At 37.3% G+C, this 72,089-nt stretch overlaps 1 protein-coding gene across 1 annotated transcript; it reads right to left on the reverse strand.

Annotated features, from left to right (window-relative positions):
* Window positions 1-21,153: 21,153 nt before the first annotated feature.
* Window positions 21,154-32,683, reverse strand: LOC141643000 (protein MICRORCHIDIA 2-like). The gene is made up of 18 exons (XM_074452019.1): window positions 32,210-32,683; window positions 32,033-32,107; window positions 31,906-31,940; window positions 31,197-31,275; window positions 30,971-31,060; window positions 30,103-30,178; window positions 29,863-29,941; window positions 28,319-28,447; window positions 27,428-27,526; window positions 26,648-26,755; window positions 26,362-26,511; window positions 25,361-25,456; window positions 25,169-25,220; window positions 24,949-25,060; window positions 23,921-24,143; window positions 22,653-22,726; window positions 21,742-21,784; window positions 21,154-21,480 (listed from the first exon to the last, which is right to left on the reverse strand). Exons 1-18 carry the CDS (start codon window positions 32,445-32,447, stop codon window positions 21,379-21,381), a joined length of 1,860 nt encoding a protein of 619 aa, XP_074308120.1. The 5' UTR covers window positions 32,448-32,683; the 3' UTR covers window positions 21,154-21,378.
* Window positions 32,684-72,089: the final 39,406 nt, after the last annotated feature.

A 72,089-nucleotide genomic window follows, 5' to 3' on the forward strand; every position in this document is an offset into this window, starting at 1 on the left:
TTATTGTATTTCCTTTATTTTGGTTAAACCCTAATTAAGGGATTTGGGGGTTTTTGTATAGTATATGATTCGGTAGCATTTATATGTTGTATGATAGGAGGAGGGTTCATAGAGGAAGCTTTTTGATTCAAAGAGAGAGACCGTCGATTGTGTGCTTACCAGGTAGGATTTCCTACTCGCATTAGTCCCATAATGGGATATTGGTTGATGTGTTGTGTTTGGTTGTTTGATATAGTAATTGTGTTGTGATTGTGGTTGTGATCGTTGTCTATGGTTCGCGAGGCGTGGCCTCGGCTGAGTGGGGTCACTTGCGGGAGTGGCTTCACGCCCTAGTTTCGCCTTCTGTGGAACCCGCCACAGAAGGGATGTGCACATTAATGGACAGGGTTATCGCTCACTATATGGAGCGGGGATTTGCTTTGGGTACGGCTGCGGTCCCCCATCGGCGGGCTGGTCCAAAGGTGGACGATCGATGATTGAGATGATTGGATTTGGCGTGATTGTGTGTGTGACAGTTAAGTAAGTCTGTTTATCTTATTGTTAGTATATATTGAATTGTGTGATTAGTACTGACCCCGGTGTTGTTTTGTAAACTGCGGTGATCCATTCGGGGATGGTGAGCAGATATTGAGCAGTATTGAGATGAGTACTTTGGGATAGCCGGGGATTGCCACGACATGATGATAGGAGTCTTCCGCTGTAGCTATTAGTTATTTACATTTCGATTAGAACAATCGATCGAGAACATGTATCGTACTTTTGGTTTGGTTTTGAGAATTGTAACTCTTCGCTAAGTATTTATATTTAAACGTTGTTTCTTCATTGTTATTTGACTATCATTGCCTCGGGTAACCGAGATGGTAATGTCTTCATACCTGAGTGGTCCTGGTAAGGCACTTGGAGTATGGGGGTGTTACAATTTTAAAGTTAGAATTTTTTGTTAAAATTAAATATTATTTAAAATGGTTAGTTTGCTATATATTGTCTAGATTAAAATGAAGAGATCTGAACGTAGTTGGATGTACGAAGAAAGAGTAGATAAGAAGAAACGTCCTATCGCTAGATTTGTAAAGGGAGTTCGTGGATTTATTGAATTTGCTAGATGTCAAGATTCATATGATTTGGAACAACATAAACTTAGGTGTCCTTATACTAAATGTAAAAACTTAAAATATTTATTTGACATTGAAGTAGAAGAGCATCTTATTACAAATGGTTTTTTTCCAAACTACTACAATTGGATCTCCCATGGAGAAAAATATTATCCTGAAGAGCCTCAAATCCAACAAAATGAGAACCCATATAGAGATATGGTACTTGATACCTTTGAGTGTAATGCTTTCATTAATGACGACCGTGTACCAATGATTGATGAAGAACTATTAAACCCAAAAGCAAAAACCTTTTTTGACATGCTAAGTGCTTCCGAAAAAACCTTATATGAGGGGAGCAGAATGACATTGTTACAAGTTGCATCCAAGATAGTTACTTTAAAATGTGAGTATAATATGTCATATAAAGCCGTTGATAGTATTGCTATGTTGGTTGAGGATGTTATACTCGATAATAATGTTATGACCCGAAATTTCTACAATACCAAGAAAGTGGTTAAAGGTCTTCAGCTTCCACTTGAAAAGATTGATGCATGTCCTAAAGGATGTATGCTTTTTTGGAAAGATGACGTTTTGCTTGACAAATGTAAGAAATGTCAAAGGGATAGATATGAGACAAGTGAGGGAAATATTAGTTTGAAGGGGAAGAAATAAGAGGAGTGGAAAGAGAAAGAAATCAATATCATTAAACACATTAATTTATTTTCCCTTAGCTCCAAGACTTCAAAGAATGTATGCCACGAAAAATATTGCCAACCAAATGAGATGGCACAAAGAAAATCCTCGTACACCAGGAAAGATGTGTCATCCGAGTGACAGAGAGGAGTGGAAGCGTTTTGATCGGTTATATCCTGATTTTGCCGAGGAACCTCGCAATGTGAGACTTGACTTGTGTACGGATGGGTTTGACCCTTTTGGTCAGTTTGGTAGATCTTACTCGTGTTGGCGCGTAATGACCACGCCGTACCACTTACCTCATTGGCTTTGTCTGAAAAGAAAATTTATTATCCTCTCTTTACTTATTCCCGGTTCTGATAACCCAAAAAACCATCTGGATGTTTATTTACAACCGTTGGTGGAAGAACTGAAGCATTTGTGGGAAGTTGGTGTAGAAACATTTGATGTGTCGAAGAAGCAAAATTTCCAACTAAGAGCTTCACTGTTATGGACTATAAATGATTTTCCCGCATATGGTATGCTATCAGGATGGGCAACCGCTGGGCAAAAGGCATGCCCTTATTGCATGGATAGGAGTAAATCATTTTATCTTCCGAATTCCAAAAAGATTAGTTGGTTTGATTGCCATAGATGTTTCTTACCGAATAGACATATCCATAGAAGGAACAAGAAAGCTTTCTTAAAAGGTAAGGAGGTGCGTGACAATGCTCCGGTTCAACTCCAAGGGGATGAGGTATGGGGGACTCTACGTGATTTGCCATCAACTGTCGATGGGACTGAAGAAGAGTTTACAGAGTTGAAAAAGAAAAAAAATGGTTGGTTTAAAAGAAGTATTTTTTGGGAGCTTCCCTACTGGAAAACATGTTGATCAGACACAATTTGGATATGATGCACATAGAGAAGAACTTCTTTGAGTTACTTATTCATATGATTATGGATGTAAAAGGAAAGACACGTGATAATATTAATTCAAGAATAGAATTGAAGAAATTTTGTGATCGTCCTAAACTTCATATTCGTAAGGATGGGGTTAAACCAAAAGTCATATTTGCTCTTGACAAAGCTCAAAGAAAGGTATTGTGCGATTGGATAGGAAACTTGAAGTTTCCCGATGGATATGCCTCCGATTTGAACCGCTGTGTTGATTTGAAGGAACTGAAGTTGAAAGGGTTGAAAAGTCATGATTGTCATGTTTTCATGGAGCGCTTATTACCCGTGGCTTTTAAAAATTTACTCCCGATTACCGTTTGGAATGCAGTTACATAAATAAGTTAATTTTTTAGAGATTTATGTTCCTCCACGATATCAATTGAGGACATGATTCGTCTAGAAGAGCAAATACCAAAAATTTTGTGTAAACTTGAGATGATATTTTCGCCTTCTTTTTTCAATTCGATGGAGCATCTACCTATCCATTTTCCATATGAAGCTAAAGTTGGTGGACCCGTCCAATATAGGTGGATGTATCCTTTTGAAAGGTTTCTTAATTATGCGAAGAAAAAAAAATTGGTAATAAGGCTCGTGTGGAAGGTTCTATATGCAATGCCTACCTATCGGAAGAGATTGCCAATTTTTGCTCTCTTTACTTTGAAAAACATATTGTGACCAAAGCAAAAAACTTGAATATTAATGAAGCGAATGAACTAGACACAAGTATACCCAAGTGTTTCCAAATGCAAGATGAAATAGGGTGTTCATCAGCTGGGGGAACAAGATTTCTGGATGACAAGGAGTATAACCGTGCCCACCTTTATGTGCTATCTAATTGTGAGGTTTTGGAGCCATATGAAGCGCAATTTGTGACAGATTTCATTAAAGAATACCCTAATGTGAACAGAGAGGATGTTTAGAGTAAGCATGAGGATCAATTTCCAGCCTGGTTTCGGAAGCATGTATTTGAGCTAAATATTCAAGATGATGTGATAAGAAGCTTGGCTTTGGGTCCTTCTCGAAAGGTTGTGACGTGGAATCGATATTCAGTTAATGGGTTTAAGTTTCAAACATTTGACTACGGGAAAAGTAAGGCTAGATGCAACTACGGCGTTACTATTTCTTCTCTTGATGGCAATGAATATTATGGCATATTAGAGGATATCTTTGAATTGTGCTATAATGGTCGTGATCGGGGTTATAAAACTGTCTTAATAAAATGTCAATGGAGGGATAATTCCGTAGCTGGAACGATAGTTCATGATCGTTATAAACTCGTGGAAGTGAATCATAGTCGAACCTACTCTAAATATGACCCATTTATACTTGCACAACAAGCTCATCAAGTTTATTTTGCATCTTTTCCGAGCACAAGTAATGATAGACAACAAAAGTAATGGTGGGCGGTCTTTAAAACAAAGGCACAATCAGAAGTTGATACATCTTTTTTCCAAGAAGAAGTTGTATCATAAACAGTTTTATCCCCGGTTGATGATGAAATTATTTATACAAATGAGATAGAAGCGGAGGAGGAGTTAGAAGAGGAAGAAGAAGAAGAAGAGAATGAGGAGGACTGAGGAGGGGGGTGAGATAGAAGAAGAGAATGACGAGGAGGGGGAGGAGGAAGAAGAGGAAGAAGAAGAAGATGATGATGAGGCTGATGATAATGTTGTTGATGATGATGATGAGTAACAGAAGGTATTGAAAATTTACATATCAAAATTTGGAAACAATTATTAGTGTTTTATCTTCTTCTTTTATATCTGTTTATTAGGTTGTATTTTTTTGTATCTTATACTCCCTCCGTACCAGACCAATGGTTACACTTACCTAATACGGCCGTACCAAACCAATGGTAACATACTATAAATGGGCTATTTTTTTACAATAATACCCTTATATTCTCCTTATATTTACACAATGACCACTTGTGGTCCACTCACCAACCCAATAATTTAATCCCTTATATTCACTTTACTTTCCATCTTTGCCCCTACTTTTACCCTCTTTTCTTAAATATCCCATTTTTTTTACCATGTTACCATTGGTGTGGTACGGAGGGAGTAATAATTATCTTGTAATATCTGCCAACACTTTTTCTGCAATTTTAGTGCACACACTACTACAAATCCAGGCAACTACAACGCCCCTTCAACAACGATTATTCACGAAAATCACAATAGACGTTGTATAATGTATGGTGCGAATTTTACTAAAATGAATTACAGCGGGTATGGTTATAAAACCCGTTGTTATAAGTTTTAACAACGTGTTACACATGCACAACCGTTGTTAATAATTTGGCGCAAAATTGACGCAACGTTTGTGAAAAGTAATCACAACGGTTACTTTTGGAACCCGTTGTTAAAACTTATTTGACAACGGTTGTTGATTTACAACCGTTGTTAAAACTTATTTGACAACGGTTGTTCTTTATAACCGTTGTCAATACCTTCCATACTATAAACCACACAAACACAAGTCTGCTACAGCAACACAACACAAATCTTAATACACAAACACAAACCCAGCAAACAAACACAAACACAAACACAAACACAAACACAAAACACACTTTCTCATCGTCTCTTTCTCTCTTTCTCATCGTCTCTTTCTCTCTTTTTCATCGTCTCTTTATCTTCTCGCCGTCACTGTTGATTTCATCGTCTAATTATCAGGTAAATCTCACCGTCGCTGTTGGTTTCATCGTCTTTCATCGTCATTATTTTCTTTTTCTAATTATTTCATTTGCATGTGTATGTGTTAGTTTTTATCGACCATTATGTTATTTCTTTAAGTATTATTCGCTTAATTCGTCTTTCATCGTCATTATTCGCTTAATTAACAAAGATGAAGCAAGATGATAGAGAGGAATGCCGATAAACATAATTAATATATATATATATATATATATATATATAATAAATACATAAATTAAAAAAAATTACATTAATAAAAATGCAATTCTTATATTTTCATAGAGGGTCTTATTCTCCTCTATGATATTCGTCCTCTCCTCCTTGGCTATTTGGAGGTTCCGTTCAGCAGTTGCTATATCGTCATATAGCCGCAATCTATTTCTTTGCTCCCCGTCAAGCCATCTTCTTTGGCGTCTTTCAGAATGGATCGAGCATCCGTAAGGTAGCTCCTGAAACTTTCCTCAATGTGGAGCAACCGGCGGATGAAACTGTTGTTGTTCTCGATCATAGTAAGAGTCTTAAGGATGATATCATTCATTTTGTTGGAGTTTGGGGTTTGTTTTGAAAGATTAAGTAGGGTTAATTTATTTGGAGTTTGTTTTAGCAGTTAGGGTTTGGAGATGTATATAGTGAGATAATGGAAATGTTAGTTGAGATAATGCATGTGTTTATACTAAGCAATGTGTGGGTTGAGTTGTTTTTTAATTAATATATATGTTAGGAAGTTGTGCCATAATCATCATCATATCTCTCAATGCTGCTTCAAATCTTATTACTAACCCTTCTCATTCCATATTGTCCGTTCATATGCACAGTGATGGCAGTAATAATGCATGCATCGGAATTATAACGGGCCGTAATTATGCATGCATCTAGTAATATTTAATTTAATTTTTTTTATTTTTTAAGAATAAACAACAACGGTTATTTATTAAAAAACCGTTGTCTTTAGTTATAACAACGGTTTTGTATATTACAACCGTTGCTATAACTTTCCCCCCAAAATTGAGTCACACTTTCCACAACGGGTTTTTATACTTAATAACCGTTGTTAATAGTTTCAACAAAGGGTTCCTTAAGAAAACCAACCGTTGTTAAAACCTTTTACAACGGACGCTTTAACAACGTCCGCTTTTTTATATAACAACGGTTTTTAACCGTTGTTATAGCCTGTATCTGTAGTAGTGACATGGCTCGTGGAGGAGGTAGGCAGCGGGGCGGTTCTAGTGGGGGGAGGTAGTAGCTCCCGAGAGCAGAAGGACGACGTTGACCGTTTTTTGGAGGAGTTGAGTGAGAAGGAGGAAGAGATCAATATACCCGCCATACTAACGGCAGGATGATCCTTGATCCGACCGATCTTGGTAATTTTTTATTCATCCTAGTTTGTAATTTTTTATTTAGTAATAAATGACTTTTTTTAGACATATGTTATAAATGATTTTTTTCCATATAATTATGTTTTTAACATATTTGATTTTAGGTTTAAGAGTCAAACGGTCGTTTGTGGAGTGACTACCAGCACCCAAGAGAACATGACGCATGGTGTCACTTGTTGGACTAACGCTAGTGATGAAGATAAGGAGATGTGGTTCAATAACTTCCGGGTATGTATTTTCTATATATATTATTAGATATAATTTTATTTATTCTAATTTTCTTATTATTGATTTGTTTCTCATGAGTTTGTTTATTTTTTTGTAGCGTCTATTCTATTGGCCAACTGACCTTGAGCGTCTAGTTTGGCAAAGGTATAATGACATTGGCAAGAAGAAGCTAAGGGACAACATGTATAAGGTGTCTAGGAGGAAGAAGGCGCCATCTTTCATGAAAGGTATTTAGTTCCTTTTAATACTCGTAATTAGTTAAAATTCTTTACATATTTTGAATCTATATTAATAGTTTATATTTTATTGATTATAGGTGCGTCATATGAGGAATTTATCAAGTACCGGAACAGTCCTGAGTTCAAGGAAGCGTCAGCCCGGAATAAAATCAACAAGAGATGAGGAGAAAAGGACGCGGAAGTTGAGCCTACTCATTACGGAGGGTCTCAATCTTTCCACGATCGAGTGTTATCAAGTGTAAGTTATTAGTCTTAATTAGCTTTTAATTTAATAGTCTTGTAATTTAGTCTTATTAGTTATTATATATAATTCTTAGTAACATCTCCTTGTTTAATTGTTTGAGTAACAATTTCTTGTTTTTTTTTCCGGAAGGCCAAGAAGAATAAGGGCAAGATGCCCTCGGTTGTAGATCTCTTTGTTGACACTCACGCCAAGAAGACAAGCAAGGGCAAGTTGATCTTCACGAAGGCAAAAGATCAAGACTTATATGTAAGTGTCAAAAATTTAATTTCTTAATGTGTTAAGTATATGTTTTATCAATTTTTAGACAAGTAACCTCTAACCATTAACGTTTTATCAATTTTGTGTTAAGTATATGTTTTATCAATTTTTAGATAAGTAACCTCTAACCATTAACGTTTTATCAATTTTGTAGGATCGATTCCTCGTCCGAAAGAAGAACAACCCGGACATTGACGACAACGAGCTATGGTTTGATCTTGTTGAGGGGTTCCAAAGAGGAGATCTGTACGAAACCGGGACGGCAAAAGAGCTTTACTAGGATCCTCCAACAAGAAGAGGGCCCTCCTCCCAAAAACAAGCTTATACCCCGGGTATCGTAAGTCAGCTCCAATCTCAACTAGCCACCAAGGATAAGCGGGATGCCGAGAGAGATGAAGAAATAAGGAGGATGAAGGAGAAAATGGATAGGATGAACTCCTTTTTCGCCAATTGAAACAGTGGGTAGCGCCAGCAAGACAAGGATCCTAGAGATCCTAATTATAGAGATGGTAGTGGAGCGGGAGCAAGTTTCCCGGTTATGTAGTTTTATTAGAGAAAACGTTATTGTCGGATGATGTTAAAGCACCAAAACTCGTACTTGTGTGTATGAAACTTGATTTTATGTATAAAATTTAGACGTGTTTGGCTTCCCTTGTGTTGTCTGCCGGTGTTGGTTTCTTTGCAGGTTTTTACGTATTTGGCTAGGTAAAAAATGATTTTTAGGCTAAAAAACATGTAAAATTGGCGACTGAAACTGGGCAAATGGCGATGGATATCAGTCACCAACTTTCTGATGTAAAATTACATATGGCGACAGTTTGGCGACTGAAAATAGTCGCCAAATTCGCGACGGAAAACCGTCGCCAAAATGGCGACTGATGACAGTCGCCAATTGCCCCATATGGAGGTGACGTGGCCAGTAATTGGCGACTGATGACAGTCGCCAATTTGGCGACTGAAGTGGAATATCAGTCGCCAAATTGGCGACTGTTATCTGTCGCCCGCTTTAAAAATTACAGTCGCCAAATTTGGCGACTATGATCCGTCGCCAAATGTGACTAAACCTTGCTACCAAGTGCGGGCGACTGTTCTTAGTTGCTAAATTTTTAATGGCGACTGAGAACTGTCGCTTTCCTTAAGTCGCCCTTGTCGTGATTTCTTGTAGTGTAAGTTCAGTTCAGATCCTATAAGTTCAGTTCAGTTCAGATCCTCTAAGTTCACTTCAGTTCAGATCCTATAAGTTCAGTTTAGTTCAGATTCTATAAGTTCTGTTCAGTTCAGATCCTATAAGTTAAGTTCAGATCCTATAAATTCAGTTTAGAAAATTTATACACATAGTATTATTTTTAAAAACCGACGCCAAAACATTTGACATTATTAATTATTCGATACATATATACATTATTATTTTTAAAACAAAATTATCACTCTTCTCATTATTTTTTATCGTAATGTAAACGTAGTATAATGTATGAACAAACCAATGTATATAAAGTGGAAAAATGTTATTATCTTACCTTGTGTTTTAGACTATATTTTCTTATCACTGTTCTCTCTTGGCTGCCCACTAATATCTTATAAGAATTTTGTTTAATCTTGATAAAAGTTTGCGTTTTTTAATAATAATAATAATAATAATAATAATAATAATAATAATAATAATAATAATAATAGTTGCGGTATTATAAATAATAACAACAACAACAACAACAACAACAACAACAACAACAACAACAACAACAACAACAACAACAACAACAACAACAACAACAACAACAACAATAATTATAATTATAATTATAATAATAATAATATTTAAGTTAAATTAATGTAAGTTAATTTAAATTCGTATCGTGTAAGTTCAGTTCAGATCCTATAAGTTCAGTTCAGTTCAGATCCTATAAATTCAGTTCAGATCCAATAAGTTCAGTTCAGTTCAGATCAGATCCTATAAGTTCAGTTCAGATCAGATCCTATAAGTTCAGTTCAGATCCTATAAGTTTACTTGATTCGATTCGATTCGAGATCCTATAAGTTCGATTCGGATCGATCTGTTTTGATCCAAAAGAATAGGGCCTTAAACCTTAATTATTGATAGATTGATCATCCGTCACCATCAATCACTTTAGTAATTTCTGTAAGTTGCCCTTCTATCTCTTCTTTGGACTTTGTTTGTTGGTTAATTTTTGATTTCTGTTGCTTTGATAATGTCGTGAAATTCATTGTTAATCATTGATATGAAATTATTCAATGTTTTTTACTCTAATTTGTGGGATTATAATTGGTACCCATTGAATTAGTTAGGTTAATTTTGGTCATCCTAATTTCTAGGTTTTCAATTTCTGTGTTTAAAATAAGTTGCCATTAAATTAAGTTATGCATTTCTGGGTTTTAATTGTATGTTATGCATTTCTGGGTTATGCATTTCTGGGTTTGTATTTCTGGGTTTGGGTTTGTATTTCTAGGTTTATAGGGTTTAGGGGTTTTGTATGTCTGTGCCTTAGTTTAGGTTTTCCCATCTTTGAATTTCTCCTTTGTTGTGGATATATTGTAGGAAATGGCTTCAAAAAGTACTCCTACAAGGGTAACTTTACGTGTCTATTATGGTGGTGAATTTAAGTGTAACGAAGGAAAGTTTGATTATGTGGGTGGTGCTGTACATCTTCAATGTGGTGTTCTGCTTGATGATGTGACTGTAGACATGTATAAGAAATTGGCTCTTAGATTAACTAGTTGAGATGACTCAGAAATTTGGTATAGAAGACCAACGAGGAGTATTCGTGATGCTAAAGGAAAGGGGTTATTGGTTTCTTGCTTTGATTTAATCAATTTATTAAAGACTCCGCGTAAGAATACCAAGACACTAAATGTGTGGATTACTCAACCATTAACAACACAATCTTTTTCTTCTACTGTTTTACAAAAGGACAAAAGTGCTAATGTGGGCCCACTGAAAAAAGATGATGTGGTGGGAAATAGTTCTTTATGTGGTAATGAACAAAGTATGGAGGCCCAAATTTTCAGTGTTTGTCCTATCCACTTCAAAGCACCCACATAACAAATGCCTACCCCAACTAATGCACCTCACTTACCTCTCTTACCTTTAAGAATAAGCCCTAGAGAACACAGAAATACGACACAAACTTCACCAAAACAGATCACAAAAGCTGACCTTCTTAATGCAAATTTGACCACTGCTAGGGAGAAGTTACCTTTAAGAAGGAACTTAAACTTTGGTGTTCAGCCTGGAATTGTGTTCAGGGAAACAAATGGGGATTATGACCAGCAGACTGGTGTTGTGAGTGGTGTAGTATCTGGGTTTATTGAGCTTGGAGTACATAGAAAAGCTGACAGAAAAAAGAAAGCTAAGGTCAATGAAGGCAAGAAGATAACAACTCTGAGAAAGGAAGAGAAGAAGGTAGTTGTTAGAAAGGGGCTGAAGAAAGAAGTAGATCTTGGGAAGGGGAAGAAAGTAGATCTTAGGAAGGGGAAGAAAGTAAATCTCAGGAAGAAAGGAAAGAAAGTAGATCTTAGAAAGGGGAGGAAGAAAGTTGTTGAAAACATAATAAAAGAAGATGAGTTTACTGATTCTGAGGTGAGTGAGGCAGGCAGTGATGATTTTGGTCTGAATGAGTTTGATATTGGTTTAAATAAGGCTGATGACTTATTTCAAGGTGAAGATACTATCTTAACTATAAAAGGAGTAGAAGCTGGTTTAGGCATTGAAGAATTCAAGGGAAAAGACAAATCTGAAGTTGAACCTTCAAAAGCAAAAGAGAGGGTTTTATATGGAGTTGATGACTTGTATGTGAATGTGGAGGTAGATGTGGATTATGCCTCAGATGAGTTGAGAAGTTTACATGGATCTGATGATGATGAGGGGTGTTCTAACCCTACATTTAACCCTGACCATGACTTTAGCAAACCCATAAAGCTGAGGTTAGGGTAAAACTTCCCAAGTGTTGAGGTTTTTAGGAAAGCTCTAGTGAAGCATAGTGTGGAAAATGGCTATGACTTCTACTACTCGCACAATGGAAGGGACAGGTGACGGCACATTGTTACAATAGGTGTAAGTGTGAGTGGAACAAGAAGAGGTCAAAGTTGGTAAAGTGTGTTTGTGGGATTAAGAATCCATCTAAATACATAGTTCATGCTAGGAATCTGACTGAATAAATTTTCCAAATTACTGGGTTACACTTGAAGCATAATTGTGTAATGTCCACTTACAATAGGAAAGTGGGTTCTGAGTACCTAACTGAGAAGTACATTGAGTTCTGGAGAAACAATACTGACTAGAAGTTACAGAAATTCCAGAAACATGTACTACAAGACCTAGGAGTTCATGTGACATACATGAGATGTTGGTTGGCAAGAGCTAGGGCAAAGCTGATGATACATGGTAATGGCAAGGATCAATATGCTAAAGTATGGGATTATACATTATCAATATTGAAGTACAACCCTGGTAGCTCATCTTTTGTGGTGTGTGACAATATTGAGAGACCTCCACCTATATTCAAGAGATTTTACATCTGCCTAAAAGCATGTAAAGAAGGGTTCATAACAGGATGTAGGCCTATACTAGGAGTGGATGGGTGCCATTTGAGGAGTGTATATCCTGGTATGTGTCTGGTGGCAGTTGGGATTGATGGAATAATAATATATTTCCAATAGCATGGGTAGTGGTTGAGATGGAGAATAAGGACGGTTGGACCTGGTTTTTGGAGCTTCTAGCTAATGATATAGGCAGAGTAGAGGGGGGAAGGGCTTACAGTTATGTCTGATAGACAGAAGGGTCTGATTGATGCCTTATCTACTGTGGTGCCAAAGGCTAATATTAGATTCTGTGCAAGACACATTTGGGCCAATCTGAAATTGAGATTTAGTGGGCAGTTATTCAAAGACACATTTTGGGCAGCAGCCAGAGCTTTGACAAGGGTAACATGTCTTCTGTATTACTTGTGATTTTTATGTTTATTCTAACAAGTTTACATGTCTAGTTATGTTTACTCTAACAGTTATGTTTCTTAAAATATGTGTAGGCTGATTTCTCAAAAGAAATGGAAGGCATGAAACTTTTCAAGGGATGCATGGTCCTTTTTAAATGACATTCCCCCAAGGCATTGGTCCAGGCATGCATTTGACTCTAGCTGTAAGTCAAACCTTCTCCTAAACAATGTTTGTGAAGTATTTAATGTTGTGTTGAAAGATGCTAGAGATAAGCCAATACTCACACAATTAGAATGGATGAGAAAGTATGTTATGCAAAGAATATGTCAAAAGAGAGAGGGTGCTAAATCATATGAAGGGAGAGTGATGCCATATGTGGAAAAATATTTAGAGTGGGCAAAGGATGAGTCCAGATTTGCTCACTTTATGCAATCTGATGAACATGAATTTGAGGTTGAACTCAGAGGAGAACAAGTTGTAGTTAACTTGAAAGATAGGTCTTGTGGGTGCAACCATTGGAACTTAACTGGTTTGCCTTGCCCACATGCAATGACATATCTCCTAGAGAACAGAATGGACCCAAAAGACTATGTAGATGAATCATATTCAAAAGATAGGTATATGCTTACCTATGCCAACAAAGCTTCCCCTATGCCTGGGGTAAGACACTGAGAACCTAGTGGTATGCCAGAGCCACTGCCACCAGCCTTAAGGACTATGCCATGAAGACCTAAGGGAAAGAAGAGAAGAAAAGAAGCTGGAGAGAAGGAAGAACAACAACTAAAGAGGGGAAAGAGGCCTAAAAATTGCAAGAATTGTGGAGGCTCAGGTCACTACAAGAGAACTTGCAAAAACCAACCTGCACCCCCAAAGACTGCTGCTAGGGCACCTGGTGGCAGGCCACAAAGAAAAACTGAATGGGCAAAGAATATCAGGGAGAAAGCAAGGGCAAGGGCAGCTCAGAAGGAACAATGGAAACCAGCTCATCTGACTGGAGCATCAACAAGTACTTCTACTGCTATGCAATCAACAAACACTGCATCGGCTACTTTTTTGTCATTCACAGAGCTTTTATCCCAAGCTTCCAATATTGAAGGAAATCAAGCGTGGCACCAGTCTTGAGCATATTATGGATGAAATAGTTATTGAACTTGCTTTTGTTAATTTATGAACAATTAGTATGTACTTGTAAGGTTATTTATGAACAATTAGTTGCTACAAGTTTCTGGACTTGCTTTTGTTGTACTGTTGTTGTAATTCAACAAGTTTCAAGTTGACCCAAGTTTTCAATTCATCAGTTCAGTATTGAAGTATTTCAAGTGCCAAAAATTGCAGTGTGATGCCCAAAAAATTGCAGTGCCAGAAATTGCAGTGTGAGTTATAACCAAATCATTATATAATCAAATGCCAAAAATTGCAGTGTAATGAAGAAGCAATTAAGAAGAACATAAGGTCTGACATAACCATTAAGAACTAAAAACCCACATTGTCATTGCCATTACGACATTAAACATAGATGATTAGAATTGCATAGAACAAACTACTATGACAATGATGATCATACAAGCAAACACTACCATAGGAAACCCTTTGCAATAACTGCCCCTCTCATACTTTGACATAAAGGCTTTGTTCTTAAAATTTTCAATATCAAATTGCAGCTTCTTCCTATCATCCTTTAGCCACTGGATTTCACGACTCAAACTACCAACTTCATAATCACCAAGTCTCTTCTCCATCTTCAGCTTGTTGATTATGTCTTTCTGTCAATCTGTTTGAACACGATCGTGCCAAAGAAACCAACGACAACCAACCATACCAGCTGTTGGATTAGAGAACTTGCACTTCTCAAAACGTCTTCCTGGATTGTCATGAGTCGAAGACGTCAAAATGGCAACTGGTACACCACAAAGACATTTCCTGGGCTACTCATCAACGACACTATGATGAGAGCTTTTATAGCTACTTTCAATTGACATTTTGATTGAGTTACTAACCCTAATATTCAAAAGACAAATAAAAAAGCCAACCTAATTAACAAAAACCATAACAAAATTAAACGAAAACAAAATTTATTGACTTCAAATTAATTTAATTGAACACAATGAACCAAAACAAAATAATGGGGAATGACTTACCTTGAGATGATGAACACAATGAAGGGAAATAAAAATGGGGAAGAGAGAAGGATGAAGAGGCAATGAAGGAGGAGAAAACATATAAGCTTAATAAAGGAATGAAGGATGAAGTGACTTAAAAATGTGGTGTTTTGCCTTATTTTTTGTTTATGCTCCTGCTCAAGTGGCTGAAAAAACGGACTTTTGAAATGAATTTCAAAACTTTGTGCTTAGTCTTGATTTGCCTTTCTTATTATTAGGCGATCTTAACGAGATTAAGAGTCCTAGCAAAAAAAAAAAGGTGCAAAAGTAACCAATGCGCGTTGTTTGAGATTAACTAAATTTTTAAGTAATACTAATTGTGTGGATCTACCTTTCTCCGGTAATTTTTTTACTTGGAGAAAAAAGAAAGCTGGTTCTGAAAATGTGTTTGAAATCCTTGATAGAGTCTTAGCATCTCCTAATTGGATTAGTATTTATCCAAACATGCAGTTTGTGCATCATGCGTTCACTAGCTCCGACCATTATCCTATATCTGTGAAGTTTCATGACTAAATTCATATGAAAGCCCCTCCTTTTCGATTTGAATTTATGTGGACTCTTCGAGATGATTTTAGTAAATTGGTAAAAAAGTGTTGGCAATACCAGTTTTAGGGGTCGTATATGTTTTGTCTTTCTCAAAAATGCAAATTCCTAAAGCAAAAGGCTAAAAAAAGGAATCAATGTACTTTTGGAAATATTTTTAGACAACTTTCAATCGCTAAAAAAAAGTTAGAAAATATACAAAACCAACTTGGTTCATCCTATGTAGCGGTTTTAGAAATTGCGCACTTGAAATGGCTAAAAAAGCGTGATGCCTTACTTGACTATAAACGCATCTATTGGCAACAAACGCATCTATTGGCAACAAAAAACTCGTATTAATAAAGCTAATTTTAGAGATAATAACACTAAGTACTTTTAAAATCATGACACAATTAGACGTAATAGAAATGGTATTAAGCAATTTATTAACAAGGATGGTGCTTTTTTTATTGACCAAGATCTCATTCAACAAGAAATATCTAACGAGTTCAAACTGAGATTTACAAAGAATCAACTTTGTCATTTTGATAAAAATGAGAATTTTAAGTCTATTCGTGGATTAATAACGGACGAAGGTAACAATTTTCTTACTAGTAAGATTAGTAAGGAAGAGATTAAAGAAACGTTTTCAATTTAGCTGCAGATAAATGTCCTGGACCTGATGGCTTTCCTATAGAATTTTTTCCAAAATACTGGGATATAGTAGGAAATTTTGTTACTAAAGCAGTTTTAGCATTTTTTTCATTCTGGTAAACTCCTTAAAGAGGTCAATCATACTTTTATAGCATTAATCCCAAAAATTGATAATCCTCAATCAGCAAACCATTTTCGGCCAATTAGTCTTCGTTCAACAATTTATAAAATTAATTCGAAAATTATAGCAACTCGTCTCCGAAGTGTATTACATAAGGTTATACATCCTTATCAAGGTGCTTTTACACCTAATCGCTTTATTCAAGATAATACTGTATCCTTTTAGCGCATGAAATCTTTAACTCTTTTAAGCGTAAAAAAGGTAAAGGAGGGTGGATTGCTATTAAACTTGATATGGAGAAAGCATATGATCGACTTGAATGGAACTTTATTGAAGAGACTTTTACGCAAATAGGTTTTAATCCTACTTGGATTTCTTGGATTATGGAATGTATTAAAACTGTTTCTTTCTCGGTTCTTGTAAATGGAAGACCGGGGAACGTGTTAACACCTACTCGAGGTATTAGACAAGGAGACCCACTTTCGCCATATATTTTTATTATGTGTGCTGAAGTTTTAGCAAGATATCTACAAAAAGAATAGCGATCTTAGTTCTAGTGATATTGGTATTAGAATTGGACCTGGATTGGAAAAAATTCCATTCCTGACTTTTGCGGATGACACTATCATTTTTGCTAAAGCCTCTAATCAGAGTTGTAGAACTATATATTAAATCTATTTTAGATAAATTCTGCACGATCTCTGGACAATTTGTTAATTTCGACAAATCGACTTTCCAGTGCACTAGAAATATTGACCGCTCACTTCGTGGGTCTTTTAGAGGTATTCTTGGTATGAACGAAGAAGCTCATTTGGGTAAGTATTTAGGTTGTCCTTTAATTTACGGCAGAGTGACTAAAAATATGTTTGAAAGTATTATTAATTCCTCATGCGCTCAATTATCGAAATGGAAAGCGAATTCTTTATCGCAAGCAGGTAGACTGGTTCTTGTTAATGCTAACCTTGCCGCGAAAGGAACCTTTCAAATGCAAAGTTTTCTCCTCCCTCAAGTATCCATAACAGATTAGACAAAATAAATAGAGATTTTTTATGAAATAAGAATCCTTCACAGCGTTCTCCTAATTTAATTGGTTGGCATAAAGTTTGTTTACCAAAGTCTCTTGGCGGGCTAAGAATAAAATCCTCTGAATTAGCTAATAAAGCCCTTCAAATGAAACTTTTATGGAAAATTCTTATGGAAAAGGATAATATATGGGTCAAAGTGGTAACTAAGAAATATTTGAGAAATTGTTCACTTTTTGAACATAAGCCTAATTCAGTTTGCTCTTGGCAATGGCGTAAACTCATGAGTATTCGGGACATGTTTAGAAAGGGGTTGAGATGGCAGGTAGGCAATGGTAGCAATATCAATTTTTGGACTGACAATTGGGCTTTTTCCTATCCTCTTACTAGAAATATAGATGGTCATAGTAACCTTGATTTAAATCTTTTGGTTAGAGATTTCATAACCCCTGATAAACAATGGGATGTCAATAAGTTATCAGATATAGTAAATAATGATATTGTTAACCAGATAGTTAATATCCCATTGCCGCACAATGATATTCCAGATACCCTTCTTTGGGGGTTGTCTTTGGATGGAAATTTCTCGACCAAAACAGCGACATGGTTAGCAAAAGGCTTATTCGATAGAAATATTGACAAATGTGAATTTTACTGGATTTGGAAACTAAATGTTCCTCCAAAATTGAAATTTTTTCTTTGGAAAACTTATGTAGATGGCCTCCCTACGAAAAGTAGGCTTTTAAGAAATCATATAACTGTCTCACCTCAATGTGTTTTGTGCAATCATCCAATTGAAGATAAAGATCATTTCTTTTTCAAGTGTTCCTTGATTGCATCGGTCACCCAAGACATGAATATCATTAGCTTTAACAATTTTTTGGCAATATATGATAATATTGCAAGTGAGAGCTTTATAGAGAAACTTAATCATCTTAAGGTTTTAATTCCAAAAGCCGATTTCATTAAGATTGTATTTATTTGGTGGAATGCATGGTTCTATAGAAATGACATTATTTTTAATGACGTTCATTTTAATATCAGCAAACTTATCCTTTTATGTAATAATAGCACCAAGATTTGGAATGAAACTAGACATAAGGATCTTAACAATCCCGATAAAAACGTGTCACCTAGAAATATTATTAGTAAAAAAGAAATTTGGTGGGAAAAACCTACAAATGGATATCTGAAGCTAAATTTTGACGGATCAAAAATAGATGGTAATAAAGCTTCTCTAGGATATGCTATAAGAGACAATAATAGCAAAGTCGTTTTGCTAGGAGCAAAAAAGTGCGGATCTAATAGTATTCTTGTCGCTGAAGCCCTCGCTTTAAAAGAAGGCATTTTAGCAGATAAATATTTAGAAATCTCGAAGTTAATTGTAGAAGGTGATAATTTATGTGTTGTCAACTCAATCCGTAGTACTTGGCAAATTCCTTGGGAAATTTCTAGTATTATCAAAGATGTAAAATTAGATCTTCAATTCTTTGATGAAATGATAATTAAGCATTGCTTTCATGAAGCCAACAAAGTTGCCGATTTTATGACTTCTATTGGACATTCATGTCCAACTCTCTCGAGGTGGTTTGAAAGCCGGTGGCTTCAACTTACCTCTATCATTCGAAAGGATGAGATATGTTGGTCCTACCTTAGAGGATCAATCTAGTTTTATTACCTTATCAAAAAAAAAAGGAAAGAAGGAGGGCAAAGTCGTCCTAAAATAAATATGTTACCCAAAAAATTTGAAAATTGACGGAAATTTCACCTGAAAATGGCTTTGGGTGCAAATTCTAACCTGAGCTATTAATTTGGGTCTAATTTATTAAAAAAAATTAACGTGTGGGTAAATGTAAAATTTAACGTGGGTAATTGATAATTTACTCTATATTATAACTCAATGCTTGCATCTGTCATATCTTTTCTATATATTGAATCAGCAGATACAGATGATACAACATGATTTCATGTTATGCAAAAGAAAATTTTTAATTTCACGTTTGAGGTTCAACAAAATTCCATTTTGAATACTTCTGGTGGCCTAACCATGAGGTACAAAGTGTAATTGAGTTAAAATTGCGTTATAGAAACTCATGCGGGACTTGAACCCACGCCTTTGTGCAAAAACGCCATGCTCTACCAATTTGAGCTAATGGGCTTATACTGATCAATAGATCAAACACACTCCACCATTAAATTACTAAAATCTACACTTAAATTGATGAAAACTAAATGCATCTTGTTGAAGATGAAATTTGAAGGAAAGAGTTGTTACTTGGTTGTTGGTGTTTTTCTTGTATACTATAATCAATCAATATATATTGTCCATGAATTACTTGTAAACATGATAGGATTCAACAACGAATTGACTAAGACAATTTATATGGATAAAAAGTATGCTCTTATTATTCTTACTAACATGTTTGGTAACTTAGAATTGGAATGCGGTGGAGTCTAATGGTTAAAAGTTGGGTGAAATTCTCAGGAGAGTCAGATTCAAACCTCCTCAAGAGCAAAATCTTGTGGAGCATTCTCGACCTTAGTTTATGCCTAATAGACTTCGAGCCTGTCACCCTCGGGTGACTTACCTGGAATTCGTGGAATTCATGGTTTTGCAGGCTATCACGTACACCCGAGAGTTTACCTAGTGCACACGGAAGGTAGCGGCTGCGAATTCTCTCGTAACCAAAATATTATACGGTGTACCCCCGAGTTTCTCGGTTTCTATGTTGTACCCTTACATTTTTGAAATTTTATGGTGTACCCCTAAACTATATACATTAGTCTATACCATGACCTTATTTATTGTCTTTGCTAACTTAGTTTTTTAATTGATCTTTAAATCGTCTATTACCATTCCAATTACTCGATAATCTATTCAATTACTTATTAGTTTCACCGAATTACCCATTGACCCACCAAATAGTATACGAATTTAACTCAAATTCAACAAATCTCCCATTATCATTTTATACTTTACGACGAAGGTTTTTAACAGTAGTTTGTGCTAATTAAAAGTGTTTTGTGATGCTTCTCATATAAGATAGGTACACAACATTAATAAGTCAAAATAAAGGTCAAAATACGGTTGTTTGATAGTGATAACATTAGTGAAGATATGAAGGAGGTCATGATGGAGAAATAAGTAAGAAGCTTAGGGGTACACCATAGAATTTCAAAAATATAGGGGTACAACATAGAAAATCGAAAAATTCGGGGGTATACCGAAGAATATCCCAAAAAAATTACTTAGAATCGGAATTCACTTTCACAATTGAGATATATTCCAAAAGCTTTTAAAATCTCAGAATTTGGAAGTAATTGTTTTAAATTCATCACTATGATGGACTTGTCGAATAGATTGGGTGGGCCACAGAGGTGACCTAATCTGACCCAAACCTAACTAGCCTAATTCCAATTCCATGAGTTTGTTTGTCAAACATCCTTGCAAAAGTAGTAAATTGACTAATCAAAATGAACCCGACTGAAATGGAATTACCTAATTGGTTAGTCTAGCATGAGTTGAACCCAGCTTGCTTTCCTACTCCTATAGATATTTCGCAACTCTGCCATGGAATTATAAACTACATTAACAGCCAGAATTTTTACAAACAAGCTTCAATTCATAAATTGGAATTTCCCCGAATCCAAAATTAGAAAGGACGACTCCTATTTAACTAGGTAGTTAGACGTCTCTAGGTAATTGACAATTCATCAGAAGTCAGAAAAATCGGATGTGCAGTCTTCATGTAACATATGAAACATATGGCGCCTTCTAAGAAAGAGACGTTATGTTACTAGACGAAATTTAGGATAAGCCATTTACGAAAAGTTAGGGGGGAAGGTTGCACTGCCGATTATGCTAAAGGTTGTGTAAGCAGAGTTACAAGTTGCATTGGAGCCTGGTTCAAAACCAATTAGATGCTATGTTACTTTGAGGCTGCATATCATGTGTACGACATTTCAAGACTGCAAAACAACATGATACTTCAATGCTCCATTTTAGGCCATGCGATTGCTTTAGCTATGATTATGAGAGTATATTTACAAAATACCATGGCCCGTTGCTAAATCTGCTAGAAACTTGCAGAGATCAGACAAGAAAGCATCTGCCCTCGGCTAATGATGTACCTAATAAAACCACAAATGTGTCTTCAACGGTTACTGGCAATCAAACATCGCCTGCTCACTGCACAAGATTTTGCTGTTTCTTCCGAGTTTCCAAGTATGCCGCAAGCTGCGCACACTTTTTTCTCGTTTCATCCAATTCCTTCTGCAACTTGCTAACCTACATCACAAAGGACAGCCAACAAGACCCATCTTTATTAACAGTAATATTTACTCTAAGGCGGTTTTATATAAGTAGTTATTGCAAAACTGCATGATATTTACCCACATACCCCCTACACCAATAGTTATCAAAAAAATTTGTAGGGTTTCCTCAAAAAAAAAAAAAAAATTGTAGGGATATTGCAAAAAAAAAAACCGCCTTATAATTTGTTTTTTATAATAAAAGGGTTCGGTTGGTTTAGGGGGCAAAAGGACTTACCGTCTGTTTTAACTGTTGCTCTTTCTGTACATGTTCTTCACATCTGCATAGAAGACTAAATCAGAGTTGTACTTTTCCAGATATTCAAATGCCCTATATGCTTGGTTTTAACCTTCATCTATGAATAATCTAACTTCAGAATCAACTAACTCTAAAGAGTGTCATTTAGAAAGTTATGGAACATCAAGCATCTCTCAAGTCTGAACCTTGCCTGTTTACTACTCGGAAACTTTGAATAAGTGACCTCAAAATTGTAAAATGACAAAATGCAAGCAGCTATAGGGTCCCCTATTGAAATGCAACCCTTCAATTTAGAAAACCCCAAATCAAACATTGACCGAAGAACAAACCCAATATAACTGGAGTCCAAAAACCCATGAACCTCTTCTTTATAAATTGGTAGAATATGCAGACTGCAAATTAGTATGAAATTGACAGTAAGAATAAAATTTTCAGTAAGATAAAATTTCAAAAGGTGTAAGGCACACCAAGGCGTATGGCAATGAGGCACAAAGCGCCAAGCAAAAGAACAAAGCACAAAGCAAAGGTGCATGCCATTCAAAATAAAATATTTGTGAATAAATAAGAGGGCAAAAGCGTAAGATGGGAATAACTGAGCAAAGGAAAGGGCAGAATAAAAGAAATAGAAGACAAAGAAAGGGATAACCGCTTGCTTTCTATGAGGTGTTTTGGCCCATGCTTCATTGAGCCTTGAGCTTAAACGCGCCTATGACAGCTATTTTAATCTAAGTCAACATGAACTTGAAGTTCCGAGCCAATAGTGTAACAGACACATGACTGCTATTAGTATAGAGAAATTAAACAAAATAACGTGGTATCATGCAGTAGCGTCATCTTTATGCAGCTAGAAATACAATATACTATCAAAGGCAAAAGATTAAGTAGTCAACCTTGTGAACAGCTTAATATTTTCTTCACAAATTTGCTCAACTGACAATGCTGTTGAATCATCCCCCAGGTCATCCTAAGTATCATCAAATTATTTAGACGAGAGCAAAAAACTGTTAGCAAATTATGTTTACAAAAGTGGAATAAGCACTAATCACTTATCATATTGGTCAAACATTATTTAGAAACCAGAACGATTCTGGTTATTATAAGGCATTAGATTATTAGCACCCAGATCGTGTATTATGCCTTATAAAACATTATGAGGCCTAATACATTATTATCGTGGAAAAACTATTGGATTTTCTTCCTTTCCAAGCAGACACCCCAACAAAAAGTTTAACAAAGCATCCAACATAACATATCACGCAACTCATTCAAAATCTAAGATATCATGCTTAAATGTAGTTAAAAGCATATTCACTGTGGACAAAAGGTGAATAATTTTTATACATTAACTCCTCAGACAAAACCAAATTGTATCTCCAATAATGTGCATCAGAGTGTCATGAAGCCATATCTGCTCATCCTAGTAAAACTTTCCTCTTCAAATACACTACATAAACCAGAGGCACAAGAGACATTTCACTGGAGTGCGGTGTCTCAGCAGCACCTTGCAATCTTGCACTTAGGGAGCATCGTGTAAGTAATTGATACAATATTCCCCTGGTACAAAGGCTTTACAAAGGTTTTACTGTCGTCATTGTATAAAGCCGAAAGAAAAAATTCCTTCATATATAGAGGTATTACAGACTCTCCCTAATGGAAATCATAACCCATGTTTTCCCTTTACGTTCCGAAAGGAATCAAGTGTCTTGAGAATATTTATTTACAAACATATTCATAAAACCAAAGCACTAGTCTTTCCTTCACAGCTACTGTCAGAGGCATTAGACAATGTTGCTGTTAAGAAGGGTAATCTGAACAGTGAAATTGCGGAACTATATATGTGTAACACCCCCAATAATAGTTTTTTTTTTTACATTTTGTACAATACTTGTATAAGAAATGTTCAAGCGTCAAGAGTCAATTCAATAGGTTAAGTCTTTTAAAGCACACATCGGAGATCTGAGCTTCTATACGCATAACTGGAACCTAAAACTGGACTCAACATGTCAGCTATTACATAATAAATAGACAAAATTATTACACCAGAATAGTAATAACGATAATATACAAAATAAACACTAACCATGACAAGCAGAAAAAACACCCGAACATTAAAAGAGGAGCTGAACTAAGACCATGAAAATATCAGTGAAGCACTTACAGCTGAAAGCTCAATTATGGGTTGCACATAGGGTTGATCCTCCTGATGATTTCCTCTTGATTGTGTGGAAAGAATAACTGGAGTTAGATGAGCTTCAGTTGGTGAAACTCTATTACTTCGTTGTACAACAGGTGAAATCTTTTGTGTCTTTGGAGGCCCAGCAGGATGATTGTCACCTCTCACATTATACGGCTTGTAACCCACACGGTGACAATTGCTTTTCCTGTGTAAGCATTCAAAAGATTAGAACAGATAACAGGAAAAAAGATAGGATCCCGATAATAGAATTAAGAAGTGAAAAGAGATATAGTTTTCCTTCCTCATAATAACAATGACTTTGGGTTATAGGTACTTAATGTCAAGGAGCCATAAAAGCATTAAGAAGACACAGACACAAAATCAGAAAATCCACAGACCCCAACAAAAAACAGTTTATGATCGAAACAAGGGTGGTTTTTTTGTCAAAAACTACCTAGCAATTACTACATCATTTTCAAAAATTATTACCTTAAATTCTTTTTCTGCTTTTTACGGAGTACATGACATGTATATTTTTCCTGTTGTACACTACCAAAGACAATATTCCGGCCAACAAAGTCAAGATTCCGACGTTGAGTTACTTTTATTTTGCAAAGAACTGTCCTTATTTTGTACGAGTACTTTTTCCTTCAAACTACCTGATCAAAAAGTAGAGAAAATGAAGTGGAATAAAGATGTGAAATGTGGTGTGGGTATTAGTATAAAATATGTAAATATTTTAGTATGATATTTTGGTATATATTGTATTATGGAAATCGTATAATATCCCGATGTATATCTTGTATAGTGGGGGTGGGGGGAGGAAGGAGGGGAGCAAAACTAGAAATGTTACATGAGAAATAGTATTTTTGGAGAGGTAAAATATTATGTGGTTTTTGACAAAAATCGTAGACACAATAGCAATTAACAACAATCCACATCCATATAACCAGGGCATATACGGGAGGTCCAACTAAAGCAGAAGACAGACAATCTGAAAAGGAACAAACCAGTAGTCCATGACCATTTGCTTCATCCTTCCTTCTAACCGAATAAACAGTGGTGACCTCTCAAAATCCTGCTTGTCATGAGCAGGTTCGATAAAATTTGCTTCAAGAACCCCTGTGATATATAGTTTGAGTTGGAATGTTAGAGAAATCATAAGAAAATAGAATTTTACTAGACAAAGCATGAATGACATGAAATGTGATACATAAACAGTAACCATACCAACAACACCACACCCAACAGAGTTACCATCACGGGTGACTTTCCAGAAAGGCTGCAGAAATGTAATATGAGCAACACTTGAAAAAAAAAAAAAAAAAAAAAAAAAAAAGAACTTTGCAACAGGGCAGAATAAAACATCACATGTAAAACTTTATAAGAGTAATGCAGCACGTCTTATTAACAAGGAAATACCCTGATCAGACGATTTTTATGGTACACGTTGAACCCAGCAACTGCAAGAAGATCTGGAGCTTCTTTTATGAAACCAATAGTTGTTTTAACAGTAACCTACACAGCCCAAAAACTCAATAAGGAAAAAATATCGCTATAACTTAACAGGTCGAGTATGATACTTCCAAGCAATCTGCCAAATAGTAGAAGTAAATCATCATGATAGCAAGCCAGATTAGATGTTCTCCAGCTGGAAAAAAGAGAAATAAATGAATGGTTTGCATCCTAAGGCAGAGAGAGGAAATGACTCTTTCCCGCAATTCATAACCACAAAAAAACATCCACATTCCACGAGTAACTAACTAATGTCAATGTGCTTGGTTTCCCAGGAATGTTACATGACAAAGATGCAATCACTTATGACTGGCTTTCTAATCGAAAGGGTTGCTGTTCGATTTCAACTTCAGTTGTACTGCCTGGGCATGTGTTCAAACTGAATACATATCAGATTCTTAAAGGTTTTCATTGCTCTAGTGGAGCCAATAGATAAACTATTTTTTACCCTCGGAATATATGGTGAGTGCTAAAATTGCTAGTTGGCTTCTTATTTTTCAAGAAGTGGCATACTTATTGCTTTTTACATCGGTATATCAAAGGCCACCTCACACTTAGGATGGGACACGGCCCCTACTTTGAATACCTCTACAGCCCTACCCTCTGTTGCTGGGTGTTAAATAGGGACATCAGGGTAATATTATGTTCTGATTTCTAAATCTTCACATTAATGAGAAAAATCGCAGAATTAGTTTACAGGCAACTACAAGTTTGTCACTGGTTGATGATGCTAACTCTCCACTTAAATACGACAAATTGTTTTGTTTGATATGTAAATCTTTTCAGACAGAGAGAGAACAACAATTCACTTCCTATTGCCTTCCAATTGCAACGGAAAAGAAGACATAAATGAAGTCTGTAGTCAGCAGACTGGAACCAGAATCAATGAAATAACATTTCATATTAACCTCTTTTGATGTAGCAGCAAGCTGAGGTTTGTAGGACACCACATCAGGGAACTGAAGATCGCCAGCAATGTCATGTTGCTCAATAGGTTTACCCCTTAACAGGATTTTGAAGTTCTTGAATTTCCTCAGGTACAAAATGGAAGCATATGCCTAAAAGTTGCAAATATCAAGACTTAAGTCTGGTAGTAAAACACTAACCTGGATTTGAAACAGAGACCTAACACCCGAAAGATCAAAATGTGAAAATAAAGAGAAGATGAATATTAATACAGACACGGAAAGTTACCCGCAGTGAATAACGAAGGCGGTAAGAAATGTGAGATTCTAACTGAATAGTTCTTTTATTCACTTTTGAGCCACTTACTCGACTAGTTTCATCCCTTAGCTTTATATCCTGTTTCATAATAAAGAGCAGGATTAAATGTTACTTTGCTTTAGGATGGAATTAATGTTAATTGAAACAACCAACAACATGAAAATCCACCGTATTAAAAGCACTAATCTGCATTGATGCAACCGCAGGCAGCAGGATTTTAATTTAAAACGAGTAAAAATTCTAAATGTAGAAAGCTGAAGTTCCTTGCTAAATTTTAAGATAAATACTTGCACTAATTTACAAACAGCATGATGATGATGATCTGATTAGCGTAGAGATTAATAGGAGAAGCAAGCATGACTAGGAGCAAAAGAAGCTGAACAGATAACAAGGAGAAACAGTCAGAGGAAGTTTCTCAAAATTGAAAACTGAACCTCTTTCTATGTCAGCTAAATGCAATTATCCTCTTGTCAGTATAGTTTTCAAGAACTTATGGCAACTATAAATAGAGAATGAGTTATGTCCTAACAACCTGACAATACCATTAATAGCGAAAGCAAAAGCGTGAAACAAGCTCTATTTTGCTAACCTTGTGAGTGAAATTTCTTTTCCACTCGGCACATACAGAAAACTCAAGGCAAATGATTGACAGTCCTAACAGAGAGATCTTGCTAAGATTTAATAATATGGATACCAATGCTTCCCTACAGGCTTTTTTTTTTCTATTTCATCTATGTACAAGCAACATACCTCTTCATCATCATCAAAGCTCAACTCATATATTCCTTCGTCATTCAGCCAAAGGTTGTATACTACTACTTTTGTTCCATGTGCTCCAATATCCTCAAACTGAAAGCAGCAGATATTATCAATCAAATAGTCACAAGAGCCCAACAAGAGTATATTTTCCCTTAAAAAATCAGCTCAAGAACAAAAGAAAATACTATCCAGACTATGCAGTTGCCTCTTTTTGGCTAAGCCTCTTCATTTCAGAGTACCAAGTTTCATTTTCTGAAGGTATTACAGATTTGGAGCCATATGCTTCGAGAAAAAGGATTCTACATCAGATGTACTACCTCACACTTAATGAGTTTTTGAGTTTCTGTGTATTTTTTTGAGTTCTATAAAGTTTATAAATTACAATTTAGTTTTATGACGTCAAAAATCAAATTTTTCTGAGCTTATATGTAATTTTTTTGAGTTATAATGTAACTTTTTGAGATTATTGTTTAAGTAAATGAACTCGAAAACTTTATAATAAAACTCAAAATTTTTAAATTAAAACTCAAGAACTTTATCTTAATGCTCAAAAACTATACCATCTGATGTACTACATCAGATGTATAATCCACTTACCGATATGCTTCCCCTAAATCAAAACTTGTCACTTCTTACTTTTGTAGGTAAGATTACCCACAATAGATTGAGAGCATAATTATCCATCTCTCATTTTGTATATGGGTGTCACATTTAGGGTGTCTTTGTCTATGGGGATCACCCTTATGGTATCTTAATGAGAGTCACCACTATGATATCTTTTTGTACATGGGCCTCACCTCCTTTGTATCCCTTAATGAAATTTTTTTATCAAAATAAAATAAAATTAAGTCATCAATTTTGAGTTTTAATAGTTGAAACAACCTGCATCAGAAGTTCCTCCTTTGACGTGAATGGAGACCATTCGAGGATTGTATTCAAGTTCGTTGTCCAATCATCCTGTGAACCGTAGATTATTGGCTGTGCCCAATGGTTAGAAATGTCGAAATCAACCTGCGAAAAGAAAGGCAAACATTATAAGACTATAAGCCAGAAACAAACATATAACAAACCACATCCCTCCATCGCATCCATTTGGTTATGTGGGCTTTCAGATCAGTTTTTTTCTATAAGCACACGAAAACGGAGGTCGTGGTATTTATAATGGAGTAAAGGGTAAGACAAGGACCCAAACTTTGGAAAATTTTACAGTTAAGGACCTGAACTATAAATTTTTCCAGTTAAGGACTTGTCTTGTAATTCTGTTAACGGCTTCCGTTAGATTGATATCAATGTTTCACCTTTCTTTTTACTTTGCTGCACACATCACCTCTTAACATTTCTTCCTTATATCTAATTGTAAAAGCATATATAAATATACTTCTCTTTCCATGGTTTGCTTCTAAGGCTTCTTTGGAGTATAACTTATTTGATTCATATTAATCTAACTCAAACCTTCAACCGATTAGTTCAAAAATTTGAGCTCGAGCTCGGAATTCTCCGAGCATAAAAAGTTAAAGCCCGGAACCGGCCCCAACTCAACTCGAGCTTGATTGAATAATTCATTTTTTTCTTTATATAACCTTGAATATCAAATTAAAAATAAATATTTTAAGATAAAATCAAGTATAATCATAATGCTAAAACACATTTGATTAAGAAACAAAAATATTTGCAAAATAAGAAAATTAAATATTAACAAAATTAACGAGCATAAACGAGTTTCCGAATCGAGCTATAATAAGCTCGGAATCGGTTCGGATTTAATCAAGCTCGTCTCAAAAAAGGCTCATAATCATTTTTCACCGATTTTAAGCCGAGTTGATTCCGACGACTCTACGAGTAAGCTCAAGCTCTGCTAATGCCTGCCTAGGAAACGGTATACATTAAAAAAAATCAATTTTACGTAAAACCCATAAAACTCAACCAAATCTCCCTCACTGCTAACCTCAAAAAGATCTGAGTGTGTGCTAGTTTGGTAGCTTTATATTGTAGTTGAATGTTGAATTGTTGAATAGTATGACTCTTATACAACAAAAATAATTCAGTTGTTTTTATTTTTTCTTATTTTATTTAGTCCGATAATGCAAGTCGCAGTGTCAGATCATGCAAGTTGCACCAAGTGAAAGCTAAGGGAATGTTTTACGGAAAATGATCTCAGGTCCTTAACGGAAAAATATGAATGTTCGAGTCCTTAATTGGAAAATTTTCCAAAGTTTGGGTCCTTATCTTACCCTTTACTCAAGAATGTGTTAGACTGACATGGTGGGTCCACAAGTCACATTATCATAACAATTATTTAGCACAAAAAGAAAAACTAAATAGGATACTGAAAACTGGCTGACATGTCTCACAAATAAATACGTAAACGATGGATGAGACAGAGGGAGTATCAAAGAAACTTCCTTAAGAGTCGGGTCAAAACATACCATGGGGACAATAACATCATCTTGCCCAGTCAGTCGCAAATACGTATAAGATAGTAATCCAATACTTTGCGTAGCTTGGCTAAGAATGCAGAAGATAAGAAAAAATCATATAGCATTAGTAGAAGGAAATATATTTAACACTACCAAGAAAGGTAAGACCGTGAACAATATTTTTCTATAAAAGGTACAGAATATACTAAAAGGGTAACAACAAAGAGTCTGCAGAACTAGGTGAATTACCCTGATTTAGTTGAACGACTGAAAACTATCACATCTGCACCAAGGCGCATGGTACTTGTCTTAAATCCATTGCCATCTGAAACAAGACATGAGTGTTTTGGATATCAGTAGGCAGAATCATGAAGTATTACAATCGAGAACCATAGGAAATAGGGCTACATAGGGCTAAAAAGGACATACAAAAGATAAGGAAATGGTATCTAATGTACTATCTCATGAACAGTACGAATTGAGATAGCAACAACGACAACACTATCCTTGTTCCTCGACGCCCTCAAGGGCTCCCGCAAGGCTAAGGGACACATTTGCTTCATCGACGCTAAGATATAACCGTACCCATAATCCCACACCTCTCCCCGACATCTAATATAAAACACTTATTGAGCTGATCCCATACACATACAGAAGTGGCAATGCCAGGAAAGTACACACTTTGTAGTTTCGACAACTATATGAGCATCCTTCTGGAAGTTAAGAGGATTGAACAGAAACAATACTGCATCATGTCCTTGCTAAGAAGTACATACAAAACATCTCTTAAGAATTTATGTTCTAAGGTAGTAAGTCATACATTTGAGGAATAACATACAGTTCTCATTTAAGCAAATTGAAAACAAAGTAATTTACAAATGCAAAACAAGATCGTGGATACAGGCACAAGTGTGTAAGTGTGTAACAAAGAGAAACATCAAATGAGAGAGGGGAACAGCCTAAGAAACAAACTGTGAATAGAGAGATGTGAGAATAAACGGTAATTTGATGTTCATATAAAATTCTCATTTCCACAAGAAAAGAAGGTAAAACATAAAATTGCCACCAGCAGCAAAGCTCTGTACGCTTCAGAGCATCAACTATGTAAAATACTCACATTGCCCAATTGTAGTATTTGATTTCTTTGATGAGTATCCCAAGCTCATACATTTTCGCATGCCATCAGGATTCATTCCACCCCCATCATCTGGAGATGACTCAGACAATTTAGCATAAGTGTCACATGGCGCAACCCTCTTGCATGTTGCAACAAAGTGAAAGAAAATATGTGAAGTTCTCATGTCTATGAAATAACATGAAGACTGATTAAGTGAATGAATTACCATGAAAAAGTAATGCAGGAGAGTTATCTTTTGCATTAATAATTCTATCAACCTTTACAAAAGTAGCGCCGTTTGGTATCTATACCAAGCAAAAAACAAATACGAGATAAGCAAGGCGAGATATAAACTTAAAAATAATACACATATATAACGAGCCGCTAAACGAAGACCACAAATAACAATTATTCATCACATTATATCAGATACACATATATTAAGGAGATGCTTGAACCCATTTATAGGCCCAATATTAGTAGGAGTGAATTGCTAAGGGTAGTGTGCAAGTGCCAAGGAGCAAAAATGTTTCTTTTTGTGGAAATTACAAGGCAACTCATTGTTATTGCTTCACTGCCTATAAAGAGGGTTACACACTGAGTGGGGCAAGGGGAGGAAAGACGTACAAGGAGAACCGCTGCAAGAATGGAGACTTTTCCATGCAACCCTTAAAGGAACGGAATATCCCTTTGCTACTTGAAGGAAAAATGTGTCAAGTGTTCTACACAATATAATTATAATTATCTACTCCAAAATAACTTTAGCTCTATTGGAAATGGACGGAAAATACATGGCAAAACATAAATACCCAATTCTTATAGGGAAGGAGGGAAGAAAGCAGGAAAGTCAGCATACAAAAAGAAATCCAAGTATTATTTTGGTACATCCCACAACTGAAATTAGAAGCTATATAAATAAAATTGAAGGTTGTCACCTCATCAACAGCATTATCCAAGAGCTCAGCAATAGCTGTAACACAAAAGAAGAAGAACTTATAGAAAACATATACTCTAAATGTGAGTAGGTTGTGAAATAAGAAAGGAAGGAAGTAGAAATGGTACCGCCAAAAGCCCATTTATGAGAGGTAGCATTGGAGTGAAGAAACTTGGGGTGTACACGAGCATGCTCCAACTCACCTATATGTAATAATAATAATAATAATATCAAGCATGAAACAACAAGACTTAATTACAGTTTGACAAAATTCATAAGGGAATACAAGAAGTAGTAGTAGTTACCTTGGAGAGGAACAAAGGAAGAAGGACCAATTTCATAATTACCGGCTTGCCAGAAACTCCGACAATCGAGCTTTAACTTGTCCAAGGAGGGATCCGATGGGGTAATAGCCAACGACGATGTCGGAACCCTACTTGGTTGTTGCGGAACAGTCGCTGCTGCTGATGCTTCGTCTTCATCGTCGCTGCTCTCTAGTTCGATCACATTTACCACATTATTGTTTGCTGGTGAAGGTGACATTGCGCTAATTCACCCTATTTTTTCAAACTACTCGCTAATTGGGAACTAGGTATGTTAATGTACGCTGCTTGTTTTCTTTTTGGGTTTTCTCCAGAAACCAGTGTGTAAAACTAAAACTCCAGGTAAGTTGGTGAACAATTTTTTTGCTGTAAATTGGGGATTAGGATTAATTGGAGAAACACAATTAATTGTATTGTATTTGGGGGTGACGAGTATTGTAGTATAGGAACGGTAATTTGGGTGAGGTTAATAATTTTTCATTTAATGAGTCGGAAAATAAGAAAAATGACGTCGGAGTAAAACTACGGTGGTGATTATACAATGAAAGTTTGGTGTTATTTGTAAAAAAGCAAATATAAAGTCGTAAATTGTAAAACTACGTAAATACTAAGTGGTTATTTGTAATTTGTCCTTTTTTAAATTCAAAGAATACCTTCATTCTTGGTTTCTCTACGGGAATCCTTCAATTCTTTTAAAAGAAAAAATTACAAGTAACCACCACGTATTTGCGTTTTTACAAATTATCGTCACGTATTTCCGTTTTTATAAATAACCTCTAAACTTCAATGTATATTCCCCCAATCACCACCGTATTTTTACCCCGACTATCGTTTTTCTTATTTTCCAACTTGTTAAATGACAGTTTACGCGAAATATCAAGATTACCCTTACTGACTTACAGTGAGTGAATCATTCATACTCCCTCCGATCCACACCAAAGGTAACAGTTCCCTAAAATGGACGATCTACACCAAAGGTAACATACTATATTTGGACAATGTTATCCTTGTGCCCATACATTATTTACAATGTTATCCAACCCACCTAAACACATTTAATTTACTAAAAACCATCATTTAACCCTCACCTCCCCAACTAACCGTTCCCTCCAAAAAAAACCCTAATCACCCTACTCTTAACCACATTTTTTTCGAAACTTCTACCTTTCTTGTCTCTCTCACTAGATCTCTATCTTCATCTTCTACATCAGCCGCCTCATTTTCTTCTGCATCTCTCACTCTCACCCTTTCTTTCTTCGACATATGCATCAGCAGTCATCTTCAATGATCTTCTATTTCTCTCACTCTCACAGTCTTTAATTTTAATCACCCATTTATCTTGTTTTTCTGCAATGGATGCTCACGGATCTTCATGTTCTTCGTCTTGCTTACACTACTCAGTTACCCACTTCAATCTAGGCTCTTATTGTTGCGATTATTGTTCTCTTAATGATGAAAGTTCTCTTCCATCCACTCCTCTATCTAATCTGGTACCTGACACTCTTGATCCGCATGATATGGGAACTGAAGTTGGGGAAACTGAAGAGGAAGAAGTTCCAACTATCCCTGGGTTTGAGATTTTGCCAGATCCATCTATGTCCGATGCTTCTTCGATGAATGATTGTGATACAGAGGTCAGTAGTGCGTTTGATTTGGGGCCACAAAGCTTTGTCCCTCATTCATGTGTTGAAGAAGCGGGTGCATGTGTTGAAGAGGTTGATAGATCTTGGGATACTACCCCAAAACGTGAGGTGCCTGATCTTTTTCCGGATGAGTCTCCAAGCTCAAAGAAATTCAGGAATTATGTTAACCGTTTCCTTGAGAAACGCAGATTCCGTGAAGAAAAGTCAGGTTAAATTTACTAAACTTAACCTCTTATCTCTTTTAATTGTTTATATTATGATTTACTGTCAATTGCATGCCAATTAAATTTATAGTCAATTGCATGTTGGGGTTGTATCTTGGGTTTTCAATTTGAAGTTGTTAAGGGTTCACTACAAGAAAAAAGCCTATTTGCAATGGACCAATCCGTTGCGAAATAACCCTAATCCGTTGCTTATATACAGTTTGCAACGGATATCCGTTGCAAACTGGTGCGTTGCTTATATGGCGTTGCAAATGAAAAAATATGCAACGGATCGGCGTTGCTAATTTTTATGCAACGGACGTATATTTTTTGCAACGAATGATCCGTTGCTTAAATGAGGTCCACGTGGCACCTGTTTGGTCAATTATGAGACGGATTTCCGTTGCAAAAAAAAATGTTTTCCGTTGCATAGTAGAGGGAAAAGTCAACAAATTGACTTTTTAAATTAATGGATAGCCGTCACAAAACCTGTAATTTCCGTTGCAAACACAAATGCATTGACTTTTTTAATTAATGGATAGTTTGTCACAAAACCCGTAATTTCCGTTGCAAACACAAATGGGAGATTCAAGCATTCCTGCATCCATTTTCCTCCATTTCGTTACGATATCAAACAATTAAACAATAAACTTTAAAGAAGCCAACAATATAGAAACTTGGAATTGTTCATTTAGCAAATTTAAAAGAGTACATATATTGAAAACATCCTCAAAAAAAATCCATACGTAATTTGCTAAGCAATTTCGTTGTCTAGCTATTATGGAGTAATCTAGCTAATTAGTTGGGATTGATGTCGAGTTGCCACTTCCACCATCATCATTGAAGTCGTCTCGATTTTGGAATCTGTTGCTTATCACAATTTGGGTCAAAGTCAGACCCAAACTTTGCTTGTAGAAACGCCTCCATTCTTTGTACTTTGTCTTCGAGCACTTTGTTGCGGAGCTCAGTTTCAACATTTGTGCTCACAAGTCGAGGTAGTAGATGTACCTTAAACCACTTCCAATACTGTTCTCGTCGGGCAGGTTTAGTTTCACTCCAATTTGGGCCATGTTCATGATAATTACCTTTCACTGTCTTGGTCACTAACTCCGATACCTCCGGATGTTCAAACCTGTAGGTTATTACAATCTAAATGTTTATATTTAATAAGCAAATCGAGTTGTACATGTAATTCAAATGCATATTCCAAAAGGCGGTCGTTTCATTCTACAATAATACATATTTACATGAAATTTCCCCCATTTCACTCACCACTTATACTCGATGGATATTCTCAACTGATTACTTTCTATTTTGTGTCGAGTGGACTTGGGTTAGTTACACGCATAAAAGATATACTATAATAATAAATATTGACAATATAAAGGATATAACTTAATTAACTTCCATGTAAGTGGTTTTACCTCAAACCCGTCAAGTGGATCGATAGAGTTTTTTTTCTCGTAAGGCTCTATATTTCATATAACAAAAATTAGTCGGCACTTCAAACATAATTCTAATCAGTAATATCAAATATACATGATTTACCTAGTAACAGATTTTCCGTGGAAACTGCCGAGGCTCCGTATATCCTGGCAGATCACACCAATACATAGTACTTTTACTTTCAGATGGACTAATCGCAGCCAACATCCAATGATCACTTCAATTAAAAAAAGCGAACAATGAGAATATTTTCACGTAATTAGCCAGGAATGATGGGACATTAACAACCTGTCTTCCGAACAATGAGTCAACCCTAACCATGAATGATGGGACATTCACAACCTGCCTTCCAACCCTGTACAGCCACAAACACAGAAATGAATACAGGGTAGAATGCAATGAAATGATAGTGCTACTCAAACATTTGGCATTAAGCTTGTTTGCTCAACAACAGACAGCACAAAGATAGAAAAGCAGAAAATGACTCGATTCGTTGTATTCAATTCTTAAGAACTCCAAAAAGTTAGTCATTCACTAAAATGGGTTTGCAAAGCCAACTCCTAAATTACAGATAAATCAGAATACACCAACAGACAATGCTTAGATACAATCACAAACAAATTGATGCAAAAAAACCGAGACAAAAATCATAGCTTTACCAAATTTTAACACTGCCAACTCAGAAAACATTGAAAAATAGACCGTCATATCACATATATATACTCAGGCATCAGAGAGAAACAAACTTAAATATGCAAAACCTCAAGTGTCAATTACTAAGCCCAACCCGAAACCACCCGAAACTTTAACATCCGAAATTAAGCTGTAATCTGACCCGATCCTAAACAAAATGTGTAGCAACTGACAAGGCAAAAACAACCCAACTTAAATAGACCCCTTAAAAACCTGATCGGGTGACCCGTTTACCACCTCCAGTACTCTAGTACTCCAACTTATTAGCATGGTTGTTGTTGGTCTCCAACATGAGTCCAAAATAAATGTGAGGGAAATGTGCCCACTGCAGGAATAAGAAACGAAAGAGACCAATAAATTAGTTGTGGTCAAATAGCAATAATAGTTGTGTAAGACGGTTATTTTATAGTATAATAACATACTTATTTATTGATAATAACATATGGTCGTATTCTATAATTTGTGATCAAATAAATAACCAATTGATTAATTCACATTTATAAATTACTCACATTTTTGGCAGCAGTACTGAATGCTTCCCTATGGCTGATTTCCGGGTTGTTAGCCTTGATCCTCTGAATTTGCTCTCTATTATTTTTCACATAGTTTTGAAATACAAAAATTAGTATCATTTGTATATAACTTCAATGATAAATAATCACATGAGATAAATGTAATGCTCTAAATAATTAAATATAATTACTTGATAAATTGGTCGTAAGCAGACGGTACACGCTGCCTCTTCTCTGGTGCTGCAAAGTAAAAGAGGAAGTTCGAAAATCAACAAATAATTACAATTAAAGTGAACTATATATAAAAGAGGAGATGGCAAAACCTTTGGATGAGGCGCTGCGACCTTATATTCTCCCCCTCCCCTTCTAACCTTCGGCCCACTTCTTCCTTCTGCACCTCCATCTTATCCCAAACCTTTACCTGGACCAGAGCCAATGACCGCACCCCCACTGCCCCTTGCACCGGTACCACCCCCCTTGATGCCTTTAGCTTTCCTATTAGCTGGGCCCCTCCGCCGCAGGGTTGGCTCAAAGCCAACGTTGATGCGGCCCTTTCTCCCTCTTCTTGTTTAGCCAGTGTGGGGTGTGTCATTAGAGACTGTTTTGGGTCTTGGGTTTTAGGGTGGTCACTCCGCTTCCCTGGGAGTGACCCTTTCCTGTGTGAAGTTCTTGCCATCCGCGATGGGCTTGTACGTTCTAGTGTCCTTGTGAACAATGTCCTGATTGCGTCTGATTGTCTGGATGCCGTCAACTCTATTTTGCAGACTTCTGCCCCTTGTGGTCCTTACACTAACATCATTCTTGAGTGTAGGGCCCTCTTGCAGGACTCACCCCATTTGAAGCTGATTTTTGAGAAGAGGACGGCTAACCGTGTGGCGGATGCTATTGCACATCACTCCGTCCATGATACTAGTTCTCTTTTAGGTTGTTTTGAGTGGGCTCTTGCCCCTCCTTTTGTTGTTGAACTTTGTATTAGTGACTCTGTTTTGGCCTCTGTGCCTTTATCCCCCGACCCGCCCCCGTGATGTACTCTAAACTTTGTTTTCTTTAATACATGTTCCTTCCATCCAAAAAAAAAAAAAGTGAACTATATATACCATTCTTGATAATCATTTGTTTACTTATGATTAAAATAGCCTCATAAAAAAAAGTGAACAAATGATTAAGACGGAAAGTACATAATAACAATTTGATAATATAATAATAATTAGCATGGATACGTGCGTCGGTTTACGACCCTTTCCTCAGTAGAAATGTTTGTTACATTAGGGGAAGGTGATCTAAGTGATACCAAAGACAAGAGTATATAAAAATGGGGCTCTATATCTTGCTCATTTCATTTCATTTCACAACTGACATTCACAACAGAATTCACAATTTCACACCCACTTACACTCTCTCTAGTTTCTCTCTTTCTCCTTGTGTTGGAATTTGGAAATTGGATTAAACGAATAGACTAGAGCCATTATCAGAAGAACCCTTCAATGAAGATGAAATTAAAAAACTTTCAAAGAAGAGTTATACATTGAAGAATTGGGTTAAGAATTATTCTTTCATAAAAAATCTAGCCATCCACACATCCCAACCCACCTCAGAAGACCCTGCCCTTAGCCGAACCAACCCTAATTACACTGCCACATTCGACCAACCTAAAGTTAGGTGAACATTATGCCACTACTGAACTCTGACATACAAGAATTTGAACCAACTAAACATTCAAATGAGATATTATCAAGTCACAAGGTGAATTAGTAAAAATTAAGTGAATTATTAAATAAAATCGCTAAAAAGAGTTTAAGCGTGAATACATCAAATGCGATGAACTTTAAAGCTTGTTCCTCTACTGGAATTTCGTGGTTTATTTATAGTACTCGGTATGAACAAACAAATTATGAATATGTCTAGTACAACTGCACAAATACTAAACCCTAACATCACCAAATACTAACCCTAACATCACCATAAATTAAATTAATTATTGTCTTAAAGGTAGCAATTTAATGAATTAACTGAAGAATATAATGTCGATTGTAGTATTGTCTTAAAGCTAACATTAAAAAGTAGTGAAAAATGCTCTTACCAAGAGCAAGAACGATCGACAACGAAAAGGCGAGCGACCAGGGACACCAGGTGGTGGCGGAGTCGAGTCGAGCGACCACGGACAACAAGGGGCGAGACCGTGCTAGATAGGGTGAAAGCGATTATTGTTGGTGTTTGAAAGAAAGCGATGGAAGTTGTGTATGAATGGAGACGACAAGTTTGATACTTCATTTAGGGTTTTACAAATAGAACGGTGGTGAAAGGGACCGTTCTCTTTGTTTTTTTAAGGAGAACGGTTTTAGCTATTACCCGGTCTCAATATTAATTTAAGACGGTTGGTCAAACTTAACCGTTCTCTTTGTTAATTTACGAGTACGGTTGGAATAAACAACCGTTCTCTTTTGGAGTAATATATGCGTGCCATGACTAAAAATAAGAAACACACTGGTTCCGCTATCAACCGTTCTTTAAGTGGCGTTCTCGTAGACTTAAATTGTATTAGTGATTTGGGGTTGTGAATTTTGACTTGTCTAAATAGTATAAAAGATGAGTTTTTAATAAAGAGGGAAAATGGAAATAAAACCCGCGCATGATGGTTTATTGGGAATTGTAGGAGTTTAACCAATATGCAACGGATAGGCATTACAAAATCCGTTGCATAAATTAACCAGCTTTAAATTTATTAGGCGGGTAAATAGATATGACGCATATCCGTTGCAAATTTTCATTAAGCCGTTACATAATTTAATATCCGTTGCAAATTTTCATTTAGCCGTTGCATAATTTAATATCCGTTGCAAATATAATAATATCTGTTGCAAGTAATACTTAGCAACGGCTTATACAGTTCGTTGCAATTAGTCCGTTGCAAATCAGCCTTTTTCTTGTAGTGGTTTCTGTAGTTGTTGGTATTCTGTTGTGGTTTTCCTGCTGGTTAGAGTTGTAAGTTAACAAAGCACCTGTAATTTTATCTGCAAAAATTACTGTAAATTCATCTGTAGCTTCACTGTAATTTGAACATGCGTCTGTAAAATCATCTGCAAATGTTGCTCTGCTCATGTTTTTCCTGTTTTTTTTTTCCTGTGGGGTTGTCTGTAGTTTTACCCAATGATTTTGCATAACAATTCAATTCATCTGTAAATTCATTGTAAAGTGACTGAAAAATGACACTAATCTTGAAATTGATGTCTCTCTCGTCATGTTTTCCCTGTTTTTTTTTCCTGTGGTGTTGCCTGTAGTGTCACATAATGACTTTGCATATGTATACATTCATCTGTAAATTCACTCTAATTTGATTGTTAGATGACTCTAATCTTAAAACTGATGTTGCTCTGCTCATTTTTTTCCCTGTTTTTTTTTTTTTCTGTGGTGTTGCCTTTACTATCACGTAATGACTTTCCATCTGTATACATTCATCAGTAAATTGAGTGTAAAATGATTGTAAATGACTCTAATCTTCAAAATAATGTCTCTCTGGTCATGTTTTTCCTATTTTCGTTTGTGGTGTTGCTTAGGGTGTCACCTAATGATGATAATTTTGAGGATTTTTGTTGTTGTTAATATCTGTCTTACCCCATATTCAAATTAAGATTTTATGCAACCAAATCTTAGATAGGCTAAGGAGGCAGTATCTTCATCATTTCATGCCACCCCAATCTAAGATTTGGATGCATATAATCACCACTTCATGCCACCCCAATCTTAGATTGGTTAAAGAGGCATAAAATGTAAGCATTTGTAAGCTCAATGATGAGTGGGTCATTAGTCCCTGAGAGCTTATTTGGTGCTGGCAGTTGAAGTCCTTCCTTTTCTAACCCAATGAAACTTTATGTTAGGATCTTTGGTTGACTTAGTTGTGTCTTACCCCATGAATAATTGTTCACTTTATGCCATCACAATGAAACTTTGGTTTATGAGGCATTAAAGCATTTGTAAGCTCAATGATGAGTGAGTCATTAGTCCCTGAGAGTGTAAGTGTTGCTGCCATCAATGATGACATTTGTGTGTATGAGAATAGGTACATGATTTTAAGTATTTTCAACCACCAAATGTACATTTGAACATGAATTCTTGCATTTCATTAGACATGATTACATTTCATTTCATGAACTGAAACATTCTTGCATTTCATTAGACATGATTACATTTCATACAATAACAAAAAAAAAATGACCACTATAAGTTGTTAAATGATCATTCAATAAGATGTCTACGTAGTAAACATGCAGAACAATTCTAACAATTGTTCTGATAATGTTTCCTACTGAAACATCCACCAAAAAATAGATTTGACTAAAAAATTTTCATTTCACTGTAAGATTAAGGAAATATTCTTCTTCCCTTGCAACTGCTACTTCCATTTCCATTTCCGTGTCATTGACTTCAATGGGAGGTACTGCCTCTACTAGAGGCAATAGTACCATTCCCTCTCTTAGCTCATTAAGATCACTGCCCTCTCCCATTTCATTCAAATATGCTAAACACTCCCTCACTAAATTTGCATCAACTGTTAAGTTTGTTGGGAGTATTCTTTGTCTAAGAAGTTTCTCCTTACTCATGTGAGGAATATCAAAGCTGTTGTGTCCCTTGCATTTCATGATTTCCACCATGACTGATTGTAAAGTGAGATAGTTGAAGTTTAACTTCATGGTTTCATGATCTCTAAATGCTGAGTGTACATTACCCACTAATTCATCAACAGTACTGGTCACTTCATCATTTTGAAGTGTTTGTAAAGACCTAAAAAACCCTAGATCATTGATGTTCATATCAGAACTATTTGGTGGTTGAAATGCTAGATGAATGTTAAACCCGCCTGAGCTGGCAATGATGTGAACTCCTATTTACGCACATTTAGTCCCCTAACTAGCCTAGTTCCTATGCTTTTTAGTATGTATTAGGGTCGTTTCTTGTCTTTAGCCTCCTTCTATGCATATTCTATGAGGTTTGGTGTCCTTTGTAGGAGAAGAGCACTAACTTGACTATATGGAGTGAAGCGGAGCTAAACTGATAACATATAACGACCAAGCACCAAAGATGAGACTAACACTAAAGGCCTAAACCAATAAATCAAGTAAAAAGGGCAATGATGAAGACCCCCACGACCCCTCGGCGATCCCCATGGATCTTGAGGCAGTCAAAGAAGAGGAAACCATGCTGGCTCACGATTCGAGCGTCCCAAGCTCAGACCGGGCGTCTCAATGATCAACCCGAGCGTCCCGAGCATAGGACGAGCGTCTCTCCCTGCAGATTAAGCATCCAAACAAAGGCAAGACGTGGGATTCCTCCTGGGACTTGCAAGGCTCTAATATTCTTTTAAAAGGGTCTAATCGTCATTTAAGCCCTTAGTTAACCTAATCCTTGTACTACTATATATACCCCTCTTGTATTTAGGGAGAAGGAGAGAGCCCTCTTAGTGGAGGCAAAGCTTTCTTAGATTAGATTAGGAGTAGATTAGAATATATTAATCTTAATCATTCCACAAATTGCACTTTAATCTTTCCTTAATTATTGTTCAAGATTTATTATTGGGTAATTGAAGACTATTGAGTTATTATTGGAGAATTGACAACTGTTCATCAATCAATCAAGTTTTCTTCTATTATTCTTTGCTTTCTATTTGATCATCCTAAGTTGGTACAATTTCTCTACTCTTTACTTAACCCTTGTTTATTGTTTTACTCCTTCATCATGTTTAGGCTTGTTAATATGATTGACACCCTTGTTAGCATGTTTTCCATGATCATAAGTGAGTAGTTTCCTAACTGGGGATTAGTGGGGGATTAGGGGAGCTAATCATGGGAAAGATTTATACTTAATGAGATCATATGAATGCTTGCTTATTGTTTTCCAACTTATGCACTTATCATGTTTGATGAAATGCTTGATTGACAACCTAGCATATTTCTCTTATCCTTTCAACAAGACTTGTAAGACATTAACCAACTCAAGGCTTGTTAGACCATGCATATAGTTGATTAGGAAGAATTAAGTCGACTTGTAGGTGTTGTACAGTCTTGACCGACTCGGCTCCGGGACCCAAACCTTCCTAGGACTCATTTATGTTATCTCACCATGAATAGGGAAGACCAAGTTGATTTGTAGGTGTTGTACAGTCTTGACCGACTCGGCTCCGAGACCTAAGTTTCCCCTAGAAATCGTAAGAGATACATGAACTTGATACCAACAATAATAATTGCTTGCATCTACATGATTCATTTATGCTATTCCACTATGATTCCCCTATGATCCCATGATTCCCTAGTATTGTTTATCATTTGTTCACATCCTTGTTTTCTTGCTTGTTTACCTTTCATTGCTTTTATTTGTTTAGAATCATCAACCCAACCAATTGTGACAAACCTAGTACAACTACAATTAGATTGAACAATTTGAGTACCCCCGTCCTTTGGGTTCGACCCCGACTTGCTTGCTATGCTAGTAGTTGGGTATAAATGTGTTTGAGAGCGTGTGACAACAACGTTCATCAAAATGGAGTCGTTGCCGGGGACGATGTTTTGTTATTAAGTTCTTGTTTGTTTATCTATTTTAATTTTGCTTTAACCTTGAGGAACTTGTTCCTCAAGGTTGTTCTTACCATTTTTGTATAGTTTCCTTGATTGTAGTTGTTTCCTTGTCTTAGCTATGATGATGGCTCAATACTTGACACATGGAGTATGTAATGGATCTTTTGAGTATGACTACAATGGGTATGGGGAGTTTGATGAGCAAGTCAACACAAACCTACCTTACAACTCATACAATAAAAGTCCTAACTATTATCCCAACTTTCCCCACCAAAATCACCACACCCAATATCCACAACAACCACCAACCCAAGACTCACTTTACAACCAATTCCAAATGCCACAATATGACCACTTTCACACCCACACACAACAAGAAGATGAGCCAAACTTTGACATTCAAAATGTGGTTCTCCAAATGACGGGAGATCAACAAAATTTCTTCAAACGAGTGCTAGAGAAGAGCCAAAATAAGGACAATGTTCTTCAAAGCATTGCTACCTATGGTGAGGAGTTGGCAATCCGAATTGCCCAAATGAAGGCAATCCAAGCAACCACCCAACTAACCACTCCTCACCAATTATTAAGCATTGACCATGAATGTGAATTTGAGGAAATGACCTTTGATGAAGAAGATGTGAAGTGGGAAGAGCCAATTTCCTTGAGCTCTTGTAAGTATGAAAGTGTGGTATTTGATGAAGAAGACATGAGGTTAAGTAAGCCAAATACTCTTAGCCTTTGTGAGTATGAGGGTGTGACTTTTGATGTGAACATTGAGATGATGGAGGAAGAATTATTAAGAAGAAGTAAAGCCCCTATTTATGATTCATATGGAGAAAGTGATGATGACACATATATGGAAGAAGATGATGAGGGAAAGATAAACTCAAATGATGAATGAAGTTATGGGATTAGCTTGCTTGAGGAACCCATCCTTGAGAAGTTTGAAGATTATTTCAATGAAGAGGAAGAATGCCTCTTCCTTATTGAACATGAGGACCTTCTCACACCCACTATGGAGCCCATGATAGTTGGAGATGACATTATTGACCTTCTCATAAAAATCAAATCGTCATATAAGAATCATTTGGTGGAGAAGCTCAAAGACAAATCTAAGAGGGAGCCCACTTATGAAAACTTGGCACCCATAATCTCAACTCTCAAGACACCCCATCATCAATGCCATGAAAGTTCACCTTCTATCCTTGAAGGGCCGATTGATCAAAACCCCCTATGACGAGAATCTCAAGTTTGCTAGTTACAAGAGCCGGGAAGACCATCACGACAAAGCAAAGGAGAAGGGGAAGGAGTTCAAAGGTAGGTCCCTCATAGGTTGGCCCTACTCTATTTTAAAATGGTTCAAGACTTACTCATACTTACTTGAGGACCATTCACAAGCCTTTGACCAACTCTTGAGAGCATTAAGCTCCATGGATAGTGGAATTTGCTATTTCAACTTAGTTTGGTGGACTTCTATCTCAAACCACCATTTGTAATATATTCTTTCCAAACTTTGCAATGTATCATAATAGTTGTATTGTACATGTACCTTTTAGTCTTAACATAAGAGTTATGAGGGAGAGTTCTTATCTACTCTTTGAGCCAATTTTTCAGGAATGACACGATGTTAAGAAGGGATCACAAAGGGTGCAAGGGAAAAGGCTAAGCTTAAAGCCTTCAAAATCGACAAAAACAGTCCAGGATGCCCGTCCCTATAGCAGGACGCTCGGCCCGTACCTGGATAAAACCAGAAAAGCTTGCTGGACTAAAATCCGCACGAATTTCGCCTGAGACGCCCATCTCAATGTTTGGGTCACCCGGACAGATACCAGGACGCTCGACCTGAGCTCGAGCTCAAAGCAAGAAAATTTACTGGATGGGAATCTGCGCGATTTTTCTTCAGGACGCCCGACCCATACCTTGGGATGCTCGACTCGACATCAGGACGCCCGGGTCACAACAAGAAAAACGCAGGGCTCTATTACTGGACGCCCGAACCCAACCCACAACCCACAACCCGCTCGTCCCATCATCTTTTCTTCGATATATCCGTCTCCCACCATCCCTATTCCCTTATCTTATCAACATTACAACCACATCTCATCATCCTCCTTACAATCTCCATCACAAAAACCCCATCACAATCATCAATCCAAGGTTTTTGATCAAAGTCCCTACCAACCACATCAACCAAGAATGAATCTAAGGAGCAAAATCAAGAAGACCGCCGAGGCCGCACCTAAGCGCCGATGCTACTTCAACCGCCTCGCGGGAGGTGAGGGGCCGAGAAAATGAGATGATATCGGATGTTGCACAACTTGAGCATTTTCCGGAAGTATATTTCGTCAAAGATGAACACCGTCAATGATTTGAGAAATTGCTAGGTGTAAGGCCTATGAACCTACTCAATTCATCGATCTTGATGTGTTAGAAATACTTGGTATAAGGCATTAAATGGAGGTGTTCTTCAATGGTTTGGGTCTTGAGAAAATTTTCTATGCCCATGAGGACACTTACTTGAGCCTCACACTAAAGTTTTTGTGTAGCCTCCGTGTTGTCACTAATCGACGAAAGGATATCGGTATGGAATTCCGTCTTTGCAATAGGGACCAAAGGATAACCTTAGACCATTTTGCGAGAGTCTTTGGTCTTGAGGTGCCAAAGAGTGACACCGACAAGCCCTCCGACCTTATTGTCAATGATAAGTCATAATTATATACATATTTATGCCTCCCCTTAATTGCTTTTGATACGGTTTTCGTGCTAGTTTATATCATATACATGCCTTTTATGTTAGAATGTTGATACTTCCGCTATTTGTTGTTTAATGCATGAATGATGCATTTGAGGAGCAAAGGAATGAAATGGGCATCGCGGAGTAGGCATGAAGGAATACACGAAGCATGGCACGGGAATCCATAAGAATGAAGGAAGAGAAGTTAAGAAGAAAACACGAAGAAAGGAGCTGAAAAGGGACGGTTCCTCGATCAACTAGGCCAAGGCTCGATCAAGGATATTGGTGACTCGATCGAGTACATTGGGGCTCGATCGAGGAACCACTTTATTCTATAATTTCCGCAATTTTCTTTAAATCGGTTATGTTTTATTATAAATACCCAAAACCGTACCCTAGTTTATTTTACGCTTTATTTTCCGTAGCTACAGTAGAATTTACTCTAGAAAACTCTCAAATACTTAGTTTATTTTATTTTATTGTTCTTCCTTCCGGATCTAAGCATTGCTTTATTACGGTATCAATCTTTCTTTAATATTTATTCAACCATTATTGTTCATCTTATTATATTCTTAATTATGCTTTCTTATATGGTTGTTGTTGTTAGTATGAGTAGCTAAGCCTCTAATCTAGGGTGAATAGGAATCTAGGTTGTTAGAAGGGGATTATATTGATGAATTGATAGTTAAATTGCTCTTTGTTGTTGTTCAGTTTGTTGGTTTGAATCTAGGTGATTAGCTTCTGCAGGGTTAATTAATTAGTATTGCATAAACTAGGATTTTCACTGATCGGGTTAAGAATAGTAAAGGCTACGACAACTGAATAGAACTAATTTAATGATAGCGATTGCATGTTAGATTAGATCTAAAGAACATACTAGAATCGACCGATCTTATGACCTTAAACAATATAAATTGCTCTATCAATAAGTCGAGACCCCCGAATAACTACCTGGTGAACCTAAACTCTAGACTTCTTAATATTATTGTTTACAATCTTTATTTACTTGAAATTAGTTATTAGCATACAATCAATCAAAACCCTCATAAATTGGTTACTTTAAGACAATCTAAATATAAACGAACTAGAATAATTACCTCGCCTCCCTGTGGATTCGATCCTGACTTACCGCTAGCTATTTTGTTAGTACTAAGCTAGGATTACTTTGATATAGGTGACACGACTTTAGCCTTATCAAATTTGGCCTTTTGAACAAGTTGAGGTTAACACCCCCTTTCTTGAGGATGAGCCTTATACCCCTTTTGAGGATATACATACTACCTCCACCATTCCCTTAGCCACACCCACTGACAAGGAGGATGCTCTCTTTGAGGATTATGAGAGTAAGAGTGATAAAGAGAGCATCACGATTGAAGACTTGGAGGTTAAGTGGGATGACGAGTTTCTTAAGGAGGAGATTGTGAGCATTGAGTGTGAAGGGGATTATGAGGTACATCCGCTAGATGAACCCATTTTCGAGAAATTTGAGGCACCTTTTTGTGGTGGTGATGAGTTCATTATGCCCACCGATGACATTGACCTCATTTCTTATGTCCCCTTACTTGAAATCATGTATTTTGATGAGGAGTATGATGCTCCTTTACTTGATAAAGCTTGCATGGGTGAGTCGTTTGAAACCCCCCCTCCCTTTTAATTTGGATCATTGTGATGTCTTCCTTTCCGTTTTTGAGAAATTCGTGTTTGAAATGGAAGGGGAGAAGGATGAAGTGACGGGCAAGGAGACTAGTAAAGTCTCCAATGTTGTTGATTGCCCAAGTGGTTTGGAGATTGATCATCCTCCTCCCACAAGGGAGAACATGTTTTACACCATTGAATTTGAAAGTGAGGTGGAGAATGATCAAACTCTTAACGAAAGGAATGAGCTCAAAGATGAGAGCTATCTTGATAAGGGCAAGGCAATGAGTGGCCTTGGCCCTAGATTGTGGGATCCCGGTTAGTTTTGGGACCAAGCTTAGGTTTGGCGGTATCCTTAAAACCGCGCTTCTTGGGAGGCAAACCAAGCTCTTTAATGCATTCTTTTTCTTTTTGATAAATTTTTTTAAAACCTAAAAACATGTTCTTTTCTTTGAAAAAATTTATAAAACCAAAAACATGTATTTAATTTCCGAATTTCCTCCACACATTTATTTCTTTTTGAAACATAGTAAGGGAAGGAAATATCCACCTTGTGTATATTTGTTTATATTTATATATATTAACTTGTTAATTTGGAAAAATTATAAAAAATGCCTAAAAATTGAAAAATTTCAAAAATTCCAAAAATATTGCATTGTTTATTTTATATATATTGCATTTGTCCTAACCTTCTTGATAGGCAACACATGAATCATCGGAGAAGACGCTTGGTAAAAGTCTTCCAATTCTTTCTCCTTTATCCTTCCTTTTCTTTTTGTATATATAAGCATGGAGGAGGACGGGATATGTGATGTGGGTGTTCCCTTTGGGAACCGTTTTGGATATGATTGTGTTGTTGGTGTGCTATTAGGACTAGAACTTATGCGCATTTAGACTAGAAATGTATATATGTGTTCACTCTTGCATTCACATAGCTTGTTCATATATTTAGTTGCATTTCAAACACATTGCATCTTGTTTGTAAATAGTTGCTTAGAAGGTCTAAATGTGGAGGGTATATGTCGCCAATGATGATAATTGTTTTGCCCTTGTCATTCCCCTCTTGATAGCTTGTGCCTTTTGATGACACATGGTTAGGGTTTTTGCTTGCAAAAACCCGGAAGTCTAGCTTAACAACCAAGTTGCGACCACCCTGTGAGACCTTATTAGAACCGAGACTCGACCCAAGACCGACATAGCTACTCAAATGTGAGGTTAGAGCCTCCTTATGGCCGGTCCATCAAACCGGTCCCGCTTAAGTATTTGTGAGTAGTTCTCCTTACGTGGTATGTCATGTCAAAACGCATAAATATGGAGCTCATTCCTCGATTCCGTAGAAGTGTTGATGTGCATATTGAGACGATTTTGTTCAATAAAGTAACCTCACAATAGCCAAATAAGCCTTTGTTATGCCCTTGAGTCACTTTTCCCTTTTGTTAACCCATTTTGAGCCTAAGCCCTGTCATTTCTATTGCCAATTAAATAACTACATACCATAAACAACTCACCTATGTTGAGTAGTTCGTCGTTGTAGTCCATTTTTTAAGAGTATTTGGGTTGGAAATTTTGACTCTCCTTGAGGTGTATGATCTTAATGCCACATCAGTGAAATTGTGCTTCAGGTTTGGCTCATTTTGCAAGAATAAGAGGTGAACAAGTCATGAAAATGCAAGAAATAAAATCAAAAAAAAAAAAATGAAATGGAAAACAAAAAGAAAAGAATGTTGTATTTGTGTTCAATAAAGGGTTGATGTATTTGCAATTGAGTCTTGTTTTGAAAAGAATGAAATGAATGATTTTTGAGACCTTATTTCCTTTCTCTTTGAGAGATGATGCAGCTGAGTGGTTACGGGACTTAGACATGGAGAGCGACGCAATTACTAATTGGACTTCTCTAGCTCTTGCATTCTACAAAAGGTATTTTCCACCACAAAAGACAAATGCTCTTAGAAGTCAGATTACAAGTTTTAAGCAAGGTCCCACCGAAGATTTTAATGAAGCTTGGATTCGTTTCAAATGACTAGTTCAGTCCGTTCCCCACCATGGTTTCGAAATTTGGTTCCTTTGCAACCAATTTTACAACGGGTTGTATGATGATCATAGAGCCTTGCTTGATTCAGCTGCTAATGGGAGATTTCAGGATAATACTAATGACGGTAATGCTTGGAAGTTGATTGATTAGATAGCTACTCACACAGCTGAGTATGGTAACCTGATGAGTAGTATTTTGACCGCGTTTAACCCCTCATTTATATCTTTTTCCGACTCGATTTTGCGTGCTTAATTGTTGAATAGCTCATTTTACTATTTAGTTAGTTTTATTATAATAATTGCGAATAATTGTTATTTTCGTAGAATTGCTACTGTTCTTGTGTTACTTATTTTTATAGGACTCGGGTTCATGGATAAAGGAAAGGAAATCGAGAAACAATCGGGTTGATATGGAACTTGGTATAAGATGAATTGGCAAGGTTTAACAAAATTATAAAAGACAAGGTCAAATCTAGACATTGACCTCCCATATTCCTTCACTTCGTTCGTTTCTATTCATCATTCATCTTCACTAATTCAACCATTAACGAACCCACCTTCATCACCATTTCTCGTCACTCATTACCATTAACCAATTTACACCAACTCCTTCGACAAATTCGATTCAATAGAGCCCAGCTCCGCTCCCGTACCTCCGTCTCACCTCAAGTACTGAGCCCAGATTTGAGTCACCACATCAAAAAATTCGCATGACGCCCAACAACCACCATCTCCACCAAAATGTGCCAACAACAACCAGCAACAACTCATCAATCACCATCGTGAGCCACACACGACCACCAGGTACGAGCCACCATGGAACCAACAGCGGCATATCGACGCGGCATCGAAACCGAGCCCAGAGACCACCATACACCAGCTGCTCCTGAAAGCACCAACGTGCTCAACCTTCCTCGACGTCGGCAATCCCAGAGAAGCCCAGCGTTAATCCAACCAGCCACCATTTAGAATAGAAAACAATAGAATAGAATGTAGTTCCTCCCATTTTTCTTCCTTCAATTTTATTTAGGGTTTAATTTAGTCTTTAATTTCATCACAATCAAGTTCAAATCTTTTGTAATCTATTATCAAGATCCATCCTTTAATGTTCATTTCCTCACAAGTTTGGTATATTTCTCTTATTCCTTCTCTTATTATTGTTATTTTAATTTATTAGTTCATATTTAATTAGATGGTTAATTTTATTAAAGTTTGAGTCTTTTTAATTTAGTTATATTTAATTTTTATGTTATTGTTTTTAGTTTGTTTAATTAGTGTAGTTCTTATCTTTATTAGTTTAGTCTCTTATTAATTCATGTTATCTTTTTTTATAATTTTAATTATGTTTATTATTGTTGTTATTGTATTATTTGTGTTGCTTGTGTTAAACATGTTTGAGTAGATTAATACTAGGGTTTAGGGGAAACTCTTGTGGGATTAATGGTTGGATTTGAGTCATGATTGAATGCTAAATGTTTATGGGCAACTTGTCTTTAATCTCATGCATACCAAGTGTTTATATAAATGCTTAAGTGAGAATTTGAGTCTTCTACCCTCCTTATTGGTTATCCTTTGAAGCGAGAGCTTGGGAATGGCTAGTAAATTGCTTGTTTTTATTAGGAACCGATCTAACAAAGGGCGAAAGCTCGCTAGATCTGACCTAAGGGGTCTCTTAGACCGAGAGGTCAAGACTCTCCCTAGACAACTACCCATATTTTTATGCTTCTTTTGGTATTGTTTATAGTTGGATGTTTGCCTCTTATGTTGTGCTTTGAACATGTGTGGGATTGCTTGAGCGAGAGTTCAACTCTCCTTGTGTTTGGTTTGACTTGCTTGCAGCGAGAGTCGGGCTTAGTTGGACCGTACTAGATAGGTGGGTTGGGGTTAGTTAGGGCAAGAGTTCAACTAGACTTGACCCAAGGATCGTCTCATATCGAGAGATAGGGACACACCTAGACTTCACCCTTCATTATAACCTCTACATTGACTTAGACTCGACCCCTCCTACTTGGGTGACCCCGACACCCTAGTCCTTCTTCTCATTGTGCTTACTTTACTTGTTTATTTGCTTCTTCATTTATTTCATGTTCTTAGCTTAGATATTTAGCATAGATAATCTCTTTAATTTTATTGACCGACTAGACTAAAACGAAGATTGAGACTTATAAATCATTTCTAACACACCATCTCTGTGGATCGACCTCCTTACCCTACTACATTCATTGGTTTGGTATTGAGTTTATAAATTATGTTTGCATATCGAGGAGTACGACAAACTCGGTATCATAACCCCAGAGGAAGTAAGAGAGGAAGTGGTTCGGATAATCTTATTTCCGCACAGCTAGAGACTCTAACGGCTCAAATGGCTGAATTGAAGACTACTCAGTCTTTGAGTAATAAGGAAGAGACGGTTCACATGGTTTAACAAGAAGTGTCCTGCGAGAGATGTGGGATAGATGGCCACACTGCGGCCAAGTGTATGAGTACATTGAGCAAGTTCATGTCTTCCAATCTTTTAAGCAAGGAATTCCTTATTCCAACCACAAAGTAATTTTGTTCGGCAAAATCAAGGAGGTTTTCAACAAATGCAACCTCCTCCTCAAGCTCCAAGTAATGAGATGTCGGAATTGAAAGCTCTATTGCAACAAACTTTGATGATTCAACAAAATCAAACGGCTCAAATCTCCGAACTTATGGCTCACAATAAGATTTTGGATACTCAAGTTGCTCAAATGGCGGCTCAAAATCCTTCAAAACAGTCCGACAATCTTCCTCCTCAAGGTAAGCAAGCACATGAGCAAGTTAATGCTATTTATTTGAGGAGCGGTACCACTTATCAAAGTCCGGATGTGCCCATTGTTGAAGATGAGGTCCCTTACATACATCCTAAGGGATTGGGTAACTTGGAATTGAGTGATGACGAGAAAGAATTAAGCAAAGATAAAACACGGGATAAGCAAAAAAGCGAGAACTGCAGAGGATCCTAGATCGAGCCCAACTAGGCTTGATCGAGGAACCAAGCTGCTCGATCGAGTACACCATAGGCTCGATCGAGTACACCCCTTCTGGCAGTGATTTTTCGCGTGTTTCAGCTATGGAATTGGACAAAAATAGGTTCCTCGATCGAGTGACCACTGGACTTGATCGAGGCACCCCTGGAACTGACAATGATGCTTCTAAATGTACTCCTAATGCAAAAGAAGCCGAGCTAATAACAATTTAACTACCTTTTCCTCAAAGATTGCAAAAGTTAAACTCGAACAACAATTTGGAGGTTCATGGAGGTAGTGAAGAATCTTCAAGTAATAGTGCCATTTACTGAGTTGGTCACTCAAGTGCCGGTGTATGCTAAGTTTTTGAGATAAATTTTGTCAAAGAAGCGGTCTTTTGATGAAGTGGAGACTGTCGCGTTCACTCATGAATGCTACGCCGCATTACAAGCCAATTCTCCATCTAAGCTTAAGGATCCAGGGAGTTTTTCTATTCCTTATACTATAGGCCCTTTAACTATTGACAATGCTTTATGTGATTTAGGAGCGAGCGTCAGTGTCATGCCGTATAATATTTGCAACCAATTAAACATGACTAAGCTTAAATGTACTAACATGACTATTCAATTGGCTGACATGTCTATTAAGCACCCTATGGGTATCCTAGAAGATATGCCAGTTAAAATAGGGAAATTTTTAATTCTAGTCGACTTTGTGGTGATAGATATAGCTGAAGATTCTCGTGTTCCTATTATTATAGGACGACCATTCTTGCATATAGCAGGGGCGGTTATAGATGTTAGGCATGGGAGTCTTACGTTCAACATTGGAGATGATACTATCACTTTTGGTCTTGACAAAGCATCACGTCCTCCTGATTTAAAAGCTTCTTGTCATATGATTAATGCTCTTGATCCTACTCATGACTCCTTTGCTTATTGTTTTGACAGGAATCCATCTGACGCCCCTGCTGTTGCGTCATATCCATGGAGCAAGGAAGTTGATGAGATAGAGAAATTGATATATGGAAATGAACTTCCTCCTGAGCCAATTTATAACTATGATGAGAATGATGACATAGAAGCCGAATTGGATGCATTGGAAGCTGAGATTTTCAGAGAGGAGCCAGTCCAAGTTTTTGATGAAACTCCTATGGCGGATGAAGTGCCCTATCTCCTACCAAGTGATGATGACTTGAAGAATGATGAACATTGCTCATCTTTTATATTAATTTTGAGTTTGATGAGCAAGAACTTTATTTGTCATTTATTTTCTTTTGGACTCTTTATTGGTGCTACTTATGCTTGTGTGTAGCACATGCGCTACTTTTTAATTTACTGTTACGAGCTTTAAGTTGTATTGATTGTGATTTGTGTGCGCATTTGTTTTAAATACAGATATGTGCTCGCCAGTTGGTTCCTTGATCGAGTGTCATGGGGCTCGATCGAGTACCTAAGTGTTTTTGGGTTTATTTCGTGGCCTGACGATGATAGGATTTGCGCGATTGATATTTTCCCCTATTTTTGCAGCTGGTTTGGGGGAACTCCTACGCTCTTACCCGGTATTCTCTTCCCTTGTACCTTCTTTTCTTGTATTATCTATTTCTTTTCTATTCCTTTTGTTAGATGTGTCCTTTAGGTTGCTGAAGTTTTTTGTGTGATTGCTATGTTGTAGGCGTCACAATGAGGACACTGTGACATTCAGGTTTGGGGAAGGATATTTATTTATGTTGTGTGATTTATTTTTGTTGTGTGCATTGATGCGTGTCCAAAATATGATGTTTCACACTTTATTCTACACGCATTTCAGAGCTCAAATGTGCAATATATGCCATTATTTCCCTATTTTCCTCTACTTTCGTGTTTTTGTCTATTATTGCAGAAATATGAAGAATTGAGCGGAAATCGAGCCAAATCCGTCCCCAAGTAATTGACATTGCATTTGACATGAAGTATTGACTCGAGGAATGAGCTTGGTGCGCGTTTCAAGGCCTAAAGATAGCAAAAGCATGGGTGCGTACGAGTTTAACAAGCGAAGAAGTGCTTCTCGAAATTGCAGGCTGCTTCAGATGGCTATATCTCGAGTTCTAGAGCTGATAATCCAGTGATTCCAATTGGAGGTGAAAGCTTATCCTCTTAGCTTTCCAACGCCGCATAGAACGCCTGATTTGACCAAGGAACGAAGAAATGGCAGCTGTTTTAAGATCGGTGCGCGCTGCAGAATTCGTCAGAATGCATTACTGTACAGCATCCTTGGTCGATCGACTGATGCTTATGGTCGATCGACCAGAGCACGAGATCAGAAGCTACTGTTCAGTATAGGTTGGTCGATCGACTGAGCAACATGGTCGATCGACCACTCCACGAGCTGATACGAGGATTAAAAGACCGAGATTTATCAAGCCCATGAGTTATTAGGTTTAGGAATAATAGCTGCGTACTTTTCCTATATAACGCAGCTTGAACATTCAGTTTTGGTAGGAAGTTTTATTTCAGTTTTACATTCAGTTTAGAATAATTAGAGTTCAAGGTTTGCTTCGGTTTTGAATACAATTTGCTTGGATAATTCGGCCTTGTTCTTTTCCTTCACAATTCTACACGGTATTCTCTTTGTTTCTATTTCAAATATTTTGCTTATAGTGTCGAATTGCTAGATCAGTTTCCCCAAAGCCGAACCGTTGTTTTATGTTAATTGTTTCTTCCGCCGTTTTAAACATGAATTCAATAGTTAGATTTATCATTGATGTTATTGTTGTTACCCTTAGAATGAGTAGCTAAGTAATTAGTGCTAGGATGTAGGGGAATTATAGTGTAGGCGGCGTAGAATAAACTCGATCTGAATCGTATGTCATCGATCGATCGCTATATGCGTGGTCGATCGACCACCACGTGAGGTTTTCCTTTCGTTTTAATTGTTTTAATTCTTAATTCGACGAATCGAGTGCACACGACTAGTTGAATGTTTAGGATGTGACTGACCCATTAGATCGAGAGATAGGGACAGTTGTTAGATCACCAATTAAAATGACTAAACTATGCTAAGATCGAGAGATAGGTAAAGTTTAGATTATAAGTCACTTTCGGACGAAAGTCGGTATTAGTGATATTAGGGACTTATAGCGAGATCGAAAGATGCTATTTGTTAAGAGTGGACCGAGAGGACCTCTTTATTTCCCGCCTCATGTGTTTTGATTTAGACTGTTTAGTATCTTTGCCGCAAAACTATAACGAACCAACCATCCTAGTACCTCTTTTATTCTTGATATTTCATTAATTTACTTTTCTTTTATTGTTATTAGTTATAGACCAAATCAATCAAACCCCCACACAATCACTTACCTTAGACCGATTTAGACAATTGAAATTCCCTTCCTCCCTGTGGTTCGACTCGTGCTACCACTAGCTTCTGTTAGTTTAGCTCGGAATTATAAATTTTATTTTTGATACTAAACGATGGTATCAAATTTTGGCGCCGTTGCCGGGGAGGTAGCGCTAGTTTTAGTTGTTTTTATTTTGGTCTGTCTTTAGCCTCAAGAGAAGACTGAGTACCTTGAGGCAGTTCTTATCTTCCTCTTTAGTGTTGTTTCGATAGGTCCTACAGTCCTATTAGCAAGATTTCCAGGAGGATTCACCATGTTCCGTTCTTGGGAGCAGCAGGTGGATTTTTGTGAGAGATGTGGTGCTGAGGGGCATGATTCTGCTATATGCCGAGCAACTATGGACCAAGTTTATGCTTACAGGCAATATAAACAAGGTCATTATACGTCGCCACATCCGTACTATCATCAAGGCTTTCAAGAGCCTTCATATTCTTTTGCACCACCTTCGCAAATCCCTCTTCCCTCTAACGAGATAGCGGATCTCAAGGCTATGATAGAAGAGATTTCGGCCAAAACTGCAGCATGGTTTAAATCAACTCACTCCCGAATGGCCGACCTTTCCTCTCTTCAACACTTGGAGACCGTGCATGCTATGCGCGCCCGTAGTGGATCAACCCCTGAAAATCCTGCTATGGAAAGGGTAAGCCTGGAAATTAATAAAGATGAATTGGGAAGAGAAGAGGCTGAACTCTCGGAGCAGAAGAATAGCGTTAGGAGTAGAATTGCTGCATTTGAAAGTCAATCGACCTCGCCCACTACCGATATTGTTAATAAAGATGAGACCGGGCAAAAAGAGACTTTGAATGCCATAACATTGAGGAGCGGGTCTACTATTGCCGGGTCCACTGTGGCGAAAGATGGGTCTGAAAAGAAGAAAGAAAAGGCGTCTGTTAATAATGGCAAAATAAAGACGACTAGCGAAGATAGGCGATCGATCGATCGCCTATCATGGTCGATCGACCGCCTTGAAAGAACAATGGCGAGAAGATTAACGGCGAAACTTCAAACAACAAGCAGACCGGACCAGTCGATCGATCGACCATCATGGTCGATCGACCGGTCCCCGACTTTCCAAAGATGCTCATCAGTTGAAAACCTCGGTCGATCGATCGACCAACCTAGTCGATCGACCGAGGAAGTCAAAGGTGCTCGATTCCGTCCCCCAATGCCTAATGACTTGAGAGACCACTTGTTTTGGGGTACGACAACTCCGAAAATATTGAGGCAAGACCCGAGTCTTTGATGGGTCAGTCCCAGTTTCAAGGTATGACCCCATGTCGGTTAATGGCTCACATTTGAGACGGTCTGAAGAAGGGTCGAGCTGCAACAAAGAGAAGGTAGTGGATTTTCAGCCTAAATCCACTAATGCCGGTGCAAGAGACTTAGAGGAGAGAGCTAAATTACTTCTTTCACCCCATATCCGGAGACTAGACTAGTGCCGACAAAGGAACAGTATCATTTAATAAGTTTGAAAATGTTATTCGTAGTCCGATGTGTACGGTTCCTTTTCTCGAGTTAGTTAACCAAGTACCCGCTTATACTAAATTTATGAAACAATTGTTGTCCAAAAAGCGGTCACTTGAAACAAAGGCACACTTTCGCACTTATCGAGGAGTCTTGCTCCTATCTCTCTCTCACACGCGCCCCTTAAGTTAAAAGACCCGGGCGGTTTCTGTTCCTTGCAACATAGGTACCTTCTCAATTGAGAGGGCATTGTGTGACCTAGGAGCCAGTATAAGTGTCATGCCTTTGAGTCTAGCTAGGAAATTGAATTTGACTAGGTTTGCGATTCTAGCATGACAAAGACGGATGGTGATCGTTCGCGGTCCGGCCAATAGGAGTCCTAGAGGACATTCCTGTCCAAATAGGGAAGTTTTTCTTCCCTGTTGACTTCGTTGTACTTGATATACCCGAGAATGCTCATATTCCTATTATTTTGGGTAGACCATTTCTCGCACACCGCTTTGGTGCGATTATAGATGTAGGCTCGGGGACGTTGACCTTTAAAGTAGGGAAACAGTCCATCGTTTTTACTCAGCCTGCTAAGAAGAAAGACCCCGTGTGGCCGGTCACTTGCAATACGGTTTCTGAAAAGAAATCGTACTTTGTGCTTCCTGAATTACCTCTCTCTATTTCTACTCCTGTTGTAACACCTCCGCCCCAAATTGGGAGCAAATTGGAGAAAGATCTGTCTGTTTCTGATATTGCAGGAGCTGGTTTGGGGAAGGGTGAGCTACAAGTTGCTCCGGGTGCAAAGAAGCCAATCATTTCAAGGGGTGGTCTTGGATGCCTAAGTTATGGGACTGACGAGGAAGTGGAAGATGAGCCAGCTAAGGTGAAATGGGCAGATTTGGAGTCCGACGATTCCGAGGGAATCCTTGATTGGGGAGATGACGAAGCTGAACAGCTGAATTCTCCGACTGTCGAAGCTAAGAAGGGTGCAACTGATAGGATGAGCACCATTGAGGCTACCTCTAGTAGCCAGAAGCCGACGAAGTGGGCCATACCGTGGTCCTTTTTGATCAACTATTAGTTGATCAAGTTCGTTATAAACTTCACTTTATTGCTTTCGAACTATTTTTTTTATTACTGCTTTTGTGTGCGCGAAAACTTCGCTTTTATTTTCGTTTGCTTAGAATTTTTAAATGCTTTAGACTTCGTTCTGGGTTTTGCGCAATTTTGGGTGCGTATCATTGTGCTTTTGCAGGTATTTAGAGCTTATTTGCTCAAATCATTGAGCAATTACGAAGAAATAAGACGCTGCAGCAGTATTTTCAGTCGATCGACTGGCACCATTGGTCGATCGACTGAATTGCAGGTTTACAGGAGCTACTGTTCACGCCCACCTGGTCGATCGACCGCCTCTTTAGGTCGATCGACTACTGCTGCTGCTATGTTCATTCACGACCTTTCCCCTGCTGTGTTTGGTCGATATGCGGACTTAAGGGAGTCTTCTACTCCACTTTATTTCCGTCAAATTGTCTATTTCTTCTATTGCCTCATTTTTGCACAATTTTACGCTTCAAAATTGTTTTCTTCGGTCTTATGCGTGGTTTTTAATTGTCTTTTCAGGTCCTTATTGGTAGCACTGCTGGCTACTGAAACCTCCTAGCTCACGCTGGTTTGGGGAGGTTTCCTTTGCTGCGCTTAAAGTCTTGTGAGTTCCCAAGTCTTTACCTTATGTCTTTGTGTTTTTATTTCCCTTTTTCTCGCAAATTCCCATTTCTCTTTTCTTCATTATATGATTTTGCACAATAGGGACATTGTGCGATTTGGTTTGGGGAAGGGTTTTGCGTCGCATATCATTTGCTTGCATTCACGTTTACATTTTGTTTTGCATTGTTTATTTCATTCTTATATACAAAAATACGAAAAAAAAATTGAGAAATTTTAAAAATTCAAACAAAAATGCACGTTTATTTTAGCATATAGGTCGAGTCGGAACGGTAGTATTTCTATGATGACATTGCAATTTCAGCTGTTTATGGCTAAGCCTTGCTAATTGACATGTTATTAGTAGAATCACATATGCATATCTACGAGTTTTCGTTAAATTATCTTGCTGAACTTGAGACTTGACTTAGAATTTTGGCAAACTACATCATATTTCTGAGGTTTAGAGCTTTATAACTGGTGTCATCTATGACCAGTTTATCTAGGAATGTGAGTAGTACTCCTTATGAGACATGTTTCCTTAATTTGCATAATTATGAACTTGATCTACTTAATACCTGTATGCATTTGGTTTGTGGTTTGTTGACACATGTGGTAGAGGTCTCCCTTTATTCATTTTACCCATGAACCCCTCATAGCCAAAAATAGCCTTTTTGTCCCTTAACTACATCCTATTTTTAGCCTGCCTTTGTCAAGCTAGTAGTATTAGTTTTGAGAATGTGTTTATTTGCGGTTTGGTTATATGCTCATTTCGAAATGTTGGGTGAAATGGTGGAAGGAAAGAAAAGAAAGAAAAATTAGAATTGAAAAGAAAAAAAATGAATCGAAAAAGAAAAGAAAAAAAAATGACTCGAAAAAGAAGAGAAAAAAAAAGAGACGAGTGCTGTAGAATCCGGTCGATCGACTGACCATATTGGTCGATCGACTGCATCCCGAGAGAAAGAAAAGTTCGAAAAAATCACATGTTGCAATTGTTATGATTTGGTGATTTCCACTCCCATATTATCATTTGTATTCTTTGGGGAGTCAAATTTTGTGGAGATTGTGAGTTTTGTGCCTTGAATTGGCACCGTATTGTATCATTTACATTGAGCTTGAAGTTGGGATTCGTTTATAGTTTGGATTGTAGTACTAGCTTGGCTTATTACTCCTCATATCCAAATTCATTTTAGCCCCTTCTTACCCTTTACCTCACATATCCATATATACCTCGGCATGTGTCATGGTCATTTGTTGGTTGGAATGCATATGTACGGTCATAGAGATCATTTTCATATTTTATTGCTGGCATGTCTTCATAGGTCGTAGTTAGGTGAGAGTCTTTACAAAATAAATTCTTTCTATCCTCTTATATATTCACCTTGTTCTTATTTGAGTGATTTGAGCGACCCGTGAGAGTCCAATTTGATAATTCTTTATGGTTGACGGTTTAGCAGTTTTTAACGGCTTCATAATTCGTTTGCATGATTCACATTGCTAATTGATTGTTGGTTGTGCATTAAATTGGTTTAGGCTTTACATATTGCAATTCGCTCTGAGACTGAACTCGTTCCATTAGGTTTTAGGATCGAGTCTAGTTCTTGCTTGGGGACAAGCAAGGTTTGGTTTGGAGAGATTTGATGCGTGTCCAAAATATGATGTTTCACACTTTATTCTACACGCATTTCAGAGCTCAAATGTGCAATATATGCCATTATTTCCCTATTTTCCTCTACTTTCGTGTTTTTGTCTATTATTGCAGAAATATGAAGAATTGAGCGGAAATCGAGCCAAATCCGTCCCCAAGTAATTGACATTGCATTTGACATGAAGTATTGACTCGAGGAATGAGCTTGGTGCGCGTTTCAAGGCCTAAAGATAGCAAAAGCATGGGTGCGTACGAGTTTAACAAGCGAAGAAGTGCTTCTCGAAATTGCAGGCTGCTTCAGATGGCTATATCTCGAGTTCTAGAGCTGATAATCCAGTGATTCCAATTGGAGGTGAAAGCTTATCCTCTTAGCTTTCCAACGCCGCGTAGAACGCCTGATTTGACCAAGGAACGAAGAAATGGCAGCTGTTTTAAGATCGGTGCGCGCTGCAGAATTCGTCAGAATGCATTCTTTGACAAAGATCCTTGGTCGATCGACTGATGCTTATGGTCGATCGACCAGAGCACGAGATCAGAAGCTACTGTTCAGTATAGGTTGGTCGATCGACTGAGCAACATGGTCGATCGACCACTCCACGAGCTGATACGAGGATTAAAAGACCGAGATTTATCAAGCCCATGAGTTATTAGGTTTAGGAATAATAGCTGCGTACTTTTCCTATATAACGCAGCTTGAACATTCAGTTTTGGTAGGAAGTTTTATTTCAGTTTTACATTCAGTTTAGAATAATTAGAGTTCAAGGTTTGCTTCGGTTTTGAATACAATTTGCTTGGATAATTCGGCCTTGTTCTTTTCCTTCACAATTCTACACGGTATTCTCTTTTTTCTATTTCATTTTTGCTTATAGTGTCAGAATTGCTAGATCAGTTTTCCCAAAGCCGAACTGTTGTTTTATGTTAATTGTTTCTTCCGCCGTTTTAAACATGAATTCAATAGTTAGATTTATCATTGATGTTATTGTTGTTACCCTTAGAATGAGTAGCTAAGTAATTAGTGCTAGGATGTAGGGGAATTATAGTGTAGGCGGCGTAGAATAAACTCGGACTGAATCGTATGTCAGTCGATCGACTGCTATGCGTGGTCGATCGACTGACCACGTGAGGTTTTCCTTTCGTTTTAATTGTTTTAATTCTTAATTCGACGAATCGAGTGCACACGACTAGTTGAATGTTTAGGATGTGACTGACCCATTAGATCGAGAGATAGGGACAGTTGTTAGATCACCAATTAAAATGACTAAACTATGCTAAGATCGAGAGATAGGTAAAGTTTAGATTATAAGTCACTTTTCAGGACGAAAGTCAGTATTAGTGATATTAGGGACTTATAGCGAGATCGAAAGATGCTATTTGTTAAGAGTGGACCGAGAGGACCTCTTTATTTCCCGCCTCATGTGTTTTGATTTAGACCTGTTTAGTATGCTGCCGCCGAAACTATAACGAACCAACCATCCTAGTACCTCTTTTATTCTTGATATTTCATTAATTTACTTTTCTTTTATTGTTATTAGTTATAGACCAAATCAATCAAACCCCCACACAACTGTTACCTTAGACCAGATTTAGACAATTGAAATTCCCTTCCTCCCTGTGGTTCGACTCGTGCTACCACTAGCTTCTGTTAGTTTAGCTCGGAATTATAAATTTTATTTTTGATACTAAACGACGGTATCATGCATTTATGTCAAAAATCCATAAAAATTAAAAATTTCAAAATACAAAACATGTTTTTACTTTGTTTTTGAGCCGAATCTTGGTGAATTAAATAAAAATGATATTAAATTGCATTGTTTTTGCATTTGAATCCCATTCAGTTGTCCATGTACATTGTTTTGACCTGTTATTCATGGAAACAAAGCTCATAAATCGAGTCTTAACCGTATTGACATGCCTTATATTGATTAGATTTGACACAATTATGTTGGTAAACTACTTAAATTCTGAGGTCTATAGAGCTTCCTAGGCAGGAAACATCAATAAACTGGTCTCATTGTTATTTAGGCTTAAGTGTGGTTTCTCCTTGTGGAATATGTACTATCAAACTGCATAAGTGTGACATTGATTTCTTGATACTTTTATTGCTTTCATTTTACTAAGTACACGTGGATATGCGATTCTTACCGTTAAAATAAGCCATATATTATCCTTTTTGTTAGCCCGTTTGAACCCTTGTAGCCGTTTTATATCCTACATTTCATAGCTACAATCCAAGAATTTGCCTACCTTATCGGGACAGTCGCAATTGCTTGTTTATCATGTCTATTTTGCTATTATGGTTGGGTTGGGACTTATTGTTGTCATGTGGGTATAGCAAACTACTTATTAGCAATTGTGTTGTATCCTTGTGTTGGAAAAAAGAGAGAGAAAAAAAGAGAATTGAAAGAAAAGAAAAATAAATTGATTGTTTTATTTGGTTTTGTCAAGGATCAAAAGGATGATCACTAGAGTCTAATGCATATTTGGAGAGTTTTTCATTCACTCTCATGTGTTGTAAAGTTAAGATTATTTCTCTAAGTTGGGTTCATTTGTATTTGTCATCGTAGATTTGGTTTTTGGTGTTGGTTTAGCGCTGCGACTACCGTCTTAGCTCCACATATCTATAACGTGCTTTGGCACCAACCATTTCTATCCCTTTAACCCATTTGCCACCCTTATTGTCCTTGATACATGTACTTTTGTCTACATTTTATGATTGCATATTAGTTGGGGAAATCTCTATTACATTAGATTGCATGCATGTTTCATAAGTTGAGTGAGTGTTTCTACTTCTTTCTATATTCACATATAACTCACCCTTACATACTTATGAGTGCATGAGTGAATCCGCGAGAATCCGACTAATTTGTCTTGCAAGATCGAAAGGTATTTGACATTTGTCTATAGTATGGTGATATGAGACTTGAGTTGAGTTTTATATTTCCTGTACCTTTGAATTTGTTTTATTGGTACACTTTGGTCATCGCTTTGTTACAGATATGGATAGCTTGAGATTTGTATGCATTAAACATTAGCTCTGAGTTGTTTATTCGCCATTTGTATGTTTGCCTTTTGTAATGTGTGATGCTTTGCTTGAGGACAAGCAAAGAGATGGTTTGGGGGAGTTTGATGAGTCATAATTATATACATATTTATACCTCCCCTTAATTGCTTTTTATACGGTTTTCGTGCTAGTTTATATCATATACACGCCTTTTATGTTAGAATGTCGATACTTCCTCTATTTGATGTTCAATGCAGGAATGATGCATTTGAGGAGCAAAGGAATGAAATGGGCATCGCGGAGTAGGCATGAAGGAATACACGAAGCATGGCACGGGAATCCATAAGAATGAAGGAGGAGAAGTTAAGAAGAAAACACGAAGAAAGGAGCTGAAAGGGGAGGTTCCTCGATCAATTAGGCCAAGGCTCAATCGAGGATATTGGTGACTCGATCGAGTACATTAGGGCTCGATCGAGAAACCACTTTATTCTATAATTTCCGCAATTTTCCTTAAGCCGGTTATGTTTTATTATAAATACCCAAAACCGTACCCTAGTTTATTTTACGCTTTATTATCCGTAGCTACAGTAGAATTTACCCTAAAAAACTCTCAAATACTTAGTTTATTTTATTTTATTGTTCTTCCTTCCGGATCTAAGCATTGCTTTATTACGATATCAATCTTTCTTTAATATTTATTCAACCATTATTGTTCATCTTATTATGTTCTTAATTACGCTTTCTTATATCGTTATTGTTGTTAGTATGAGTAGCTAAGCCTCTAATCTAGGGTGAATGGGAATCTAGGTTGTTAGAAGGGGATTATATATATTGATGAATTGATAGTTAAATTGCTCTTTGTTGTTGTTGTTCAATTTGTTGGTTTGAATCTAGTTGATTAGCTTCTGCAGGGTTAATTAATTAGTATTGCATAAACTAGGATTTTCACCAATCGGGTTAAGACTAGTAAAGGCTACGACAACTGAATAGAACTAATTTAATGATAGCTATTGCATGTTAGATTAGATCTAATGGACATACTAGAATCGACCGATCTTATGACCTTAAACAATATAAATTGCTCTATCAATAAGTCGAGACTCACCCCCAAATAACTACCCGGTGAACATAAACCCTAGACTTCTTAATATTATTGTTTACAATCATTATTTACTTGCAATTAGTTGTTAGCATACAATCAATCAAAACCCTCATAAATTGGTTACTTTAAGACAATCTAAATATAAACGAACTAGAATAATTACCTCACCTCCCTGGCCTGTGGATTCGACTCTGACTTACCGCTAGCTATTTTGTTAGTACTAAGCTAGGATTACTTTGATATAGGTGACACGACTTTAGCCTTATCAGTCAACCACCTTTGGAGGGCTATTTCCGGGAGAGAATTTAACTCTTACAAATAATGCTATACTTTTGCTATCCAACATCCGGTGATTAGGATTAGCGAACGGTTCATGGCCGAAACTATACTTGGAATACTAGAACAAGACAAGTGCACCCTTCTCGACTTGACTTTTCTAGAATCTTATTTGAATGTGCAAGGGACAAAGCCCTTCAATTTCAACACATCCCTTGAGATGATTATAAGACTTAATGACTTTGCAAAGGGGAATTCTCCAATCAAAACCTTTGTGATTGGGGGGGGCTAATGACAATGTTGGCCAATGAACTTTGCCCCGGGTTCAACTTTGATGGGAGATATGAAAATCTCAAAGGGAGCAATTTGATCGAAGAACATGATATCTTTTACCACCACCGGTGGTGTAGATACAATGATGTCGGGAGTGTAGAATGACTCACTAGGGGATGCACACCACTTGTTCTCATGGGGTGGAACATACCACCCACGAGCCCCGCTTGAGCTGGTACTCACCAAGGCCAAGCTACCTCATTCCCATTGACATCCTTGACCACCCACCACCGCGTGAAGAAGTGTCCCACCGACCTCGTGAGTTGCCGGAATGGAGTAATGCACCACCATCTTTTGTACCCATTCCACCCTACCCCACGTCACATGTACCATTCGCTCCTCAAGATCCAGAAGCCCCATCCATGAGTCAATTGATGACACTCATGCAAAATGTTGATCTTAGAGTGCACGATAGGAGGGTTGACAACTACTTGACCCAATACCCCTCCTACTACAACATGGCTCAACAAGGATACATCAATCCTAGAGGCCCTCATCCATCTTGGGCTCAACCACATCTTTTGTTCTCTAACTATGGTAACCAAGAGGGGAACTTTGGTGACTAAAGTGGGGGATTCTATAGCCAAGGAGGAAGCTATGACCAAGGAGGATATAGCGGACATGGAGGCCGCAATGATGATGATGACAACGAGTGAGATGGCTAGATGTACTTAGCCACACCACCTCCATTTGTATGATACCTCTTCTCTCTCTCTCTCTCTCTCTCTCTATCTATCTATCTCTCTCTCTCTCTCTCTCTCTCTCTCTCTCTCTCTCTCTCTCTCTCTCTCTCTCTCTCTCTCTCTCTCTCTCTCTCTCTCTCTATCTCTCTCATGTATAGTTGCATTACATTTTAGATTAGCTTGCATTGTAATATATTTCACATGATTAGATTAGATTGCATTGTAATATATCTCACATGTCTCATATAGTTGATTGCATTTGCATTCATGCATAGTCACTAATGACCAAACCTATTCCTTTCTACACTAGAAATAGTGCTTAAATCGGTTTGGGGAGGTTTGATCATAGGTGACCATAGCTTAATAGAGAACATGCATCATTTAGTGTAGTTTAGATTGCATTCATTTGTTATATAAGTCATATAGAATTGCATTTAGTTAGAGCATGTATTCATTCATATCATATCATTTCATTTGTACTTCATTTCCATAAAATCAAAAACCCAAAAACATGTATTTTTTTTATTCCTACTCCAACATGTACATTGAGGAAAACGTCCAAAATAAAGTGGGGGATGAGAATTTATATTCCAAAATACATAAAAATTGAAAAATTTCGAAAAAACTCAAAAATATGTTCTTTAATTTAATAAAAACAAAATCCATAAAAATTGAAAATTTAAAAAACCAAAAACATGTTCTTTCCTTTGTAGTGTAAACTTGTATATATTGTATATATTTATTTGTTTGTCACTCTTATCACATTGGGTCGACTACGCCACATTTGAGGCATGAAGGAAATAGAAGACCGCATGGTATGATCTTTCCAAATCTCCTTCCTCCTTTTTGTATGTTAATGACAATGTGACTATATTTTGATTGATGCGGTATGAACAAATGTGTTGCTAAGAGTTTGCATTTAGTTTACATGGCATAGTAATTGATAGAAGCATATGCATTAGAGTTGTATATATGTTAGTTGCATCATGTCATGTAGTTGCATTTTAGAAAATTTTGTGAAAATGCCTATTTGGGAAACTTGACAAGTGTATATAAGGCCCTTGTAGATAATTTTTCTCCTTGAGACTTTGTTTGCTAGAATACCCTCAAGAAACCCTAGGATGTGTCATACTAGTATCATTTGACCCATGGACTAAGGTTTAGTCAAGAGTACCTTGTGGTATAATAACTCCTTGGCTACCGTTTATTCCAAGGTGACCTTTGAAGCCATGCAACCGTCCTTGCACTTCTACCATCATATTTTGCCAACAAAAAGGGAATGGGCACAAAAACATCAAATTGAGTTCAAGCACCAAATCAAAATCAAATATTTGCAAAAATTGCATCAATGAAAAGAGGAGCAAAAATAGACCCCTATGCTTTAATAAAAGTACCCTTGCTACAAATGAGGTTACTTTGAAAAATATTCAAAAATGCAAAACCGAAATTGCCAAGTATCAAAATGCCAAACATAAAAAAATGGCATGGAATGTTCTTAATCGTCAAATGCTATAAAAATAGGGGGAGAAATAAACCCAAAAGCAAACAAGTATCATGAAACTCATACTCTTTAAAACCCTTTTATCCATTGATGATCCTTCCTTTGTTACATTGTGGAGAGGGGACGACCCTTCTTCTTGTCTAGGCAAGAAGGGGAATTCCGCGATCCTACAGTGTTTTCTAACACCATAGGGATTTGGCTCTTGACAAAAGCATTTAGAGATTGAGGACAAAGGTCACCTAGTTTAACACAACTTGGAGGTGACTTGCTTGTATCCTCTTGGACTTAGTAACTAGGAAAATCAATATCTATGATAGAGTGTGTGACCTTGAATTGCTTTCCTTGTAGGTGATTTCTGCCACTTAGATGAGAAAAGTGGCTATTCTTTTATAGATGCATCCATTACTTGTTTTGTGTGATTAATGCTTGGATGTATCGCCATTTTGGCAAGCCCCACCTTGCCTTGCAAGAAGGCATCTTAACTCATAGATGTCTTTTTGTGAGTTGAAGAGGCGGAGTGAGACCCGCTAATGGTCTCACATTGGCTATATTATTAGATTAGTATAAATAAAGGTCATAGTTTTACTCACCTCTTTACTCGGGACGAGCAAATGTTCGGTTTGTGGATATTTGATGTGACTCCTATTTACATACATTTAGTCCCCTAACTAGCCTAGTTCCTATGCTTTTTAGTATGTATTAGGGTCGTTTCTTGTCTTTAGCCTCCTTCTATGCATACTCTATGAGGTTTGGTGTCCTTTGTAGGAGAAGAGGACTAACTTGACTAGATGGAGTGAAGCGGAGCTAAATTGATAACATATAACGACCAAGCACCAAAGAGGAGACTAACACTAAAGGCCTAAGCTAATAAATCAAGTAAAAAGAGCAATGATAAAGACCCCCATGACCCCTCGACGACCCCCACGGATCTTGAGGCAGTCAAAGAAGAGGAAACCATGCTGACTCACGATCCGAGCGTCCCAAGCTCAGACCGGGCGTCTCAATGATCAACCCGAGCGCCCCAAGAATAGGACGAGCGTCTCTCCCTGCAGATTAAACATCTAAACAAAGGTAAGACGTGGGGTTCCTTCTGGGACTTGCAAGGCTCTAATCTTCTTTTACAAGGGTCTAATCGTCATTTAAGCCCTTAGTTAACCTAATCCTTGTACTACTATATATACCCCTATTGTATTTAGGGAGAAAGGGAGAGCCCTCTTAGTGGAGGCAAAGCTTTCTTAGATTAGATTAGGAGTAGATTAGAATAGATTAATCTTAATCATTCCAAAAATTACACTTTAATCTTTCCTTAATTATTGTTCAAGATTTATTATTGGGTAATTAAAGACTATTGGGTTATTATTGGAGATTTGACAACTCTTCATCAATCAATCAAGTTTTGTTCTATTATTCTTTGCTTTCTATTTGATCATCATCCTGGGTTGGTATAATTTCTCTACTCTTTACTTAACCCTTGTTTATTGTTTTACTCCTTCATCATGTTTAGGCTTGTTAATATGATTGACACACTTGTTAGCATGTTTTCCATGATCATAAGTGAGTAGTTTCCTAACTAGGGATTAGTGGAGGATTAGAGGAGCTAATCATGGGAAAGATTTATGCTTAATGAGATCATATGAATGCTTGCTTATTGTTTTCCAACTTATGCACTTATCATGTTTGTTGAAATGCTTGATTGACAACCTAGCATATTTCTCTTATCCTTTCAACAAGACTTGTAAGACATAAACCTACTCAAGGCTTGTTAGACCATGCATATAGTTGATTAGGAAGAATTAAGTCGACTTGTAGGTGTTGTTTAGTCTTGACCGACTCGGCTCCGGGACCCAAACCTTCCTAGGACTCATTTATGTTATCTCACCATGAATAGGGAAAACCAAGTCGACTTATAGGTGTTGTACAGTCTTGACTGACTCGGCTCCGAGACCTAAGTTTCCCCTAGAAATCGTAAGAGATACATTAGCTTGATACCAACAATAATAATTGCTTGCATCTACATGATTCATTTATGCTATTCCATTATGATTCCCCCATGATCCCATGATTCCCTAGTATTGTTTATCATTTGTTCACATCCTTGTTTTATTTCTTGTTTACCTTTCATTGCTTTTTGTTTTGTGTGGATTTTGCGCAAGGCGAAATCAGGTCAGGGTAGAGTTATGCAAGGTTAACTAGCTCTAAACGGTCTATTGGTCAGGTCGTCAGGCTTAAATGTAAAGCTGTAAATATAATAACGACAACAAAAATAAGACAAAGAATTTTGTACGTGGAAAACCCTTGAATGAGAAAAAACCACGGGCACCAAGCCAGGAGAGGATTTCACTATGTAATTTTGGAGAATTATTGTATGATAATGACAATGCTTATATCTCTCTAAATATTGCGTATGTGAATGTATGCTTCTTCTTGTGTGAGAACGAGATGAGTCCAATATCTTCAAAGTGTTCCTTATATAATCTTCAATCTTGAACGGCTGCCTGATATGGTATTGAATGCGGATTATTCTCCATTATTGCCTGTAATAATTGCTAATATTCCTCCCTTAATTACTGCATTTACTGCGAGATCTTCTCACTTAATGCTGCGTATATAATCCTTTTATAATACGCGTATATGGTCTAATATCGTCCTGATATTTTGACCGTTGTCCTCTCCATGGCCTGGCGCCTATCTTCGTGTGTCCTAATAGCCTGACACCCTGACGGCCTGACAGTCAGGTTTAGATGAGATATTGATCAGGAAGGTCTGCGGATTTCCAGGCCTAACAATTGCCCCTTATCTCCTTATTTGCGGTGTGCCAGGACGAAAAAATGAGGAGATAACTTTATTTTTGGGAAGATTATCCAACGGTTAAGTTATGCCCAGTTTGTTTCCTGTAACGGCTATTTTACTGCAGTTGATGACGCGTGTAATATTTACTGCAACTTCCTTAATGATTATCCACTTCCTTTGCGGCTGAAACCCTAATCTTCTCCATTATAAATACCTGCGTGCTTCATTAAGTTGAACTCACCAAAGCAATTCTTCTTATTTCTCTCTTTAATAATTTTTCTCTTCAGTTCTCTTAATTCCCAACTTCTTCAATCTTCGATCAATTCTGCATAATCTTTCAAATAATGGCTGCAAAAAAGAAGTCTACCAGGGCAGCGGTTCTTGTAACCCCTCCTCCTCAGAATCCTGAGGAAACTTCTTCTGAAAATCTGCATACTTCTTCTACTGCTTCACCTCCCACGATCAGTAAGCCGAGTGATTCTCCATTGGAGATGATCTCGATATTCCATGGTGATTTTCAATTCAAGCCTACGAAGGCTTTAAATGAGGATCAGTCTCCTGCAAACCGTTTGAAGCTTGAGTTTGAGAAGATTTTGAAGGATAAGGGGATCATCCCTGCTGATGCTGAAGTCTGGATCCCTGAGAATTCTCCCATCAGGGCCGACTGGGCTTGTCCTGGTTGGTTCTGTATTCATGACTGGGCTTTCAGGGTAGGTTGCAAGTTTCCTTTTTCTCCTCTTATAGTTGAGGTTATTAAGGAGATCACTGTTCCATCCTATCAGTTAATGCCAATGGTGTGGAAGGTTGTGTGTTCCATTGAGAATCTCTGTAAAAAACACAATATTTCTTTTTCTCTTGAAGATTTGAAGGCTTGTTATGCCGTTAAAACAAACAGTCCTGGCCGTATAAGTTATAAGGTCAGGGCGTCTACTACTCCTCTTTTGAGCAACTTGGACAGCGACCATGATAAAGGCTGGGCGGCTGGGTACATGTTTGTCAGGAACAATTCTGTGGGCCCTGACTTGGCGTATTTAAATCATGAGGCTTGCGTTGTTGGTGAGTCTTTTGGTTTCTCTCTTTGCCCTACATGTTTTATTTGTTAGTGAAAAATAAAATAAAATTTATAATAAGTCATATCTCTTATCTGTGCAGTTGACAATTGGGTTACTGAAACTGAGTATCCCACTCTCAGTATTTCTGCTTTCCTTGCTATTCCTCCTTTGGAGAGGTCTTAGCCTCTCTGTTGTGGGGTTGGTCACCTTCCTCGCTGCTTGAAGGTTGACGGTTACGCCAGCCGCTAAACCTTCCTGGGTCATTAGTGCCACTACCTCAGGCAGTAAGTCTATCTTGGCCTTTCTCTTCTTTTTGCTTTGGCTTCCTGATAATGTTTGATTTAAATTGCTAATACAGTATTTCGTGTTGTAGCCACCAGGTCATCTATTCGCCTTGCCAGGTTTGGTATGGCTGACCTTTCAGCCAGGCTGGCTAAGATCAAGGAGGAAGGTTCCCAAGGAAGCGGGGATGCTGAGCTTGTTATTGATTT

This window comes from Silene latifolia, chromosome 2 (genome assembly GCF_048544455.1).
Source record: "Silene latifolia isolate original U9 population chromosome 2, ASM4854445v1, whole genome shotgun sequence".
Taxonomy (NCBI): Eukaryota; Viridiplantae; Streptophyta; class Magnoliopsida; order Caryophyllales; family Caryophyllaceae; genus Silene; species Silene latifolia.

Bases quoted from the DNA above. Each gene is read 5' to 3' on its own strand.
- LOC141643000 (XM_074452019.1), bottom strand. From the start codon at position 32,447: ATGTCACCTTCACCAGCAAACAATAATGTGGTAAATGTGATCGAACTA. The intron at 31,276-31,905 runs GTGACAACCTTC...TGCTTGGTATAG, and splicing joins TGGATAATGCTGTTGATGAG to ATACCAAACGGCGCTACTTT. The intron at 22,727-23,920 runs GTAAGTGCTTCA...GATGATACTTAG, and splicing joins CCATAATTGAGCTTTCAGCT to GATGACCTGGGGGATGATTC.